Genomic DNA, 72,089 nt, shown 5'->3' on the forward strand with positions numbered 1-72,089 from the left:
AGTGCACTTGAATTGCACTTTTCATTTACTTGAGGTATACTATGGTCATACTTGAACTGCACTACTTTTAAACTTGAACCATACCAGTTATATACTCAAAACATACTATGCCTGGACTTAATGGACACTACTCTTTTACTTGAATTGCACTATTCTTATACTTGACGTATACTATGTTTATATTTGAATTGCATTAATTTTAAACTTGAAATATACCATTTATATACTCAAAACATACTTGATGTACACTACTCTTTTACTTGCAGTGCACTTGAATTGCACTTTTCATTTACTTGAGGAAGACTATGGTCATACTTGAATGGCACTTTTCTTTTACTTGAGGTATACTATGGTCATAATTGAACTGCACTACTTTTAAACTTGAAGTACACCATTTATATACTCAAAACATACTGTGCGTGAACTTAGTGTACACTACTCTGTTACTTGCAGTGCACTTGAATTGCACTGTTCATTTACTTGAGGTATACTATGGTCATACTTGAACTGCACTACTTTTAAACTTGAAGTACACCATTTATATACTCAAAACATACTGTGCGTGAACTTAGTGTACACTACTCTGTTATTGCAGTGCACTTGATTTGCACTTTTCATTTACTTGAGGTATACTATGGTCATACATTAACTGCACTACTTTTAAACTTGAACCATACCAGTTATATACTCAAAACATACTATGCGTGAACTTAATGGACACTACTCTTTAACTTGAATTGCACTTGTCTTATACTTGACGTATTCTACATTTATATTTGAACTGCACTATTTTCGTACTCGAGGTATACCAATTATATACTCAAAACATACTATGCAGGATTTTAATGTACACTACTCTTTTACTTGCAGTGCAATTGAATTGCACTCTTCTTTTACTTGAGGTATACTATGGTCATACTTGAACTGCACTACTTTTGAACTTGAACCATACCAGTTATATACTCAGAACATACTATGCGTGAACTTCATGGACACTACTCTTTTACTTGAATTGCACTATTCTTATACTTGAGGTATACTATGGTCATACTTGAACTGCACTACTTTTAAACTTGAAGTATACCATTTATATACTCAAAACATACTATGCGTGAACTTAATGTACACTACTATTTTACCTGCAGTGTACTTGAATTGAATGTTTCTTATACTTGAAGTATACCAGTTATATACTCAAAACATACTAGGCGTGAACTTAATGGACACTACTCTTTTACTTGCATTGTACTTGAATTGCACTTAGCTTATACTTGACATACACTACGTGTATATTTGAACTGCACTATTTGTATACTCGAAGTATACCATTTATATACTCAACACATACTGTGCGTGAACTTAATGTTCACTACTCTTTTACCTGCAGTGCACTTTAATTGCACTTTTCTTATACTTGATGTATACTATGGTCATACTTGAACTGCACTATTTTCATACTCGAGGTATACCATTTATATACTCAAAACATACTACGCGTGATTTTAATGTACACTACTCTTTTACTTGCAGTGCACTTGAATTGCACTCTTCTTTTACTTGAGGTATACTATGGTCATACTTGAACTGCACTACTTTTGAACTTGAACCATACCAGTTATATACTCAAAACATACTATGCGTGAACTTCATGGACACTACTCTTTTACTTGAATTGCACTATTCTTATACTTGAGGTATACTATGGTCATACTTGAACTGCACTATTTTCATACTCGAGGTATACCATTTATATACTCAAAACATACTAGGCGTGAACTTAATGTACACTTGCTGTGTACTTGAATTGCACTTTTCTTATACGTGAGGTATACTACTTTTATACTTGTTAAAGAAAGAGTGTGAAATATTATAGCTTTGGAAATGGAGGACTGTATATTCTGGAGTTGAGGTTATGCCCACCACAGGGCTCCAGTCAAAGAGCAGTAATCAATGATGACACTTGATGGTGTTTTATGTGGTTTTTATAAAGGAGGTAGTTGGCAGACACAAACATACACAATGATGAATGGTATCTGAAAATATAGAAATAATACATAAGGATAAGGAGACAATAAACAATATGCAGTAGTAACCTACACAAACATAGCATATTACTGAAATGAGCCATGCACTCAAGTGCCAGCTTAGACCCAGCATGCACTCACACACAGGTTAGACTAGGGCCTGTTAGCTTAGCCACTGAAGTTTAGCTAGCAAACACAATTACAAAAACAAACTTTTTAAACCATGCACAGATCAATTCTGACACAATGAACTGTTACCACATGAACCATTATTGCTCTGCAGGACAGAAAACAACTCACTTTGTCAAGAACACATTCTTATGTGCATATGTTTGTGTGTGGCTGCACTCATGCATGTAAACAGTTGGGGGGGGGGGATGTTTGGTGTTTGGTGTTGCTGAACTGTCTGTAGATTTCACTCTGAATGTGTAGACTTGCCGGTCCCATTATACACCTACAAATGAACAGATAAAGCACATTAGTTATGGGAGTCACCAGTAGTAATATACTTTGAATTGACAAGTAGAATACCAAGATTTGTGAAGATAATGTAAAGCTGTTATCTGTAAAACCCTTACCTTTGTCTGTTCTCCTCCTCCCAGGGTGGTGTTCGGGCAAAAGAGTTCCCTCCGGGAACACGCACCCTATTTATAGTCCTGGGAGGGTGAAGCTAAGTGGGAAGTGGATAGAGGGGAGATTGAGAATGATTCTAATGCATTTAATAATGTATGGTGGGTGTACACATTTAGTGGGCATAGTGGTAATTGGAGATATGTGCTAGTGTTTTAAGTACTTGTGTATTATTAAATGCATTAGAACAGGGGTCTTCAACGTTTTCAGGCCGGGGACCCCCAAACTGATGGGGAGATGGAGCAGGGACCCCCTACCACCTCGTAGGGTGGGGGGGTCGGGGCTACGACATATTTTTTATTTTAAACATGTACTTACGGCGAGCAGGGTGGGCCGTACCACTAATATTTCTAAACGTATTACTTATTACTTACTTATTAACTGAGAACCAATGTCAATAATATCAACAATCTGTCAATTGCATAGTAATCATGTATTCAAGCTATTCAAAATGGATAGAATCATGATTTATTTTTTAACATAAATGTGAAAAATGAAAAAAAAAAAAAAAAAAAAATTTTTCTTTTTCTTTTTTTACCAATAATTTCGCGGACCCCCTGCAGTACCTCCGCGGACCCCCTAGGGGTCGCGGACCCCCTGTTGAAGACCCCTGCATTAGAATCATTCTCAATCTCCCCTCTATCCACTTCCCACTTGGTTTCACCCTCCCAGGCCTATAAATAGGGTGTGTGTTCCCGGAGGGAACTCTTTTGCCCGGGCACCACTAGAACAGAGGACCCCAACTGTTTACATGCATGAGTGCAGCCACACACAAACATATGCACTTAAGAATGCGTTCTTGACAAAGTGAGTTGTTTTCTGTCCTGCAGAGCAATAATGGTTCATGTGGTAACAGTTCATTGTGTCAGAATTGATCTGTGTGTGGTTTAAAAAGTTTGTTTTTGTAATTGTGTTTGCTAGCTAAACTTCAGTGGCTAAGCTAACAGGCCCTAGTCTAACCTGTGTGTGAGTGCATGCTGGGTCTAAGCTGGCACATGAGTGCATGGCTCATTTCAGTAATATGCTATGTTTGTGTAGGTTACTACTGCATATTGTTTATTGTCTCCTTATCCTTATGTATTATTTCTATATTTTCAGATACCATTCATCATTGTGTATGTTTGTGTCCGCCAACTACCTCCTTTATAAAAACCACATAAAACACCATCAAGTGTCATCATTGATTACTGCTCTTTGACTGGAGCCCTGTGGTGGGCATAACCTCAACTCCAGAATATACAGTCCTCCATTTCCAAAGCTATCATATTTCACACTCTGTCTTTCTTTAACCATTACAATACTTATGCAGAACATTATGCAGAATATTAATTAGTTGCACCCCGTTGCTACAATGAAAATAGTGCAGTTCAAGTATAAACATAGTATACCTCAAGTATAAGAAAAGTGCAATTCAAGTATGTTTTGAGTATATAAATGGTATACTTCAAGTATGAAAATAGTGCAGTTCAAGTATAAACGTAGTAAAGGTAAAGTATAAAAAACGTGCAATTCAAGTACACTGCAAGTAAAAGAGTAGTGTCCATTAAGTTGACGCATAGTATGTTTTGAGTATATAACTGGTATGGTTCAAGTTTAAAAGTAGTGCAGTTCAAGTATGACCATAGTATACCTCAAGTAAAAGAAGGGTGCAATTCAAGTGCACTGCAAGTAAAAGAGTAGTGTACATTAAATTCACGCATAGTATGTTTTGAGTATATAAATGGTATACCTCGAGTATGAAAATAGTGCAGTTCAAATATAAACGTAGTATACGTCAAGTATAAGACAAGTGCAATTCAAGTAAAAGAGTAGTGTCCATTAAGTTCACACATAGTATGTTTTGAGTATATAACTGGTATGGTTCAAGTTTAAAAGTAGTGCAGTTCAAGTATGACCATAGTATACCTCAAGTATAAGAAAAGTGCAATTAAAGTGCACTGCAGGTAAAATAGTAGTGTACATTAAGTTCACGCACAGTATGTTTTGAGTATATAAATGGTATACTTCAAGTTTAAAAGTAGTGCAGTTCAAGTATGACCATAGTATACCTCAAGTAAAAGAAAAGTCTAATTCAAGTATGACCATAGTATACCTCAAGTAAAAGAAAAGTGCGATTCAAGTGCACTGCAAGTAAAATAGTAGTGTACATTAAGTTCACGCACAGTATGTTTTGAGTATATAAATCGTATACTTAAAGTTTAAAAGTAGTGCAGTTCAAGTATGACCATAGTATACCTCAAGTAAAAGAAAAGTCTAATTCAAGTATGACCATAGTATACCTCAAGTAAAAGAAAAGTGCGATTCAAGTGCACTGCAAGTTAAAGAGTAGTGTCCATTAAGTTCATGCATAGTATGTTCCGAGTATATAAATGGTATACTTCAAGTATGAAAAAAGTGCCGCTCAAATATAAACGTAGTATACCTCATGTATAAGAAAAGTGCAATTCAAGTACACTAGAGGTAAAAGAGTAGTGCACATTAAGTTCATGCATAGTATAGTTTGAGTATATAAATGGTATACTTCAAGGTTAAAAGTAGTGCAATTCAAATATAAACGTAGTATACGTGACGTATAAGAAAAGTGCAATTCAAGTAAAAGAGTAGTGTCCATTAAGTTCACGCATAGTATGTTAAAGTATAAACGTAGTATACCTCAAGTATAATAAAAGTGTAATTCAAGTACATTCAAAGTAAAAGAGTATTGTACATTACGTTCACACATAGTATATTTTCAGTATATGAATGGTATACTTCAAGTATGAAAATAGGGCAGTTCAAGTATAAACGTAGTATATGTCAAGTATAAAAACATGCAATTCAAGTACACTGCAAGTAAAAGAGTAGTGTCCATTAAGTTGACGCATAGTATGTTTTGAGTATATAACTGCTATGGTTCAAGTTTAAAAGTAGTGCAGTTCAAGTATGACTATAGTATACCTCAAGTAAAAGAAGAGTGCAATTCAAGTGCACTGCAAGTAAAAGAGTAGTGTACATTAAATTCACGCATAGTATGTTTTGAGTATATAAATGGTATACCTCGAGTATGAAAATAGTGCAGTTCAAATATAAACGTAGTATACGTCAAGTATAAGACAAGTGCAATTCAAGTAAAAGAGTAGTTTCCATTAAGTTCACGTATAGTATGTTTTGAGTATATAACTGGTATGGTTCAAGTTTAAATGTAGTGCAGTTCAAGTATGACCATAGTATACCTCAAGTATAAGAAAGGTGCAATTAAAGTGCACTGCAGGTAAAAGAGTAGTGTACATTAGGTTCACGCACAGTATGTTTTGAGTATATAAATGGTATAGTTCAAGTTTAAAAGTATTGCAGTTCAAGTATGACCATAGTATACTTCAAGTAAAAGAAGAGTGCAATTCAAGTGCACTGCAAGTAAAAGAGTAGTGTACATTAAGTTCACGCACAGTATGTTTTGAGTATATAAATGGTATACTTCAAGTTTAAAAGTAGTGCAGTTCAAGTATGACCATAGTATACCTCAAGTAAAAGAAAAGTGCAATTCAAGTATGACCATAATATACCTCAAGTAAAAGAAAAGTGCAATTCAAGTATGACCATAGTATACCTCAAGTAAAAGAAATGTGCAATTCAAGTGCACTGCAAGTAAAAGAGTAGTGTACATTAAGTTCATGCATAGTATATTTTGAGTATATAAATGGTATACTTCAAGTTTAAAATTAATGCAATTCAAATATAAACGTAGTATACGTCAAGTATAAGAAACGTGCAATTCAAGTACAATGCAAGTAAAAGAGTAGTGTCCATTAAGTTCACGCACAGTATGGTTTGAGTATATAACTGGTATTCTTCAAGTATAAGAAAAGTGCAATTCAAGTACACTGCAGGTAAAAGAGTAGTGTCCATTAACATCACGCACAGTATGTTTAGAGTATATAACTGCTATGGTGCAAGTTTAAAAGTAGTGCAGTTGAAGTATGACCATAGTATACCTCACGTATAAGAAAAGTGCTATTCAAGTTTAAAAGTAGTGAAATTCAAGTATAAATGTAGTATACGTCAAGTATAAGAAAAGTGCAATTTAAGTACCCTGTAAGTAAAAGAGTAGTGTACATTAGGTTCACACATAATATGTTTTGTGTATAAATGGTATACATCTAGTATAATAAAAGTGCAATTCAATTACACTGCAAGTGTACATTAAGTTCACGCATAGTATGTTTGGAGTATATAATAGTGCATTTCAAGTACAATCGTAGTATACGTCATGCATAATAAAAGTGCAATTCAAGTACCCTGCAAGTAAAAGAGTAGTGTACATTACGTTCACACATAGTATGTTTTGTGAAAATACATATGGTACACCTCAAGTATAAGAAAAGTGCAATTCAAGTACACTGCAAGTAAAAGAGTAGTGTCCATTAAGTTCACGCACAGTATGGTTTGTGTATATAACTGGTATTCTTCAAGTATAAGAAAAGTGCAATTCAAGTACACTGCAGGTAAAAGAGTAGTATCCATTAAGTTCACGCACAGTATGTTTAGAGTATATAACCGGTATGGTGCAAGTTTAAAAGTAGTGCAGTTGAAGTATGACCATAGTATACCTCAAGTATAAGAAAAGTGCAATTCAAGTACACTGCAAATAAAAGAGTAGTGTACATTAAGTTCACGCATAGTATGTTTGTAGTATATACATTTTGTGTAAATAAATATGGTACACCTCAAGTATAAGAAAAGTGCAATTCAAGTACACTGCAAGTAAAAGAGTAGTGTACATTAAGTTCACGCATATTATGTTTGGAGTATATAAATGGTATACTTCATGTATGAAAATAGTGCAGTTCAAGTATAAATCTAGTATACCTCAAGTATAAGCACTACAGGTGCACAGTGTAGGGCAACTACCTCAAGCAGCCAGTGTGAGAAATATACAAGTATACACCCACAAGCCAGATACTGTATAAGAACACTCCATGTTGCATGCAGGCAGGTAGAACATTTTGATTTACTTTTACTAAGTACTATAGAATATAGGCTGCACTTGAAATGAAGGAAAAGTATACTTAAACTTTTGCTGTGTACTCGTCAGTATAAACTAAGTATACTTTTGTTAAGTATATTCCTGATAATACATTTTAAGTAAACAGAAAAGTATACTTACCAAAGTATTAGTTTAGACAAAGTATACTTAGTTCATAACAAGTATACTCAGAGTATACGTAAGTATACTACTTTTTGGTAAGGGTATCAACCACTGGTTTGCCATTAGATGAAATGTAGCGTAGTTTTCGGCCGTGTATAGTTCTCTTTTTCTTCTTTTCTCTGCTGACCCAGACACCCTCCCCCTCCTCTGGGTTGTGTGGGATCTTTTTTCATTTTAATTACAGGATATCGAGTGAATTAGACACAGGATACGCACGCACGGACGCACGCTAGCGATTTTCATTATCACTCTTGCTGTGTCGCACGAGACATTGTCCCGAGAAAGCTGCTTCACGTGTAACATACCTGCAGTACAAAAACACAGTCACACATGCACGCACGAACGAACAAACGCACACACACACAATTTCAATTCAATTCAATTCAAAGGGCTTTATTGACATGAGGTGCACTGCTCAGGTATTCTGCCACTGTGTATTCTCTGTTTAGGGCCAATTCTAGTTTGCTCTGTTTTGGGTTGCTTCTTTCCATTGTGTCAGGTAGCTTTCTTTTTGCTGTTTTATAATTTGGTTTAGTCCGGTGAGTTTTCTCTCTGGTGGCTCAGCTTGTGTTTGTGTGCAGAGTTCCTGGACCAGTTGGCTGAGGGGGCATCTCTCTAGAGTTCCTCTGTGTGTGAGTGTATCTGGGTCACTTTCTTTTAGGTGGTTATAACATTTAAATGCTCTATTTTTTATTTTTATTATGAGTGGTTATGGTCCTAATTCTGCCATGCATGCATTATTTGGTGTTTTTCGCTGGATCCGGAGAATTGATTTGCAGAATTATGTGTACAGGGTCTCACTCACACACACACGCACACGCACACGCACTCGCACACACACACACACACACACACGCACACACACACACACACACACACACACACACACATACACACACACACACACACACACACACACACACACGCACACACACACACACACACACACACACACACACACACACACACACACACACACACGCACGGCATTAAAGACCCCTGCTTGTCTGCCCTTCTCAGACGAAACACAAATACACACACCTTCTCACATGTGCACTCTTGTTCCAGCAGCCCCCCACCCCCACACCACCCCTGCGAGACAGAAGCCGGTGTGTTTTCTTGCTACTATCTAATTGTGTTGTGTGAGGAGATGCTATCAGCCGTGCTGCAGGCCTTTAAATAAGGATCCCTGTCGTCTGTCTGACCCATGGTGCTGCTGAGTGGAGGGGCTTTCAGCGCGTACACCCAGGGGCGTCACACCAAATTCTGGGCCCTGGGTACAAGGATTCACTGCGGGGCCCCTGTGCGTTAACTATTGAAAAATAGCAGATATACAAGCTCACAGCGCGGCACCGAGTGCCGCGCTGCGAGCTTGTAGATCTGCTATTTTTGAAACATCATGAAAATCTTTGAATATTTCAAATCCTTCTGAGGTTTTTTTGAAAAACGTATGTTTCTATGTCAGTGGTGCTCAAACCTTTTCATGTGAAGTACCCCCAAAATGGTATGCATTTGGCCACGGAACCCCATCTCAAAATATTGAGTTCCAGGCAGGGACCCCCCAGAAGCAAAATTTGAGTTACAAATGTTCTCTTAAAAAATACACATATTCAAGGATTTGCACACATTTTCACGACTTTTCAAAAATAGCAGATCTACAAGCTCGCAGTGCGGCACTCGGAGCTTGTATATCTGCTATTTTTCAATAGCTAAAGTTACTATAGGGCCCCTCCACCTTGGGCCCTGGTAACTCAGTCCCACTTTCCTACCCCTTGTGACGCCCCTGCGTACACCCACCCACCCTACCCACCCACCGCGCCTCACTCACTAGAGCTGGTAACCACAGACGCCTGGAGAGGGAGGGGGAGAGAAGTGGTGGAAAGCACTTAAGTCAAAGTATCAATACTGCGATGTAGAAACACTCAGGTGCCAAAAGTAGAAAGTCTTCGCGCAGAATGTCCCGTTTCTCACGTTTCAAATGCATAGGGATCTTTTGAAAAGAGCCGATCTACAAGCTCACAATTTTCAAATGGCTGAAATATGTATGTAAGGCTGTACTGGTCAATGCATGTTTCTTTGGTGATAATAATCGAAATCTACTCAAGTTCTCTCAAGTTTTCAAATAACTGTAGTGGAGTAAAAGTGCAATATTTACCTCTGAGACGTAGTGGAGTAGATGTAAAAGTACTGGAATTTGGAAATACTCTGGTAAAGGAAAAGTACCTCGAAATGACAGTACTTGAGTAAATGTACATATTACTTGACACCAGAGAGAGAGAGAGAGAGAGAGAGAGAGAGAGAGAGAGAGAGAGAGAGATCAGAGTCAGACAGCGGCAGACAGAAGACTGTCTGGTGCCTGGTGGTGGTTATTGCCCCTTCATTGATTGAGACAGATGCTCTGGCGGTGCTGGGGGACACTCGCACAAATGGAAGTCGAAATCCGGCGTGACGGCCTCCGCAGCGCACGGAGCCCCATCTCACTCTCTCTGATTGATCGTCAGCTTGATGTTCTCACCTCGGCTCCTCGCACTGCAAGCTGCCCCCCCGTGTAGCAAACTTGGCCCGCCTGGTCGACTGCATGCAGTTATGACCTCGCGGTGAACGATGAGCGGTTGTGTCGTGCTGTTAGATATCCGGGAGCCGAGCGGCGGCTACAGAAAACGGCACACTGCAGATCAGCGACGTTGCATGGCGGCCAATTTGGGAGTTGATCGACCGCTCTTAAATCTCTCAAAGCAGAGGTTCTCAACCTTTTCAGGCCACAACCCCCAAAATAATTGCGACCAAAGGTCGCAGTTTACCATGAGAAATGTCACAGCTTGTCTGCGTGTAGACTTGAAGCTGTGTGTGTACATATTGTTACAGTCTATGGGTTGGTTCCCTTGACACATTACTGTGACATCACAGGTGACATCACCTATGTAAAAGTCCATATATGGGTATTCCCAGAATCGCTTTTATGCTCATAATATGAAGATCCCTGATGTCATCGATATATATATATCACTGGCCAGATGGCAAAGACATGGCCCATATCTGTGTAGCTGGTTCAGATAAGGATCTCCATGTATGGGCATAGAATGTTTTGTACCGGTATGTTGTGATGGGAACCACTCTAACAGAATCCTTTTCATGCCCATATATGGAGATCCCTGATGTCATCAATATTAAGCCCATATCTAACAGGACTCCATATGGGAATGCCCATATATGGAGGAAGACAGCTCATATCTGTGCGCCCGGAAGGAAAGCGGTCTATAGGGTTTAAGTTGTGCTGGTCAATCTTGGAAAGTGGTCCTGAGAGCTTAGAGCGTGATGTGCTAATTTGAAAAATACAAAAGGTTACAGTAAGATTCACCGCAGAGTCAAACAAGCAGCAAAACACTCTCCTACAGTACTTGTATTGATGCCTTATCAGATGATGGACGAATAACTGAATAAATAAGACCAACCTCAAGCCTAATGCATTAATCATGGCTGTTTATTTCAGCAAGGTTATACAGTGTACATGTTTTCTTTTTTCTTTTTTTTCACAAAAATAAAATGAAATGCAGTCTATTTTCAACGTCTAGCTAACTATTCCTGTCGACTTTTCACTGCAGCTAATGAACATAGCTGTCAGGAAATCATGGGAGAGGACACCACGAGTGGTATTTGAGTTCATTGCGTCCTCCTAACCATTACATGTTGTCGCTGTCGGTTCGGAAACTTCTATATATCCATATTTTACGCCCCGAAATTATAATAGTATGATACAGTAGGCCACGTGGTCTCTCTGAAAATGGTCTGAAATAGTCTGAAGCTCATGTCACAGTGTAATCCGCCCCCCAACAACAGCTGACCAGTACAGTAGGTAGTCTAAGTATAGTCAATTAATTTGATTGGCTTATAATTGCGCATTCCCACAATGACATCATAAAAATATTAACTCATATTTTAAGATGACTTTTTAAAGTGACAGTATCCCTTTAGGTGACAGTACCCCTTGAAGTTTCAGTTTCGATGGGACGCATCTTGTGATCTTGCGTAGGCTTGCAGGGTGCTGCGTTGCTGTCCACTACTGGGCCTGGCTCTTTAGTAGACTGGTAACGTACTGTATGTGCCTTGTTATCAAAGCGGCCCGGGTTCGAAATATCTCCCAAAAACAACAACAAAAAAACTGCTAATGAAATACATGAATGTATGGTTGAAAACAAGAAAACGCATGGATGGCTGTGGATTAAAACCAGATTCTTTTTTTTGTTTTGGGGCTTTTATGCCTTTATTGGATAGGACAGTAGACTGACAGGAAATGGGGGGAGAGATGGGGAGTGACACGCGGCAAAGGTCGTCCAGATCGGGAATCAAACCGGCGACGACGCCAGGCATCCATGCCTATATGTGGCGTTGCCTAAGTGGTATCCGCCTGGATCAGTAGGCCAGCGTGCACCCCGATTAAAACCAGATTAATCAGCAAAAAAAAACATATATAATAGATTCAGAGCTGGAGAGAATCAGCATAAAGATAATTTAATTCGAGGTTAAATGACATCGCTAAAGCATTGCGGCAGTTGCCCTCCCCCATGGGACCCCCCAAATGACGCCCCCCCTGACGTGTAATGTATGTACTGTAGTCAGGCTGAGGGCCGCTGGGACGCGGCCCCACGGTTTCCCTCCACCATCTCTCACGTGAATGTATATCATATAAATGGCTGCGATCACGGCTATGTAAACAGCACACATCTCCCCGGCCCGGCGGTGTGCGGCGGAGGGAAGGGTTGGTTGTTCCCATGGCTCCCTAGCTCCGCCGTCGCTTTCCCAGGAGCCTCGGGAAGCGCCCTCGCCAGCCAATCTGCCGTGGCTCCTTTTATGCCATTAAGGCCGATTCTGCAAATGTCTTCTAAATCCCAATGGTTTTCTTCTTTTTTTATTTTTTAAAGATTTGTTTTTGGCTTTTTATGCCTTTATTGATAGGACAGTAGACTGACAGGGATTGGGGGGAGAGATGGGGAGAGACACGCGGCAACGGTCATCCGGATCGGGAATCGAACCGGCGACACCGCCAGGCATCCATGCATATGTGGCTAACCTAAGTGGTTTGCGCCTGGACCAGTAGGCCAGCGGGCGCCCCCCAATCCCAATGGTTTTCTGAAAAACGTATGTTAACTTAGTGGTGCTCAACCCTTTCCATGTCAAGGACCCCCAGAATGATATATATATATAGCTGTGCGGACCCCCATCTGAAAATATTTTGTTCCAGGGACCCCCAGAAGCAAAGATTTGAGTTACAAATGTTCACTTTAAAAATACAAACATTCAAAGATTTGCACACATTTTAAAGATTAAAAAAAATAGTAAGCTTGTTGGGCAGTTTACTATCAGAACTGTCACAGCTTGACCGTATCCGTCCGTCCGGATGCGTAACACCTGACACTGTGGCCCCCCTGCCACATCACTGTTCATCATCATCATAGGTGACATCACAGTGATGTCCATATATGGGCATAAAAGGGATTCTGTTAGGGATCTCCGTATATGGGCATAAAAGGATTGTATCCCAGATGATGCCCTGTTAGGAAAACCAACAGAAACAGAAAAACAGAACCCATATCATAAAGGGAGAGGTCGCTTTTCGCCCTTAGGTCTCTTACTTTAATATCTGCTATGTTTTAATAGCTAAAGTATAAAATAATGGTTAAATGGTGGTGAAACAGATGATTTCCAGGTCTAAATTTGTTATACGGGAACCCTGACGCTCCGCTGTATTCCGACACTTCCTCGCAAGCCTGCCGTCACGGTAACAAGCTGCGAACGCACTTCATTTTTCACCCTCACTGAGGCATGATGTACGGTGGAGAAAATGCATTAAAACAATGTCCCCCCTTCCTCCTGCCAGCCATAGAGAAGACTGGGAGCTAGAAGCAGAGACGTCAAACAACGAAGGATCATAGGGATGGTGTCTCTTTTATGGAGAGGTTCTTTTTAATAGCAACATTTTACATGTGGACGCACCTCATATACTCTCTATTGAGCCGGGGCCTTTTTAAGAAGCCCTTCGGGGCGGGAGAGGAAGGCGAAGTGTTAATCCCCGAGCTGACGAGAGGGAATTCATCATGTCGAAACTCAAAGGTTTAGGCGATAAAACGTTAACGGCCCCTCCGTGGCGCCCCTCGCGAGCAGTCAAGCTGCAGATTGCACTATTGTGGAGTTTGATGGCTGCCTTATTAGAAAAGAGATACTGCCCCGCGTACCCAAGTCAGCCGAATCCGTATAGGGCTTTTCATCCTGTTGTCCCTCTTAATTTACACATCAAAGGAACTCCTGCTCCACAAAACGCGGTATCCTTAACCGCTATCTGTCTAAAAATGCAGACTAGTAATTTATTAATCAATGTTGAACATGTACGGGTAATTTGATCAGTAAAAGTGCTTTATAATTTTATGAGCAAAGATCTTATAGGCTGGCCTGAAGAAGACCTGAACGATATTCCATAATATTATAAGCTGTGCCAGCAGTCATCTTCTAATAAGGTTAAGGTGCCGCGGTTTCTCTTCAAATAGTCCATATCTCTTTTTGATGTTTTGAAATTAAACTTTACATTTGCCCCGGCGCTTACATCTACCTACCGTGTGTGCATTATGAGTCATTTGCTTAACACGTCGTTGGTGAAGACGAGATATCTGTTTGCATGCTTACTTTTTTCTGCAATGTTACGAGAAAGACACACGCGCACACGCGCGAGCACACACACACACACACACACACACACACACACACACACACACACACACACACACACACACACACACACACACACACACACACACACACACACACAGGGATGTGCAGAGAATGTTAGAGAGGCATGGGGCTGGAATTTCCAAAAGGGCCTTTTGGTGGAAGCACCGAAAATAGCCGACCTCCAAGCTCACAACGCGTCGCACTGCGACGCGTTGTGAGCTTGGAGGTCGGCTATTTTCGGTGTGTGAAACCACACTGAACTAAGCATAACCAAGTCAATACTGGAGATGTGGCGTAACGGCATGGATTTCTACACAGAGAGGGCAATTTTTTCAACATAAGATGCTGCATTCAAGTTCAGGAGAGTTTTGACAAGGCAATTCTATTGATTGCTGCCTTCAGGTATGTCATGGAAAGAGGGCATTTACATGTCTTTCACCATAGTAAAAATAACATTTATGGTCTGGAAAGGGCAGTTTTTTACAGACAGATAAAAGGGCAGGGGCTCAAGCCCCCTTTGATGTCTATGTGTGTACGTGCCTGCTCACACACACGCTTACAGTACTGTATGTGTGAGTGAATAATGATAAAAAGTATTTTAGTCACTCGGATGATTCCCCCTGTCGACACTGGAAATAAAACTGTTTTGTTCACTTTCATTTCATTTGCCTTTAGTCTCTAGCAATTCAAGCCTGGCATTTCCATAACCTTCTAACGTAATCCATTTGCAATTAACCAAGCATTTAATGTTTCATCAACCCCCCATCCCATTCCTACCCTTCCACGTGTGCCACTGTGAGAAGAAAAGAAAAAAAAGGTGCTTACTGCCAAGGCGTTGCATCACTCAAAATCCAATTTGCAGATGAAAAAGAAATAAAATGACATTCACACAATTATACTACACGCCAGTTTGTTGTTATGTCTGCGGTGCATGAAAATGCCCCGGCCGCCTGGAAATTGGTTTTGTGCGTTCAGTTGAGTCAGGGACTCCGCGTCCGCAGATAAAAGTGCAGGAGTCCAATGGAGTGACGCTGCATGCGGATGAGTCACGAGACCGTAGTACTGTAAATGGAACTCGTTCGTCAGTGGTAGAAAAAAGTTCTACATTTTTCTCAAATTCTGGACGGGTACACAGTGTATTCCCCCCTCAGGCCGGGAACACATTTTTGTGTATTACAGTATGTACAGTATGTAGTACAGTCATTTTTGAAAAAAATATTTAAAGTTTTTCTGATTTTTGTCTGTGAAAGCCAAAGGTATCAAATAGTTTTGGAATTGTGTTTCTAACTGCTACAGAGGCTGTGTAATACTTTTCCAGAAAAACAGTGGGTCATTTTCAAATCGGACTTTAATAGGTCTTTAAGGCTTTATTCAAATCGGACTTAAAAGTAAAAGAAGTAAAAGTATCAATACTGCAATGTAGACGTACTCCGTTAGTCTGGAATAAAACATTTTCTTGAATAAAAAGTACAAAAGTATTGGTTTCAAAATGTACTTAATGTACCTAAAGTACTCTTTAAGTACAGCATACTCTTTATGCAGAATGTTCCATTTCACACGTTTTCAAATATAGGGTCTACAATTTCTTTCAAAATAGCAGATCTACAAGCGTCACTCCATTGGACTCCTGCACTTTTATCTGCGGACGAGTCCCTGACTTGCGTTGACCACTTAGGAATGAAGTGGTCAATGCATGTTTTGTAATAACAATCAAAGTAAATAAATCAAGTAACTAGTGAAGTTTTCAAATAATTGTAGTGGAGTAAAAGTACAATATTTGCCTCTGAGATCTAGAGAAGAAGTAAAAGAAAATACTCCAGTAAAGTATACCTAAAAGTTTTACTTGAGTAAAAGTACTTTTACTTTACACCACAGCTTGCCGTGTATAACATCTCGCTCTTGCACGTTCCGGCGTATCCGAGCGGGTGTCACGGATACATCCACCGGCTTTGACACCGGGCGATATTTCAAACATGTGCCGTGTAAAAGAGTGCGAGGTGATTCCAAGGTTTCACCGGGTCGGCGTTTGTTCTCCAGACAGGCCATGTAATCAGGCAGTCGCTTCCCATTAGCAAACACACCAATCATGGCCGGCTGGCCAGGGGGAGGGGGGGGGGGGGGGGATCATGGGGGATCATCCAATCACACCCCATGAACCCGGGAATTGTTAGTGATCTCACATAGCCGAGGTTTTATACCGCGAGCCGCGGAATTCGATTTTAACCTCACATATGTACAGTAGGATTAAAGTTTAACAAGGTGTTTCACGTGCTAAGAGCCTGTACCGCATAAATAAAGCTGTAGTCCTCTAGTCCAGTGGTTCTCAACCTTTTCAGGCCGCAACCCCCAAAATAACCATATTTTAACTGGGGACCTTCCCCACCCTGATGAGCACTAAGAGTTGAGCCATTACATTTTGTATAACACGGTTCTATAGAGTAACGAAGTCATGACGTGACTCACTCATCCCCTGGTTCCAATGAAGTAATTCTCTATATATGGAGAATAACACCGAGTCACCTTAAAATTGTCTCATATAAGCATTGCGGTCCAAAAATAAACAAACGGTCTTTGCGATATTGTCGGCGAGGTGGCTCTGTTTGGTTTATGATAGTCAGTCATTCATATTTGATAAAGCCTGTTGCTCACAACGCCTCGCGTTGCAAGGCGTTGTGAGCATGTAGATCGGCTATTTTCACAATTTCAGCCGCTAATATTTGACAATTTGGCCAATGTTTAATTTGTAATTTTAGAGGTATTTAAAGTCCTTAAATTGTCACTTTATAAATGTGCAGATACCCTCTATACACTTAAACATTATGTTGGTTTGGTTACTGCTGAGTGAGGAAAACAATGTTGGACATTAAGTTAATCATCTGGGGACCCCCCAAAATAATTCTGGGACCCCCCCTGGGGGTCCCGACCCACAGGTTGAGAACCACTGCTCTAGTAGTCCTAATCTGCAGCTGGCCTGGTTTCAAATTATGCGACCCGAGACTTATGTGCTGCATGTCAGCCCTTATGCTGTATATCCCGCCTGTCCCACGTCTCTGTTAAATGTATGAAAATAGAGCAGAAATATTTGTAAAAAGCTTTTCAGTATACATTACAGGTCCCAAACGTCTATTCCTTTATTTGCCATTGCAGATGTTTTGTTTTCCACACAAAATAAAATATCCACAGGTACATTTAAGACTCAGCCAGTTATAAAATAAAAATACTAAAGCTAAGGTGAATGTGGTGCATTCTCTCTGAGTGAAGTGGAGGTAACAGTAAAGCCTATGGAGGTAGAAAATACCTGGTTGGACCCCCCCCATCTGAAAATGTTGTGTGCCACTGTGCCAGTGACCCCCAGAAGAGAAGATTTGTGTTAAAACATTCAAACTGTCCCAAATAATTTCAAACACTTATCTGGACATTTCTAAAGTGACGATTTAAGGACTTTTTAGTACCTCTAAAATGACAAATTAAACATTGGCTAAATTGTTAAATATTAGAGGCAGAAATTGTGAAAAGCATGTAGATCGGCTATTTTCACAATCACAATGGAATCGTCTTATACAAAATGTAATTCCTCAACTCTTAGTGCTCGTCAAGGTGGGGGGTCCCCAGTTCAAATATTTTTGTGAGAAGATTTGTGTTAAAACAAACTATTTCAAACACTTTCAAGATTTTTTTCAAAAATGTTCAGAAAATAGCAGATATACCTTGTGTCTGAAAACAATAATGTTTCTATATACAGTATCTATGTATAGCTCAAATCTAAAATGACACAGATGCCTTCCCGATTTTAACCGGTTAAAAGTGCTCAAAAGTGCGAAATCTTGCCTTCATCCCTGAATGTATTGTGGATCCTCTCTGCCGCGTGTGGGGCAGGCCCCAGATACCAATCGGCCATCTTAAAAATAAAAAGGTCCCCACCAGAAATGTCACATAATCACAGCTCTAGAAAGACCTCTATCAACAGTAAAAATCTTAATAGCTTATATAAAAAAAGAAATCATCTGCGCGACCTTCAGAGATACCTACGGCTCTAACCGGTGTTTGTTCTGACTGCGTGGCCCAGTAAAAACAGAATCGGGGGCTTCGCCCAGGGGTGTCTACCGCACAATATTCTGGTCCCTGGGTACAAGGATTCACTGCGGGCCCCCCCAAGAAAGTTCTTCATTGGGGGAAGGAGGGGGTTTAACCCATTTAGACTGGGAACCCTTTATTACGCATTGTTTTGTGCTTTAACTATTGAAAAATAGCAAATATACAAGCTCACAGCTTGCATATTGTAGCTTGTAGATCTGCTTGTAGATCTGCTATTTTGGACAAATTGTGAACATACATTTTGTGCAAGTCTTTGAATATTTCAAATTTTTTAAAAACCTATGTTTCTATGTCAGTGGTGCTCAAACCTTTTCATGTGAAGGACCCCCAAAATTATATGTGTTTGGCCACGGACACCCATCTCAAAATATTTAGTTCAAGGGACCCCCAGAACCAAAATGTGAGTTACAAATGTTCATATAAAAAAATACATATATTCAGAGATTTGCACACATTTTCAGTGCCGCGCTGTGATTTTTCAATAGCTAAAGTATAAAATAATTAAGGCCCCTCCACCTCGGGCCGTTGTAACTCAGTCCCACTTTTCCCCCCCTTGTGACGCCGCTGGCTTCGCCACAAACACTTCACCCCTTTTTTCCCGTTGATGGAACGAGTTCACGCCACCGATATGAGCTTCTTGATTGCCTTCATCAGCACGGCTTCGCGGACCGGCCCGCAAGCGGCATGCGCTTCATCACCAGCCACCACAAACAAGGCTGAACAACAACAGAAGAGTCCTATAATCAAGCTGGCCTTTATATAGCGCCACGCGGAAAAGGGCGCCGCGTTCCTGCAAAAGAGAACTAGGCCAGCTTTGGACAGTAACAAAGCTTTAATTTAAAAAGATTTGTGTACGTGCCACGCCGCACGAGACAACCTATGAATCTCGTTGGCTTTTGTGTTCCTTTTTCCCCGAGGCCTGGCCTGTCCTGTCCTGGCCGGGGTGGGGTGGGGTGGGGTGGGGCGATGGGGGGGAGGCAGGAGAGTGGGTGGTGAGGGGGTTTGTGCATCAGAGTGGTGGCGAGGGGCAGGCACGTGCACACATAGACGTCAAAGGGGGCTTGAGCCCCTGCCCTTTTATCCGTCTGTAAAAAGTGCCCTCTCCAGACCATGAATGCCCTCTTTCCATGCCATACCTGAAGGCAGCGTTCAATAGAATTGCCTTGTCCAAGAAACTCTCCTGAACTTGAATGCAGCATCTTATGCTGAAGGAATTGCCCTCTCTCTGTGCAGAAATCCATGCTGTTACGCCACAGGTATAGAGACACGGACAGGCTCTGTGGGTGGTGTACCTCAGTATGTTTACTCAAGTACTGTACATTTTTGTGTACTTTGTGTGATTCTGATTTCTATACTTTTACTTCTACTTCACTACTGTACATCTCATATAAATATAAATATTGTACTTTTTTACTCAAATAAAATTCTTTGAAAACGTTACTAATTACTTAATAGATTTTGAATTACAAAACATACATTACCCTCTTCAGCCTTACATACATTCGGCTATTTTCAAAAGATTGAACACTGGAAATGGGACATTCTGTATGAGTAGTACATTCTGTATGAGTAGTACTTTTGGTACTTTAAGTACATTTTGATGCCAATTCTTGGTACTTTTACTCAAGTCAATGTTGAATTCCGGACTATTACTTCTCACCACTGGTGGTGTGCATGTGATAAGATGAGAGACAAAGTTAAAGGACACATGACCTTTTGTTTATTTGATTTTAATTATTTTGTTGTGTTTATTATCATATCCAAGGGGGAAATTAGTGACCTCAGTGATGGATGACACATTTCAGCGCCGAGGATGAATTATTGCACAGCTGATGCGTAAACCAGTCGACTGGACTCGACGGGGAGAACCCATGCCGCGGCATCAATCACAAAATCACAACCGTGACACGGATTCTTCCAAAGATTAATAGCGCAGATTGCGCTCGCGTCAGAGAGTCACCGTACGTGAAGCAAGCCTCGGCGAGGACAGATCTGCATTTATTCATTAGGCAGCCGTGATTACGTGTTAAGTAAAAAATACTGTCACGCATCGGGGTTCCTAATGAAAGATTCAAGTTTCATTCCCGGTGACGCTCTATATCCCCACTCCGGGCTAAATTTATACGCCATTTAGTGTTATGGAAAATGACATGGGGATATCATGCCGCTCTCGGTCACGTCAGATCATAAGCTCTGTCCCAGGATACGACAAAGATATCGTCACTGTCGGGCAGAAACCTTGTATTTCCAAGTTTCAAATTTGTACATTTTTTCGCAAAGTAAAGTCCTGCTTCACCATACAAGGCCGTTGCACAAAAGTAGTGAAAACAGCCGATCTACAAGCACACAACGCCTCGCTAGTTTAGTTCATTTTTTAAATGATAAATACAAAACAAACGGTCTTGGACATACAAGGTTTCCACCCGACAACGGCGATATGGATAAGGCCCCGATTAAAAAGCAGCTTGATTGATTCATTTCGCGCCGCACATTACACCATCTCACGAGGGCCACTTCTGTCAAAAGGCCATGAATTATGAATTGCGCCATATGGTTCGCCTTTCCCCTCCGCGCTCTAATTATGTGAAAGTCAAGAAAAATCCAATTTGCTACTCTGCATTATTAAGGAACCCGACGTCCAACGCGTCACGCTTCGCTCAGAAAGTCAACTTTGGACCTTTGGTCCAGCTGTACACTTTCACATTATATTTATTTGTTGAAAACAGTAGCTTATGAAATAAATGACCGTTTCACCCTTTTACGGGAAGGAAATTAGCAGCCCATATTATTTATTAATACGGAGTCTGTGCAGCTGGCTTTAAATTTAGAATGTGCTATATTTGCAAAGTATTGTTTCTCTAAGAACTTCACCATGGTTTTCTGTCCTCACATTTTGCTTTCAAATTCAAAACATGTGAATAATTGAACAGTGCGTTTATATCGCGCCTTGCCGCCTTTATCCAAAGTGCATGGCACCAGCTGGTTCATCTGGAGCAGTTAGGGGTTCAGTGCATGATGTCTTGCTCAAGGACACTTCGGCACTAACCCAGGGGGAGCCAGGGATCTAACCGGGGACCTCAGGGCCGGTTCCTGGCATAAGCAACATAAGCGGCCGCTTAGGGCCACAACCAATAAGGGGGCCACATCACAGGAAGAAGATATTTTTTAAACATAGTGTTACATTATGTCATGTATCCCCTATCCAAAAACTAGCGTTATTATTTTAATATGCGCTCCCCTTCCTCCTTCCTCATAATCCCAAACTTCACTCTAGGCCTGGCTGCGTGTACTTGATTCATGAGCAAGTCAATATGCCTCCAAAAAGAACATTTCGATCTGGTGCTACAGATTATTTTAGGTGGCCCCTCACTAACGGATGCGCGCGTACGCGCGCATCCGTTAGTGAGGGGTCACCTAAAATAATCTTGCATAGGGCCACTTCCTAGAATCCTAGAACCGGCACTGGGGACCTGTCCGGTACCCATGTGGCCACTCTACCTCCTGAACCACTGCAGCCTCACATCTGACTCATACCGTACTTGTACCTCTTACTGTATATATCACACTGTAAAAAAATATATATATCTGTCAGTGCAGCACATCATTTGCAGTTAGAAAATATGCTCCGTAGCATATTTATTAAAAGATTATCTTAAACTTGCAAGTGGTAGTGATCTTTTTTTAAGATTCCCTAGAAAATAGAAAATATGAAAGCATATTAGTATACATCCTATACAGTACAGTACATAACTGAGAAGTGCCATCTAGCCTATTGTAATAGCTGCAGATTAGGGATATTTCACTTAAAAATTAAATAAACAAAAAAATATATATATAAAGTATTTAATGAAGATGGAATGCACTTGCCCACCGGGCAACCTGAAAGCAAACTCCACTTGCCCAAATGTTTTATTTACTTGCCACGGGCAGTCGGGTCAAGCCCTGATATACACACACATACATTTGGGGGTTATTTGACACACATTTTTTGTAAACTACACTGTTCTAAGCTGCCTGTGATGTGAATATTGTGATTATTGTCTTTGAGGCCAGCAGAGGCTGCAGGTAAAAGCTCTCGCCACGCACACGCGCACACACACGCACACACGCGCACAACAGATGCAACAGATGCCGTTCAATCATCTTTGATTACCGTGAAATTTACCTCGCCTCTTCAAAAGAATAGGGGCGTAATAACAATAAATTGCTGTGAGACCACAAAGGCAATACCTTCAAAGTTATATTCAAAACACTACCTGTTTCGCAACGGTTCGCACAAATATAATGGGCGGGAAGTGGCACACCGTGAATAACAGAATCAGGAACATGAGACTCCCGGCACAGATATTGCCCGGGGTAGCCGCGTACCGCGCGCCGCGCGGACCCCCTTTGGAAGTGCCCTGCCAAACGTTATCCTACTCCAAGACCACAGCTATTACTTCTGTTCAGTGGCATGCAATTTATATGGTGGGCCCCTGGGGAAATTAACTTTGTGGTGACAACTCACAAGATCAACAATTCTGAGAGGAATACTAGGCCATTCCTCTGGTGAGGAGGAATAGCATAATTACAAGCCATGAACTTCAACAAGGCTCTCTCTCTCTCTCTCTCTCTCTCTCTCTCTCTCTCTCTCTCGCTCTCTCTCTCTCTCTCTCTCTCTCTCTCTCTCTCTCTCTCTCTCTCTCTCTCTCTCTCCAGGGGTGTCGCACCAAATTCTGGGCCCTGGGTACAAGCGTTCACTGCGTTATTTTGTTATTTAACTATTGAAAAATAGCAGATATACAAGCTCACAGCGCGGCACTCTGTGCCACGCTGTGAGCTTGTAGATCTACTATTTTTTGAAAAATCGTGAAAATGTGTCTTTGAAGGTTTTTTGAAAAACCTCTGTTTCTATGTCAGTGGTGCTCAAACTCTTTCATGTGAAGGACCCCCAAAATGATATGTATTTGGCCATGGACCCCCATCTCAAAATATTTAGGTCCAGGGACCCCACCTCAAAGATCTACAAGCTCACAGCGCGGCACTCTGTGCCGCGCTGTGAGCTTGTATATCTGCTACTTTTCAATAGCTAAAGTATTAAATAATTAAGGCCCATCAACTTGGGCCCTAGATAACTCAGTCCCCTTGTGACGCCCCTGTCTCTCTCTCTCTCTCTCTCTCTCTCTCTCTCTCTCTCTCTCTCTCTCTCTCTCTCTCTCTCTCTCTCTCTCTCTCATGAGAAATGTCATGATCTTATTCATAAGAGGGTTCCATCCCCCATCACCACCACCACAACCACAAGCATCCGTGTTAAACATACAGTATATACTGCTTTACATGTCAAAGAAAGAAAGCCTCCGGACCACCGCCCCTGAATATTTCGATTTTGCCACGGCAATATAGTCACGGCAATATAGTTGATGGCACTGCCAATACACCAGCCTCGGAGCCTCCATGCAATGCAGCCATTTCTCTAAATATAGACAGAGGGGGGATTTTTCAGCGAACTCCATCTAGTTTCCTTACATACGGCTCTCTCTCTCTCTCTCTCTGCCGACAGCGGTGGAATGTAACTAAATAGATTAACGTGTGTACTGTATACGTCATATTTCCAGGTTATTGATTTTGCTTCATTTGAATATTTTTTTCATTGTTAAAGCTTAATACTTCTACTCCACTACATCTCAGAGGCAAACATTAATTATTGCATTTTTTTTTGCAGATTAGATTATCAATACAAAACATGCATTAACCACTTAAAATAGTAGTTCACCCCAATGACTTATTATTTCTATCAATTACACACCCCATGAAGCCATGGATGTTTTTGTCGCATTCCTAAAGCTAGCCTTACACCTAACAACTTTGAAAAGATTGTGGGAAAGATTTCTTAAAGACTACCCCCTCACACTATTGAAAAAGACTCCCCAAAGACTGTAGGATGATTTTTCAAAGATTTCAGTTGTTAGATGTGTATGCCTCTAAAGATTTTGTAAAGACTGGTTCAAGATTCCCTTTTATTTGCTGAAATATGCCTATTATATAGCCTTGTGTAAATAAATTATAATATTATCTATCTATAAATGCGAGAAGTCTCTGCGTGCGTGTGTGTCTGTCTGTGTGTCTGTAATCCGCGTATCTCGAGAACCGTTCGTCCCACCGGCTTCAGATTCAGCACGCGCGTTCCCCGCCGCGGCACGGAGTGCAGTGCCGGGTCTCGACCCGACCCGACGCGCGGTTTTCCCGAACCGGCGCGAAACGTTCGGAATCTCCTTATGCAGGGTTGATTGTTGACATCAGGCTGTTCCGGAGGAAATCGGCGAAAGCTCTGACTCATTGTGACATCACTTCATAAAAGGCTCTGACATCACGTACGCCACATGAGTCAACAAAAAATCTCTGTGAGTGTGTATGTATGTATGTAATCCGCGTATCTCGAGAACCGTTCGTCCCACGGGCACGCGCGTTCTCCATATATGGGCATAAAATGAATGCCCCCATATATGGGCATAAAATGGATTGCAGACAGACAGATACAGATATCTCCATATATGGACATAAATGGACAAAGGCAAACAGATGGTCAAAGATCTCCATATATGGGCATAAAATGGACGCAGACAGACAGATACAGATATCTCCATATATGGGCATAAATGGACACAGGCAAACAGATGTATAATGAGGTTTGCATTAAAGATATATGGGCATAAAATGGACGCAGATAGACAGATATCTCCATATATGGGCATAAAATGGACCCAGAACTATAACTGCAGTGATCTCCATATATGGACATAAAATGGACGCCGACAGACAGACAGACAGATACAGATATCTCCATATATGGGCATAAATGGACACAGGCAGACAGATGGTCAAAACGGGTCCTCTGAAAACAGGTATAATGGGGTTTGCATTAAAGGGCGGGGCATTCATTCCCTATTTACATTGTTCCGAGTTGGCCAGGTCGCCGACTAGACGCTGGGCCGCCCGAAAGCTTCTAGTTATAAAGAATTAGGCTAACCATAAATGAAAATAGACGATCTACAAGCTCAGTCACAGCGCGTCGCATCACAGTATTGTATTGATACTTTTACTTGATTACTTTTTCCATCACTGCACATGCAGTGCACACACACACACACACCGAGCTCCGCCTTCCTCCCCCAGCCCTCTGTGCCTCTCTTCTCTAGTTCTCTCCTCTCAGTCTAGCCGGCGCAGATCGATCCTATCAACTATTTATTATCAACGTTGAATGTTTGGAATAATGGAAACGCGGTGAAATAACTAATAAAGGGCTGTCGTAGTAGCCGCACCAACAACGACCAGGCTGGCAGCTCAGGCAGCGACTTTTGGGGAATGAATGGCTTGGCTTTTGGCTTGTTCTGTTTTGGTTGTAGCCTAGGCTACTACGTCATTGTATTCATTCAGACTCAGCCCCGATTTGTGAAAATATTAAACCAGTTTGATATTCTCGTAACAGAATCTGGCTCTCAAGTTGGGGTAAAAATCGAGCCGGACCACTACCTCACATTTAACGATTGAGTAACGACTGAGTCACGGGAGCGCGCCGCGACTAGCCTCGATTTTATTACGATTGAGAAATCTTTTCAAAGTCGTTAGATGTAAGAGGGCCTTAAGACAATAATTTGATGATGGTGGAGAGATGCAAGGCTTCATCCTTGTTAAGCCCTATATGCCAATAGTTACAATTTTGAATACGGGCCTTTTACTTCTAGTTTTCTTCCAAATTGCTGCTTTTACCCGAAGTAAAGAAATCCGAGGTGTGAGTAGCGCTGCATCTTGTTTCTTTATCCCACTAAAACCGGGAAGGAATCCATTTAATTTTAGGTTTCCAGTGTTGGCTATAAAAAAGGAAAACAAAGAAAAGCAGATATACAAGCTCACAGCGTGTCACTTTGTGCCACGCTGCAAGCTTGCACATCTGCTTTTTTGAAAAAAAGTGTGTGACAGTGGTGTAAAGTAACTAAGTAGATTTACTTAAGTACTGTCTGTACTTAATTACAATTTGAGTTATTTGAGTTAATTGAGTATTTCCAATTTCCCATACTTTTACATTTACTCCACTACATCTCAGATCCAAACATTGTGCTTTTTCTCATTTTAGTACTAGCTTTAGTAACTAGTTACTTTGTAGATGGATTATTATTACAAAACATACATTAACCACTTCAGCCCTATATACATTTCGGCCATTTGAAAATAGTGGAGCTTGGAGATCTGCTATTTTCAAATATTTGTATACATTTGAAAACGTGTGAAACAGGACATTTTTGTACTTCAAGTACATTTTGACACCAATACGTTTGTACTTTCACTCAAGTAAATTTTGAATTCCAGACTTTTACAGAGTATATTTACATTGTAGTATTGATACTTTTACTTAACATTTGAGTTACTTTTTACACCACTCGTTTGAGAACTACCTGATTTAAGGGTCTTCAACTGGGGGTCAGGGACCCCTAGGGGGTCCTCAGAGTTACACAGGGGGTCCTCCAAATCTTTGTGTGATTTTTTAAAATATTTTCTTTTACATTTTTATATTAACCACCTGAACCCTAGCGTCCATATTCTGAGAACTGTAGCCAAAAATAGATGATCTACAAGCTCACAACGCCTCGCCTCGGCAAAGAGCTTTGGTAGAGGGGAAAAAGAGCAGATTAAATACAGAGTGAAATGTCAAGTTTATTAAGTATTTATTAAGTGGTTAAATATCTGAAAACAAATTGACATGAATCCAAAATACACTGATGATTGTGCTGTCAATCGATGAAACTATGGAATCCATGAAAAGGTTGTGGAGGTCCCTGCTTCATCCCTCTCTCAACTAAGGGGTCCTTGGCCTGAAAACGTTGAAGACCCCTGTAGTGTGGCATTCGTAGAATTGGGGTCCTCCGGTCATAACGGCTTATATATACGCCGCTCTCTCCCTGCAGACCAGCGGTTTTGGCATCGCAGGCGAAACAGGACTGTGCAGAGGAGGGCCATTATTAGACTGAGGCGACGATTATGCCCAGTCGGCGCCAGGAGCCCAAATGAATACCAATGGGCTGTGAAAATAAACTGATATGCAGCAGGGACATGCTGGGCCCCTGATTCAGCCCGGGAAAAAGAGTTGGAGAGGCCCTTATTGCGCGCTATAGAGAGAGATCTCTCTATAGCGCTGCTGCTACTCAAAGATTTGCCATTTCAGATCATGACAAGTGACAAGCCAGTGGGCCAATTACATGAGTTATATTTCATCGTTGTCGGGTGGAAACCTTGTATGTCCAAAACCGTTTGTTTTGTATTTATCATTTTAAATATGATTTAACACAACGCCTCGCACCGCAAGGCGTTGTGTGCTTGTAGATCGGCTGTTTTCACTAGTTTCGTGCAACTGCCTTGTATGATGAAGCAGGGCTTTGCTTTGCGAAAAAAAAAATCTAATTTGAAACTTGGAGATTCTGCCCGACAGTGACGATTTACTTTGTTGGCTGCCCAGCCCCCAAAATGGAACGAAGGACAACATTTTATTTATATTTTTTTCCCAATGGCCGGCCTGGACCGGCCGGGAATGAACCGGACGTTCGGGAGTTGTCCCGCTTTTCCCAATGGCCAGCACGTCCCTGATATGCAGAGAGAGAGAGAGAGAGAGAGAGAGAGAGAGAGAGAGAGAGAGAGAGAGAGAGAGAGAGAGAGAGAGAGGAGGTCAGCCAGAAGATGAGCATTGAGAGTTTGGCCTGCCAGTGTCTTTGGCTGTGCATCCCCCTGCATGCCAAATGGGCATCGATTGCATAATGAAGCAAGGGCTAAAAGCATCCCCAGGCATCTTTGCTCACCGAGCATCTCGCAGATGTTTTGCTGTGAAGTTTCCTGAGGTGGCATTCGCCAGAACTCTTTAACAACTTAAGCGATATGGATACTATATGGGAACTTAAAGGAGTAGTTCACCCCACGAAATGACTTAATTTGATTTACAATAAATGTACCCCAATTGATACCGGATCCGGAATCGATGGGGGTAAATTTACGATAATCAAATGTTTGTCTTGGGAATGCGACAAATACAAAGAAATATTATTGAACTCTGTCGCACAAAACTAGTGAAAATAGACGATCTACAAGCACACAACGACTCTCATCATGTGTGCTTGTAGATCGGCGTTTAAAGTTTGGGTGCCATGAATTTCCCCCACCTAAAACATGATGATCAGGTATTTTGATTAAACTAGGAGGAAGATTTATTCTAAAAAAGTGTCCAGAAAGTTTTAAAATCATGTTTTTATTTGGCCACACCCACCAGTTCTTTAAGTATGCCTGGTTGTCAGGTGGGTGGTGACAAGCTGAAGTTAGCCACACCCACAGTGTTGGTTGTATGGTAAAAGGGGAGGGGATGAGTTTATGATGTCATTACATCGGTGTTTTTCGATTGGGCCTTTTGATTCAGTCTTTCAGCTTTCAGGAATTAACCAAAAATACACAGGGAAGACAAAAGAGCACATCATAACCACAGCTGGGGGTCTATTAGATTAATGTTAACTCCATACAAAACAGGAAAAGTACAAAACTATGGCACCACCTCTTTAAAATGATAAATTCAAAATGAACGGTTTTGGACATACAGTACAAGGTTTCCACCTGACAACGACGATATGCTACATGCTAAAATGGTGACCAGTAATGTCAAGTAAACTGTTAGACAAGGTCAAGGCACGTCAAGGAAAAGCACTTTGAAATACCTTTTGTGTTTGACATGTGCTTATACAACTAAACCTGCTCGCTCCTGTTTCACAATTAGAGCTATAAATGGCAAAATAAAAATAAAACGATTTCCAAATCCCACAGCAAAGCAAAATGAATGGACGTCTATCACTTGGCTATCATGTGCCATAGTACATGTACCCAAAGTCAGCGGTCCACTTGGCTGCCCGTATTGTTCACCGAGCGACAGTGAGTTTGGGGAAAGTCAAACTGATAAATGCCCATTAAGCTCAGTTCAACATTCTGTCAACCTCTGCCTCACCTCCACTACTTTCTGAGCCGTGGCCCCCATTTATTTAGCACAGTGGTTCTCAACCTTTTCAGGCCGTGACCCCCCCAAAATAATCATATCTGAACTGTGGACCCCAACCACCTCGATAAGCACTTGAGGCATTTAGTTCGACTCGGTTCCACAGATAAATATGGTGAAAATGGCAGTTCTACAAGCTCACAACACCTCAAGTTCTTGAGGCGGTGTGAGCTTGTAGATCGTCTATTTTCACAATTTCTGCCTCTTTCTTATATTATTTGACAATTTGGCCAATGTTTGACCAGTTTAGTACAGTTTGTTGACTACTTTTGATGCAGTGTTGATGCAGTGTCTTTTTCTTTTATTTATCATAATTATTATTATTTATTTTGTTTCCTTTTTATTTGAGGTGTTAAAAGATCGCACCCCCTGGGGTTAGGGGAGGCATAGCAGAATGGTTAGGGAGCCCGCCTGGGGAACAAGAGCCCCTGGTTGTCCCTGGTTCAATTCCAGGCCGGGGTAGCAATGTCGATGTGTGTCCCTGAGCAAGACTCTTAACCCCTAATTGTTCACGTGCTCCTTGTGGGCAGCGAATCAGCTGTGTTGAACTGAAAACACTGAATTTCCCTCGCAGGAGGAAATAGATATCTATGGGTACTGACCCACAGGTTGAACCACCACTGACGTAGCACATGATCAATACACCCGAAACCTCCCAAATAGCGGCTGTGGCCCCTGTGACAAGGGCCGTTCAGAGCGCCTGTGTTCTTGAGGAGGACGAGCATTAGCACGATATACCCCAGGTGCTTTGATACCTGACTTTGTTAAAGTGTACCGACAGTAAATAGATTTTTGGTCGATCCATATTTCATTTCCTGTGCCCTATCTCCGGGGACCCTTCTCCTGTGGCGTGTTGTGCCCTTGTCAAGCGGTCGGGGCCACGCATCCTCTGCGGTGCCACCGCGGAGGAAAAAACGAAACCGCCGGCACCGCCACCCTCCAGAGGCCTCACAGAGACATCTTTCCTGTTGCCTTGACAGGATGGATCATCACCGCCAACAGCCCAGGGAAGAGTCAAAGAGTCCTCTTCACAGGTTGATTGAAAACATCAGTCATGTCTTTCTGTTGTTGTTGTTGACTTGTGTTAACCTTGACTTTAGCACTGTAGAGAAACTGTGTTCTATTGGCATCGGCAAATTCTTGTGTCACCGACATAAGGGAGAAAAAGTTCTTAAATTGATAAAAATCCTTATTGACAGTTTATCCGGAATGTGAGGATTACACGGAATGTGAGGATTTATCACATACAGTACCTCACTCAACAAAAATGAATTACTTACTTGAAACACTTACAGTGGCACTATTTTTAATGAATAAATGTATATTTTGTCCATCTCCGTTTCTCTTTCAGTAGGTTTGAATAGCAACGTAAAGATCCATTGCAAGGCTATAAAATTCAACATCACTTCAATTCGAAGAGAGTAATTTCCTTTGCTTTTGATGTTCCGTCCGGTAACGACTGTTCTAATGCACGCTCTCCGTGCTCAGCCAACTTTAGCAGGCCAGGATTACCACCTCTGAGGGCCCCTGGGCACTGAAGCTCCAAGGGCCCCCCTCTGCGTACGCGCTACAGGGCTCCAGACTAACCTTTTTCAATATTTTAAAAAGTAGCTTAACGATATCAGCAGCCAGTGAACACACTTAAGACAATAACAGTCTGAGGTAAGAAACAGTGGCAGTGTAGCTACTGACAATCAAAATAAATAACAATGTACTATTATAGTACTACTATATGGTCAAAACAAGCCATATCCTTCTCCCAAAAAATGACAAAATACCATTTGTGACCACCAAATTGGGGGTCTTGGGGGCATAATTTAATTCATTTCATTTGGATTAGATAACAACTAAATGGCTGTGGGTTTGCTTTCTTTTCTTTTCTTTTTTTTTAATTTTTTGGGTTTTTTGGGGTTTTTTTTTTTCTGGAGGGCCCCCTGACGCCAAGGGCCCCTGGGCACGTGTCCAAAGTGCCCATATTGAAGATCCGGCCCTGAACTTTAGGTCTGCTTATAAGGGGAGCGTCTGGGTTTCTCTTAAGATGAAAATGTAGATTTTAGCTCCTCGTGTGCGTCTAGCACCCATCTCAGCCCGAGCACACCGGAGGGCAAGTTGGAATCCAAACTGCAGTGCACTGAATAAAATTCAGTGAGATAACTCACGAATAGATTGAGTCCAATAATAGATTGAGAACATTTTATTTATAACATGTAAATACAAGCGTGAACCGTGAATATTATTCTTGATCTTGCTGTTCAGGCTCTGCTATATGCATTAATCCCTGCTCAGCACATTAGCAGACAACCATTTAAGAGCAACTATAGATATACTATCTATAACAAACTCCCCCAGGGGGAAACAGAACCCTTAGGGAAAGCAGAGTCTATTGGTGTAGGTAAATAGGTATTCGAATGCAGTCCAGGTATGCCATGTCCACGTGTGTCCATTGCAACGTGCCGCCTCTGAAAACAACAGGAGGTGTTGATCAAATATAATCGACATTCACATTGAATACTGCAATGTCTATTTTTCACTTCAAATGTTATCAAAAAAACATTCTTGAGAGCAATGTCTAGCTCTAAATGACGTGGTGCCTTTCATTAGACTGCGTCCTGTTATTCAAAAATAACACACAGCTGAATTCAGTGATCAGAATCAACCATGTAGTAAATGTAGTTAAAGGTAGGGTACGTGATTTCATTTAATTAAAATTATAACAAAATGGGTCTATGTTCTGATAGTACTAGTTACTATAGAGTGTTTGGTCCATATTTGGACTTCAGCTTTTATCTCCTGTGAGGAGAAAAAAAGCAGTTTCAGTTGCTCCACCAAAACTGTTGGGTGACGGGTTTTCCTCCAATCAGGATAGAGCGGGCCTTCCTCCAATCATGGTCGAGTGGGGGCGGGCCTCACACTCACCAAGGCCCGCCCCCACTTGATCATGATTGGCGGAAGGCCCCCTGGCCCTGCCTGTCACCTACATGACAACTGAAACTTAAAGAGGTGGTGCCATAGTTTTGTACTTTTTCTGTTTTTCATGTGTCTAGGAGGTTGACAGTACTTCATTAGACCCCCTGGCGTGGTTGTTATGAGCAATTATGTATTCCCTTTGTATTTGGGTTTTTTCCTGGAGGCTGCCACCTTGTGGGTCAAAAGTGCCTGTCCAAAAACACAGATACAAGAACATCATAGAATCAACCCCTCCTCTAATTACCATTCACCCAACACTGTGGGTGTGGCTAACTTCAGCTGGGTCACCACCCACCATGACAACCAGGCATACTTAATGAACTGGTGGGTGTGGCCACATAAAAAACACATTTTAACGCTTTCTGTACACTTTTTTGGAAAAAAGATCTTCTCCTAGTATAATCATAATACCTGATAATCATGTTTTAGAGGGGGGGGGGGGGGGGGGGGGGGGGATCATGGCCCCCATCTTAAGTGGAATCACTTACCATACTTTTAATAGTGTGCTCACTATTTTGACATGTATGATGTTCCCAGACTATTCTATTCTATTCTATTCTATTCTATTCTATTCCCTGCTGAGGATTCTGTCTCTCCCGTCTGTTAGCACTCACACCACCATAGATTTCCGTGCATTTTGCCTTGCTAAATATTTAACGTTCCCTCACTTCTGTCAAATCATGGAGTCCCCGGTGCATATTACTCCAGACTGCTGCTTTCAGCCCCTCCGGCTTTGGGCCAAGAACCCGTCAAGCTGTCTCATGATATTCTTCTCAGCCATGTCTGAAGATCAGCCTAATAACAGCCTGCATCCCCCCTCCACTGTTACTACTTATCTAATTGATTCTGTTCAGGCCCTGTCTATACGGTCGCCACTAATGAACCCATTAAGCATTGAGGCCCATTCTGCAAAGTGTCTTCTGAACCCTAACAGTTTTCTGAGAAAAAAGAAATAAGTTGCTATAATATCAGTGGTTCTCAAACGTTTTCATGTCAAGGACCACGTATTTGTCCGCGGACCGCCGTCTCAAAAGTATTTTGTTCCAGGGACTACCCCAGAAGCAAAGATTTGAGGTAATAAGTGTTCGCTTTAAAAGATTATATATTTTCAAAGATTTGCACAAATTGTAAAGATTTTTCAAAAATAGCAGATCTACAAACTCTTGTATGGGCTATCTGCTTTTAAAAAAAATGTATATATATTTTTAAGATATGACTTTTGGGCCTTTTTCTGCCTTTATTTATAGGGGATAGAGAAGATAGACAGCAAACAGGGAGAGACATGCATCAAAGGTAGTCGGGAGCGGGACTCTAACAGAGCCTATGTGGTATATGCACCTGGACCACTAGGCCAGAGGGCGCCCCGGCTATCTTCTATTTTTGATAGTATAAATAGTGTGATAGTACAAATATGTTTTTCTTTCATTCAAATCTAAATTGGTTCAGACGTTTTCAAGTTTCTTTTGGGGTTAAAGGTGTTTTCAAGATGCTCTATTGCCTGTGCAGTGTGCACATAACTCAGATACTAAACAAATTTGGAAAGCACTCGCTCTGCCTGAGTAAAATGGATTTCACTTATCTTCGAGTTTCAGACTCTTGGCTCATTATGTAATGCGATCGTTTCACACAAAAAACAAACATTTCTGCCTAAATGGCCTTCGATGGAAGATGATCATTTCAAGGGAAAGTGAGCCAATGTTTCTGGCTTCCAGTGCGGCGCGCGTGCAGTGGAGATGTTTTGGCAAAGATAGGCACATTTTCTTTTTTCATGACTGGCTAGTAGAAATACACAGTGCTCGCATTGCTCTCATGTGTGCTCGTGCTCCAGTTTGGATTAGCTTCAACCTTAACTGCATTTTATGCATTCCATCTCCATCTTTCTCCCGTCTCCGCAACGTATCTGTTGAATGTTTCATGAACCAAGAAAGGCTAAGGGGCCGGGGACTCAATAAATGTAGCGGTCCTGACGGTCTGACCTTTTCGGGGCAAGTTGCGGGAAGCCAAAAGAGTCCAAAACAACTTGTCTTGTGTCAGCAGCCACTGAAGGAAAATAAGGGCAGAGCCCTTTTAAGTGGGACAGTGTTGGCCCCCGTTGACATGACCATGCAGCAGCCGACGATATGTCAGAGCGCCGAGACCTTACAGCAGGGATTATGACACCATAAGTAGATCAAAGTCTCCCCCTGTGGTGCCGTTAGTTTCTTATCCCAGATCAGGCCTCGGAAAAGCTAGCCTACTGGAAGTAACAAGCCTTCTGCTACAATTTACAATTTAAGCATTGAGCAGACGCTCTTAATCCAGAGTGACTTGCAGTAAGCAAGGTAAATACATCAGTACATCACATCATATCACATCAGGGGCGTCGCACCAAATTCTGGGCACTGGGTACACCAATTGCCGCGCTGCGAGCTTGTAGATCTGCTATTTTTGAATTGTGAAAATGTGTGCAAGTCTTTGAATATTTCAAATCCTTCTAGTTTTTTTTTGAGAAAAACGATGTTTCTATGTCAGTGGTACTCAAACTTCTTCGTGTGAAGGACCCCCAAAATGATTCGTATTTGGCCACGGATCCCCATCTCAAAATATGTTGTTCCAGGGACCCCCCAGAAGCAAATTTTTAGTTACAAATGTTTGCTTAAAAAATAAAGATTTGCACACATTTTCACGACTTTTCAAAAATACATATATTCAAAGATTTGCACACATTTTCACGACTTTTCAAAAATAGCAGATCTACAAGCTCACATCGTGGCCCTTGGTGCCACGCTGTGAGCTTGTAGATCTGCTATTTTTCAATAGCTAAAGTATTTTAAGGCCCCTCCACCTTGGGCCCTAGTAACTCAGTCCCACTTTTCGCCCCATTGTGACGCCCATGCATCACATAGTCTGCTAGTTAGAGGGTCCGTCAAAGGTAAAGCAACTACTGTAAGTACATTTACTCAAGTACTGTGCTTGAGTACAATTCTGAGGATTTATTCAATGTATTTTTTTACTTTACTGGAGTATTTCCAATTTCCAGTACTCTTACTTCTACTCCCATCACATCTCACATTCAAATATTGTAACTTTTTACTCCACTGCAATTAATTCAAAATATTCAGTTACTCTTTACTTTGTAGATTTTGATTGTTATTCCAAAACATGCATTAACCACTTCATGCATACTTACAGTATAGGCTATTTGATAATAGCCGATCTACAAGCTGAACTGTGAGCTTGTAGATTCCCAAGGCATTTTTTATACAAAATGAGTCTATGTTCTGATAGCACTAGTTACTATAGAGTGGTATTTGGTCCATATTCAGCCATATTCAGGACTTCAGCCTTATCTCCTTCGAGGAGAAAAAAATCAGTTTCAGAAACAAACTGTTGGGTGACAAGTTTTCCTCCAATCAGGATAGAGTGGGGCCTTCCTCCAATTATGGTTGAGTGGGGGCGGGCCTTACACGCACTAAGACCCGCCTCCACTTGATAATGATTGGAGGAAGGCCCCCGCCTGTCACCTACATGAAAATTTAAACTTGAGTTAAATCACTTGTACTTTTATTCAAGTACATTTTGAAAGCCAACCTAACCTACTTCTTCCACCACCGGAGAGAATATATCGTCACTGTCGGACAGAAACCTTGTATCTCCAAGTTTCAAATTTGTACGTTCTTTGGCAAAGTAAAGCCCTGCTTCATCGTACAAGGCTGTCACACAAAAGTAGTGAAAACAGCCGATCTACAAGCACACAACGCCTCGCACCGCGAGGCGTTGTGTGCTTGCAGATCGGCTGTTTTCACTAGTTTAAATCATTTTTAAAATGATAAATGCAAAACGAACGGTTTTGGACATACAAGGTTTTCACCCGACAACGACGATATACAGTAGGAGCTCAAGGGAGATTGACAATTCAGCCCTAATACCTCCTGACATCATGCATGGCAGCCGAGGCTTTCTGAGGAGAAATAAAGTGCATTACACAAACAAGGTGCGTCAACCTAATCCACTGCTAACCGGATTTGTCCCGGGCACGGGAGCGCTGCGCTGCCACTAGGCCAGGGGTCTTCAACGTTTTCAGGCCGGGGACCCCCAAACTGATGGGGAGATGGAGCAGGGACCCCCTACCACCTCGTAGGGTGGGGGGGGTCGGGGCTACGACATATTCTTTATTTTAAACATGTTCAAGTTACTGCGAGCAGGGTGGGCCGTACCACAACCATTTCTAAACATACTACTTATTAACTGAGAACAAATGTCAATACTATCAACAATATGTCAATTGCATAGTAATCATGTATTCAAGCTATTCAAAATGGATAGAATCATGATTTATTTTTTAAATAAATGTGAAAAAAAAAAACATTTTTTGAAATCTTTTTTTTTTTTTTTTTTTTTTAAGCAATAATTTCGCGGACCCCCTGCAGTACCTCCGCGGACCCCCTAGGGGTCGCGGACCCCCTGTTGAAGACCCCTGCACTAGGCGATAAAGACCCCCGCGTTGTTGAGATGGTGGCAGTCAGTCGTATTGCCCAGAGGTTTTTTTTTTTATAACAGCCAACGGTCGTCAACCTTTTCAGGTCGCCCCAAAATAATCATATTTGAACTGGGGACCTCCCCACCCTGACAAGCACTAAGAGTTGAGGCATAACATTTGTATAACACGGTTCTATTGTGAAAATAGCAGATCTACATGCTACAATTTCTGCCTCTAATATTTGACAATTTGGAGGTAGAGGTATTAAAAGGTCCTCAAATTGTCACTTTAGAAATGTGCAGATACCCTCTATACACTTAAACTATATGTTGGTTTGTTTACTGTTGAGAGAGAAAACAACACTGCACATTAAGTTAATCATCTGGGGACCTCCCAAAATAATTTGGGGACCCCCCTGGTTCTCAACCCACAGGTTGAGAACCACTGCGTTAAGCCACTGACGGCGCACACAGACAGGTCTGTGAAAAAAAACAAATCAATGCTTCCTGTTAGCAGTAACCCCGAACCGCCGCGTTAACCTTCAGTCCTTTGATGGACTTTCTGAGAGTTCCCGAGAGCGAGTGGCCCGACGCCTCGAACCCGAGGGCGGGGGCTTTGTTCCACACACCTCTCATCGTGACCCCTGCACCATCTATTTTGGTTTGCATGAGCTTTAAATATTCATCGGTGATTGGTTTTGCCAAGGAGACACGGGCCCTGAGCAAACAGCTTACGGGCCCTGTGCGCGCGTGTGTGTGTGTGTGTGTGTGTGTGTGTGTGTGTGTGTGTGTGTGCGCGTGTGCGTGTGGCAGTGCTGTAATGATCGCTCCCCATATCTGTGCGATAATCAGAAATTAAACAGAAACCGAGCTGGGAATCGCGTTTTACCTTGAGATGACTTTCACGCAGGCTCTCTCCTCTTGTCTCTTCATCTGTCAGGGTTCCGACTCTCTGTGGATTTCTCATTTGTTTCGTTGTGTGTGTTTTCTCGCTTCTCCCCGTCCTCTCCCTCCCACGTCCATGGGCGTCACAAGGGGGGGGGGGGGGGGGGGGGGGGCGGGGGGGGGGGGGGGGGGTGGGACTGAGTTACTAGGGCCCAAGGTGGAGGGGCCCTAGTAACTTTAGCTATTGAAAAATAGCAGATATACAAGCTATTGAAAAACCGTGCCGTGCTGCGAGCTTGTAGATCTGCTATTTTTGAAAAGTTGTGAAAATGTGTGCAAATCTTTGAATATATGTATTTTTTAAGTGAACATTTGTAACTAAAATTTTGCTTCTGTGGGGTCCCTGGAACTAAATATTTTGAGATGGGGGTCCGTGGCCAAATACATATCATATTGGGGGACCTTCACATTTTCATGATTTTTCAAAAAATAGCAGCTCTACAAGCTTGCAGCGCGGCACACGGTGCCGCGATCTGAGCTTGTATATCTGCTATTTTTCAATTGCTAAAGCACAAAATGTGAGTGAATCCTTGTACCCAGGGCCCAGAATCTGGTGCGACACCCCTGCCCACGTCCTCTCGTCGTAGAACATTTTTACTTGAAATGTGCTCCACAAAAGGCACAACGGTGTCCGTTGATTGCGCTGCACGAGATGCGGGACTCGGACAGGCCAAGGTAAACGGTTTCGGATCCGCATGCATGCGTCGCCATTTGCGGTATATAGCGCTATAGCAATTTGCTTTTTAACGCGATTCACATTTTGACCCGGGCGTTCCAGAGTCGAGATGAGACCCGGCAAATTGAGTTCTAAAGTCATTGGTTGAATTGATTTAATTTGTTCCAACGCAGGATCCTCTAATAGGTTAGCATGTGAGCACCTAATTTATTTGGAGACTCTGTCAATAAGGTATTCATGACTTGGCACTTTTTTTTTTTGCAGTGCTCCTTTGCATATGGCTTTTTGCAGCTTCATGATATTTAAGATGGAATAAATGAGTAGGCTATACATTATATGGTTGTGGTCAGGCAGAAACCGTGTATCTCCATAATTGATTTTCTCTCATGAATTAATGCCCTAACTAATGTGTGTCATACTGCATGCAGTGTCACACGAAAATGGCAAAAATGGCCGATCTACAAGCTCACAAGGCTCTTCGTGACGCAATGCCTTCTACGCTTGTATATCTGCTATTTTTGCTACTTGTGAAAAAGCAAGTGAATTTGAAATTGTTATGTCTGTATATGGGTTTTATGAATATCCAACCTACGAAAAGTATCGACAACAGCTTGTGATTAACCCTTTAAAACCGGGAAAGTATCTGTGTCGTTTTGGCAACTGTGTAATTGCACTTGGTTTTTCAAAAATAGCAGATAATCAGCTCCAAGCATGTGAGCTTGTATATCTATAGTGCCTTGCTGCAAGCGGTGTACATCTGCTAATTTTGAAACATTTTTGAAGAGTAAGTGTGAGAACTGGTTTAGAAGGCATTTGTAGAGTCTGCCTCAGGTCTTCATCCATCGGAATCCTCTTTTCCATGAAACAGTAGCCTATTATGTACATGAGTGCATGTGTGCGTGCGTGCGTGCGTGCGTGCGTGCGTGCGTGCGTGCGTGCTGCGAATGTCTGTTTGTGGGTGGGTGACGTGACGTAACGTTTTCGCTGTCCTCGGTGTCAAACATGTATAAATAAAAAATATATTTGTCAAAAACCTTCTGAATATTGTGCAGGACATTAAGCTTTATGTGAACTTACTCAAGATTAAAACATTTCATTCCTCATTTCTTCAGAATTTTCAACCAAACATGGCAAAACTCATATGGTGTGACTGTCCTGACCTTGTTTCTCAAAGTGGGAACTTGAATAAAACTAAGAAAAAGAATTGCTAAAAATCATTTGAAAATGAATTTAGGCTAAAAAAATGTCTATTTGTGAGCCTATATCTTTTCAAAGTCAAAGCATAATGTTTTCAGTCATTTCTGATCAAAAACATTTTGTCCCCCAAACCAAAATCATTTGGTGTGACACTAGTTTGGACAAATTAAACAGGCAATTATTTGGACACCTATTGGCTAGAGAGGTCCTTCTTCTGTAAGGCTATTCAGCACTCCCAGCACAACTGCAAGACAGGTGTCTGAGGTGAGTTATGATTTTAACATTTTCATGAAATGCCATCTTGTTGAAACTTTGACAAACTCACCACTTTGGATGTCTGTTGGTGTGACACCTTTTCATTAAAAAAAGCTTAAGTTATTTGAAGTTTTGGTCATATTTCCATGTAGATCTAGGTTGCTTTGTTATAGCTAGCATGCTGTTAGCATGCTAATGTGTACATAGTAGCCTCAAGGTAAACCTAAATGCAGAAAACGTAATATGGTGTGACACTTAATCATAATGGTGTGACATGTCTGCTTGTCACGCCATATGACTTGATTGTCACACCATATGATTTATACTGTATTTAACTACAGATATAACAATAAATAACAAAGTTCCATGTTTCTTTTGTACATTTAAACATTTGTTTTAAACATTTTTACATAAAATGTAATTTAGCTTCATTCAGTGATACTTCAAATTCATCAGACAGAGCAGAAACCCCTTCACAGAAACCTTAACATATCGTTTCAATCTAAACAATATTTTCTCTTTGTCTTAAACTATACATTCCATTTTCTTTTGTCAGCTGGAAAATGACAAGTGCTGAGAGAACTAGAAAGTACAGGGAGAAACTAAACAATGACCCAGCAAGGAGAGAGGAGCCAAAGGGGCGAGACTGCATTTTCTACGAAGAGCAGGAGGTTGTCTGTGGCATAGCAGAACCGCAACAAGGCAGCCGGTTTGCTACCCTCACCAAATACGACTGGCTGATGTACAATACAGTCTAAATGTATAATCTAATCTGATCTAATACTTTTGTACTTTCACTCACTGGACTGGACAGTGGACAGTGTTAAGGTAGGACCCGAGACAAAACTAGCGAAAATAGCTGATCTACAAGCTCTCAACACGTTGTGCTGCGAGAGCTTGTAGATCAGCTATTTTCGGAGTTGCGCAACCCAGCACTCTTTAGCTAGTGGAGATGTGGTGTAATGTCATGATTCCTAATTACATTTGTTCAACACAAAATGCTGTGTTCAAGTTCAGGAGACTTCGGAAAAAAGCAATTTACCTGAATGCTGAGTTCTGTTTCCACTAATTGGTGTTAATAAAATGTTGCCTTGTCTCCAAGTGTGGCTATGCGCCTTATTGTCTCTTTAGGATCCTTCTGCCGTGGGCCGGCAGAAGACTTAGGTGTGCGTAGCATTCCTGTGCACATCCTCATCATCCATCTACTACTACAATTCTTTCTTATCCCATGTTAAAGCCCTACAATAATATCCTGTTCAGAAATATTAAGGCCATGTTATCCTGGGTAATTGTTTAATCAATCAGTAAAGTTCAGTACTCACTAATAGGTAGGTTAAAACACAGTTTGCTTTGACACATGAAGATATGATCATACGGTGTGACACTAAATCATTTGGTGTGACATTCCAAATAGTGAAAAATCATACCTTTATTAATGATTAAACCAAAACAATGTTTATGGATTACATAGAGAATATTATCAGGAAGAGTCACAAATATTTGTGTAATTTTAGAGAAAGTTTTGACAGAATACATTTAAAATATGTTGTAAGATCATGAACATGGGCCTCACACAGAGTGTCGATTATGAAAAAAATATACAGATATAATTAATTTTCAAAAAACTATAGTGGATCACTGGTTAGTTATGATAAAGGACTTTGATAAAGTGAGTAACTTAAGAAAGATGTACTCCATTTTCATTTTATGAACAATTATTTTCATGTCACACCATATGACGATTTTAGGCACAAGTACAACAAACTGCTGAATAAAGTCTGATTCCAATAAAATATCTAAAAACAAAATGTATTTCCATAAGGTTGAGAGTGAGTAGAACAAAAGTAAATAACTTTTATGCCTGCAATTTAAAGTTTTTTTAAAAACACATTTTTTGGGGCGTCACGTCACTGACCCATGTACAGTATATCTGTCTTGTCTGTAAACCTGAAAATTTAAACAAAATTGTACAAAAAGGAAAAACAGTAGTTGTTTGGGACATATACGTGTTTTCCAACCGACAGTGAGGCTGTTCAGCATCCCTGTAAAGAGTCAGTGTCAGCACCATGTCCTGTACAACACTAATCTCTTTAATGTCTTTATCAGTTAGCATGCTGCTAACATACTGTAAGCACCATCTCTCTCTACTGCATGCTCTCTCCACCCCGTAAAAATCTAAACACAGCAGGGACGTGCAGAGAATGTTAGAGAGGCAGGGGCTGACATTTCTAAAGGGGCCTTTTGGTGAAAATATTGAAAATAGCAGACCTAAAAGCTCACAACGCATCGCAGCGCGACACGTTGTGAGCTTGGAGGTCGGCTGTTTTCGGTACTTCATATCACAGCATAAACTAAGCATAAAAAAGGCAATACTGGAGACGTGGTGTGGATTTCTGGATGGTGAGGGCAATTCTTTCAACATATTCAAGTTCAGAAGAGTTTGGACAAGGCAATTCTCTTGAATGCTGCCTACGGGTATGGCATTGAAAGGGGGCATTTGCATTTCTTTCCCCATAGTCAAAACTGCATTCATGGGCACTTTTAACAGACGGATAAAAGGGCAGGGGCTCAAGCCCCCTTTAATGTCTATGTGTGCACGTGCCTGAAACACAGTATGCTTTCCCGGTTCAACTATTTAACACTGTGGATTTCAACCGCGTGTGTGCTAATTGCGGATCGTTTCAACGCGGGATCAGATAAATCTGCTTTCAAGTTTGGTTTCCTTGCCTTGCCCGTCTGTGGAGCAGAAAGGAAGGGATCTTCTTGTAACTATTGTGATCCCATCCTGAGATAGCAGCCTTCCTCTATGATAGCCGGGTCTTATCTGACACCATCACTCAGCCGGACGCTTTTCATTCATTTTCGAAAGCTCAATAAGCGGTAGAAAAAGTACTCACATTTTTATACTTGCACAATCCTCAGTTACAAGTACATTTACCAGAGTAAAAGTATAAAAGTTTTGGTGTCATAATGTACTTAAAGGTCCTACACCATGCATTTAAAAATAATTTATATAACACTGTTTGTGTCCCAAAAACGTTTTTTGAAAAGGTTTGAGGCTAAATTACCACTCCTGAATACAGAGCCCCTGTCATTTCTGCCTGGCTTTCAGAGCATTTTCAGCTGCAGTACCACCTTGTCCTGAGTGGGAGGACTGCGCTATTGAGCCAGTTTTGGCCCCACACTCCTCCCCACCTCCTGCTCAGCAGGCCTGCCCACCCCTCCCCAACCCTCTCCCAGCTCCTCCTGCCTCCTTCTCAGGCCTGCCCACCCCTCCCCAGCCCTCTCCCAGCTCCTCCTGCCTCCTTCTCAGGCCTTGTGACATCACAAATCTGACCTTTCACAATCAGGACCGTTCTGAGACATGCTAACATAGATCTGCCCATAAACTGAGAAAGACACAATGGTCAGAAATAGGACTTTGTGAGGATAGAAGTTGCTGGTGGGACACCAAGAAAATACATAAAAATTGGAAAAATGTAAATTCATGGTGTAGTCCCTTTAACGTAGCCTACCAAAAGTAGAAAGTACTCATTGTGCAGAATGTCCCATTTCGTATGAAATGGGACCGTATGAAAGTATGAAATGTATATGAATCCTCTGAAAATAGCAGCTTGTAGATAGGCTATTTTCAAATGGTCGAAATGTAAATTGGGCTGAAGTGGTTAATGTGTGTTTTGTAACAATAGTCAAGTACCGTTGAAAGTTTGTTTTATTTGACAGGGACCGTGCTCATTAATGGACATGTCAGTTTTCACTTCAATGTAAATGAGCCAGAGTTAGCCAGCCGTAGGCTAATTTTCATCTGTGGTCCCTGGACCCCGCTTGGTGGTGATCAACCCCCCAATCCAACCCTTGATGCTGAGTGCCAAGCAGGGAGGCATTGGGTCCCATTTTTATCCACAATTTTCCCCGGGGGTTTACTGGAGACTATCAGGACCAAACTTCCGGGTTTAACAGCAGACATACAAGCTCACGTCGCGTCGCAGATGCAACCCGTTGTGAGCTTGTAAATCGGCGGCGGAAGATCGGTGCAAACGTCTGCGCAATGCACTATGGGGCGTAGGAAAATCGTGGATAGTCTTTGGTATGACCTGGCCGGGGAATTGAACCCCCGACCTCCCAGTCTCAGGGCGGACACTCTAACCACAAGGCCACTGTGGTTAGAGTGAACCGTGAATGAACCGTGAATAATGGCCACCGTAACTAGTAACTCAAATTTTCAAATACTTGCATTGAAGGAAAAAAGGACAATATTTGCCTCTGAGATGGAGTGGAGTAGAAGTAAAAGTACAGCAAATTGGAAATACTCCAGTATAGGAAAAAAGAAAAAAATACATCAAAATTGTACCTTACGTAGAGTACTTGAGTAAATCTACTTAGTTAACTTTACAGCACCGTCAACCGTTTAGGCGGAAAAACCCCGCCGTCATTGTGGGGGGTGGGGGGTGGGGGGGGGGGGGGGGCTCTCATCAGCGCGGCGGGTTCTGGTTTGAAAACGATACCGCCGTGCCTCGGAGGAGCCTTAACCCATTTAGGCCTAGAAATTATTGAATGCTTTAACCAGTGAAAAATAGCAGATATACAAGCTCACGAGCTTGTAGATCTGCTATTTTTGAAAAAGTCGTGAAAATGTGTGCAAATCTTTGAATATATGTATTTTCAAAGCGAATGTTTGTAACTCAGATTTTGCTTCTTGGTGGTCCCTGGAACTAAATATTTAGAGATGGGGGTCCGTGGCCAAATAAATATCAGTTTGGGGGTCCTTCACATGAAAGTGTGAGAACCACTGACATAGTAGTCTCTCAAGAACAGACTAACGGAGCTCCAGTTAAGTGAAAAGGACCTTTTCTTTGACGATGGCTAAGCCAGATTGCTGACATAGAAACGTCGTTTTTTTCCAAAAATCTTAGAAGGATTCAAAAGACACTTATAGAATCGGGTAAAAATTCTAATTTTCACGATTTAAAAAAAAATAGCAGATCTACAAGCTCGCAGCGCGGCACTCGGTGCCGCGCTGTGAGCTTGTATATCTGCTATTTTTCAATACTAAATCATAAAATAATGAAACACAAAATGTGTATCCGTTCTGAATGGGTTAATGGGATTGATCCTGTAAAGAGCACACTTACCTATTATCTGGCGTGCGCACGGGGAATGAACCGTGAATAATTCACATCCTCCGAAGAGGGTTCAGCCGAGCGGGGATGAGCCCCGCCGTTGACCTTCACTAGCATGCAAATGAGACGCGGCCGCACGCCGCGCTAGGCTATATCGGGGCTGAGGGCTGCTGTAACGGCAGACTGTGTGTGCACTCCATTAGCGACGTTTTGCCATGTGTTTCACTATATATTTGTGACCGTAGGTCGCAAGTTTACTATGAAAACCGGGTTAGGGTACATCTTTACATCATTACGTCATGTACATCATTACCGGTACACCTTGTCCGCGTATCTCTGTCTGTCTGTCTGTCTGTCTGAAGGTCACACCTGACACATGTGGTTCCCCTGACACATCACAGGTGATATCACAGGTGACATCAACTATGTAAAAGTTCATATATGGGTATTCCCCGGAATCCTTTTTATGCCCATATATGAAGATCCCTGATGTCATCGACATACATCACTGGCCAGATGGCCAAAACATGGAGGGATCGCCATGTGTAAAAGGGATTGTACCGGTATGTTGTGATGTCATGGGAACCACTCTAACAGAATCCCTTTTATGCCCATGCATATATGGAGGTCCCTGATGTCATCAATATTAAGCCCATATCTAACAGGACTTCATATGGGAATGCCCATATATGGAGGAAGACAGCCGATATCTGTGTGGCTGGTTCAGACAGGGATCTACATGTATGGGCATAAAAGGGATGTACCATCATCAGTACATGGATCTCCATATATGGGTACCAGGGGTCTCGGACCAGTTACCCATAACTTGTCCGATATACATCACTGGCCAGATGGCCAAGAATTTGCGCGACCTCTTGTCACTTGTCAGAAATCTCGTATCTCCAAGTTTCAAATTTGCACGCTTTTTCTTAAAGAAAAGCCTTGCTTCATCATAAGAATGTTGCACAAGACTATAGTGAAAATAGCTGATCTACACAACGCCTCGCGTTGTGAGGCGCTGTGCGCTTGTAGATCAGCTATATTCACTATTTTAAATTGTTTTTTAAAATTATAAAAAAGGACGGTTTTGGACATGAGGTTTCCAAACCGAGAGAGAAGTAAAACATACAGAAATGTCATCTTCCGCTGCCAAGCCTATATAGACATCCTTCTTCTAACACCCCCGCTCTCTGCAAGTTTACATTTATATAATCCCCTCTTGCCTTGGGGCAACACGGGGAGAAAGATATTGACATTCTCTATATACTGTATATACAATTGAAAAGAAAGAAAATAGTACATCAGCGTGTGACATTTTAACTCTGGATCGCTGGCCCATTCTTTTATTAGGGAAGCAAAGTGAGGTGCTTAGATGCATATCGCACAGATGTTCATGCTCACGACAGATTGTGAGCTTGTTGATCTGTTATTTTTCAGCAAGCGACTGCATCGTACGGTAAAGTAGCCTATAGACCTTTTTTCCAGAGCGCTGCCGTGTAGCTGCCGTGTAGCCGCCGCGTCGCTGTGCCAAGCGATGCCGCTTGACACCACGGTTATGGTTGGCGCTCTGAGAAATCGGTCTATACGGTAAATCAGTTTAGAGTGGGGGGTCTTCAATAGGGGGTCCAGGACCCCAAGGGGGTCCTCAGAGTTAATACAGTTACCACAAATAGCATCCCTCATCCCTATTCTGAGGAGAGCTTTAGCCAAAAAATAGCAGATCTGCAAGCTCACAACGAGGCGCTGTGAGCTTGTAGATCGGCTATTTTGCCGAAGGGGGAAAAAAGAGCTGACCAAGTACAGAATGTAAGGCCTAGTTTACTAAGTATCAAGGGTTTAATTGGTCACATTTCTGAAAACACACATGAATCCAACATACACTGATGATGATAGTGCTGTCAAACAAGAATACCTAGCTATCTCTGCAAAAGTTTAATCTGCAACACATTTTCATACTGTATACAGTATGTATGTGGGGGGTCCCTGCTCTCTCTCAGCCAGGGGGTCCTTGGGCTGGAAAATGTTGAAGAGCCCTGAGTTCGAGGCTGCAGCAGGCACTTGAGCGCAGACGGTCCCTCCCCTCTTCTTCCATCCCAGTTTCAGGAAGGCGGGAAAACATACAGAGTGGGAATATTCCAGAAACATAATCCTGCAAATGTTCTCCCCCTGCCTTCCCAAGTATCAAAACTGGGAGCTATTGGGATTGATCCATCAAGACCTGAGGCCGATTCTAAAAGAAAATGTCTTTTTCATGTCAAGGACCACCCAAAATTGTTTTGTATTTGGTCGCAGACCCCCCATCTAAAAGTATTTTGTTCCAGGGACCCCATGAAGCAAAGATTTTAGTTAGCTTTAAAAAACTTTATAATAAGATTTGGACACATTTTCATTACTTTTCAAAAATAGCTTTCGCGCGGTGGCCGAGGGAACGCCAGAGGTGGAGGCAGCATTGGAATGGATGTTATGCACGCGAGGGGAGGCTGAAAGTATGCATGCAGAGGGACTCTGCTTGCTCTGCTCTTCGCACACATTGAGAAGCTTGTATGACACAGTAATCGCAGTGCTCACAAAGATATCCTCTTATTCCCAGACAGTCTTTAAGCCCTTCCTTTTTAACAGAAGTGGAAAAAGTTAAAGTAAAAGTATCAATACTGTAATGCAGATGCACTCTGTTAGGGTGCCCTCACACCAAAATACCTAGAGTGGAATCCGCCAATGCATTTCAATGAGAATGGAGCCTTTTTTGCAAGTAGAGGATTTCTGCAAAAAACGCTCCATTGCTCATTGAAATGCATTGGCGGATTCCACTCTAGGTATTTTGGTGAGGGCACCCTTACAAGTAAAAGTCCAGAATAAAAAATGTACTTGAGTAAAAGTATGAAAGTGTTGGCATCAAAATGTACTCAAAGTACCAAAAGTAAAAAGTACAAAATGGGAAGTTCAGAAATCCATCGTCTTGTGACATTTTCCAAAAAAAATAATTAATCAATATTTTTTTCTATTAGCTTGGATTCCCAATCGATGATGTCACAAGACGATGGGTTTCTGACCTGCCCACAACCCTCCTCTGAGGAAAAAAATATATACCGGTATATATATATTTTTTTTTTGTGAGGACCAATTATATGAAGATAGGTTGAAAAGTGGTGAAGTACTCCTTTAAGTATATCACTTAAGTAAATGTACTTAGTTACTTTACACCACTGCTTTTTAACATTTTTTCTGTACACTTTGATGTCACGCCTTGTATCATCACTGTGTTACAATTGAATTACTTTTCAAGATTTTATTTTTATTTAATTTTTTTGTCGGGATATGCCTTTATTGGATAGGACAGTAGACTGACAGGAAATGTGGAGAGACACGAGGAGCGACAAGCGGAAAACGCCGTCCGGATCGGGAATCGAACCAGCGACACCGTCAGGCATCCATGCCTATGTGGCAATGCCTAAGTGGTATTGAATAACTTTTAAGGCCCTTTTAATACCAAATTGGCGAACATCACGATCTACAAGCTCACAACGCCTTCACAATACTTATCTGTGGAACCGTGGAAACTAAACACAATGCCTATAATTCAAAATGCTTGTCAGGGTGGTGGGGAGGTCCCCAGTTTATGATTATTTTTGTTAGGTCCCCAGTTCAAATATGATAATTTTGGGGGTTCCCCAGTTCAAATATGATTAGCCTATTTATTTTTTTTATTTTTTTTTGGGGGGGGGGGTCCCCAGTTCAAATATGATTATTATGTGGGGTCGCGGCCTGAAAAGGTTGAACCACTGCCCTAGATAAGAGAGATAGTAACCATCCAGGTGCAGGACAAACACATCACCATGAAGAAAACAGTCCACACTCTGCTCATCTGCTCGCACTATTCACTGCAACTTCTGGGACCAAACGTTTCGATCACGTCTGGATCCAGACATAACAAAAAAGGAAGAAGAAAAACTTTGAGCCAGTACTTGCAATAAACAGTGGGAGGAAACAAGCAGAGTGTGGACTTTATTGTTTCCTTTATGGTTAATACTCCTGCCTGCCCAAATGAGAGGCAAGGCATTATACAATCCTGTCCATCTGTTTTGTAAAATAACTTGGCTGAATGTCCTGTAGTAGTTACAGGATGGGTAAAATGCAGAGGACACGTTTCACGTATACTATTATGTGCAAATTTACAAGTGACAAGAAAAAAAAAAAACATTTGTGAGTTAATGAAACGTGGGGGTAACAATTAGGGCCGTCATTAATTTGGCTGTTTGGCGCTGCCGAGATTTTGTGACTCCCTGAACCGAACCAAAATAAATTTGGCCCTAAAAGCGGCCATACTGTAGGCTGCCCTGAAGTGAAGATTAGACTATTTTTGTTGGGGTCAAATAGGTCAGTTGTTTAAGTCGGTGCATGTGCATTGTCAAAAGTCAAAATCCTGGAACGGGTGGTTTGGATATACATGATGAAACCTGGCGGGAATGGTTAACATTTGGGTTGGAAAAGGTCAGAGAAGGGAGATGCGTACTGTATAGAAGAAGAGATGTTTGTGTGGGCAGTGTTTGCACCTCCAGGTGCTCCAGGAAATCAACCCACCGAAGCTATTCATGAGGTCTGCTTCAACCTAGCAAGTTGTTGTTTCGTAACCTCTCATGCTGGGTTCAAACCTGGATGGTTCAAGTGGCGCGATTACATACAAAGTGAATGCAAAGACGAGACGACGCACGACTGGGTGCAGCCGAACAGGTGCAGCCGAACAGGTGCGAACTGCGAACCATCCGAATGGGGCGGCGTGAGCGACGTGAATGGTCGCCTTGTATCTTCCCCCCTGTTGGAAAAATCCAAGTGAAGCGACCTTTGCTTCCCCCCGACACCACCCATCGCTGTGCTGACAGCCAATCAGCGTTGATGTTGTCCAGAGACACGGAAATGTTTTTGGTGTTTGGTTTCGGGACTCCCGATTTTCCAGGTGTTTCGCTTCTTTTTCAATGCGGACCTAAGAAGCGACCTAAGAAGCGATAGAAGCGACCAGAAAAGAAGAAATATTGATTCGGTTTGAACGAAGCATCAAACCCCATTAGGTTTGTGCAGAGTCCCTCAGGGCTCTGCAATAGCCACTAGTGTTTTCTGGTATTGTGGGGAAGGTTTTAGCAGAACACAGCAGATCAATCTGTCGATCTGCTATTTTCTGCAAAGACAACGATGCTAAAAGGACAACAAATAAAAGCCCAAAGGACTTTTCCTTCTTTCTTTATGAAATTCGCCCTATAATGACATGCCCAAAAACAGGGACGCCAGATGGGAAGGACTGTACCAGTCCATCCACACAAACGTTCTTTCAAGCGTTCAGCTCTGTAACTGTACTGTACTGTAGGCTGTGTCAGCACACAGTCAGGCGTTGCACCCTTGACATCAAGGCAAAAAAGCACCCGGGACATCAAAGCACATGCAGCTCGGCATCCCAACCCCCTGGCTCTCCCTGAAGCGAAGACACCATCGCCTTATTGTCCTCCCATGTGCTTTTGCATAATGTTTAGTGCATGGGTCTTCAACACGGGGTCCGGGACCCCTAGGGGGTCCTCAGAGTTACTACAGGGGGTCCGCCAAATCTTTGAGTGATAGAAACCTTTTTTCTTCTTTTTTTTATATTAACCACTTGAAACCTAGCATCCATATTCTGAGAACTTTAGTCGAGAATAGCAGATCGCGCGAGGCGTTGTGAGCTTGTAGATCGGCTAAGAGGTTTGGTGTAGAGGGGGGAAAAGAGCAGACTAAGTACAGAGTGAAAGGTCAATTTTATTAAGTATTGACGGTTCAAGTGTTTAAATATCTGAAAACACAAATTGACATGAATCCAAGATACACTTGACGATTGGGCTGTCAAACAATGAAACTATAAAGGTTGTGGGGGTCCCTGCTTCATCTCTCTCTCAGCTAAGGGGTCCTTGGCCTGAAAACGTTGAAGAGGCAGTGAGCGTGCGTGTCGTTGCGGCGTCGCTCGGGGGCGTCCAAACGGAGGTTCACATTACCAATCGGAAGGAGTACTCACAGCAAAAGTATCAATACTGCAGTGTATAGATCACACTCCTGTATTCACTTGAGTAGAAGTACAAAAGTATTGGCATCAAAATGTACCGAAAGCAGAAGCAGAATGTCCCATTTCACAAGTTCAAAATGTATACAAAAATATACATTTGAAAATAGCAGATATACAAGCTCACAACGTGACGATGTGTGTATATGCATGTTTTGTAATAATAATCAACATTTTCAAAATAACTAAAGTCGCTAAAGTTTTCATGTAATTGTAGTGGAGTAAAATGTCAATAGGCCTATTTGCCTCTGAGATGTAGTGGAGTTGAAGTATTGCACATTTTAAATACTGAAGAGAACTTCGAAATTGAACTGTAAATGTATACTTAGTTACTTTCCACCACTGCTCTTCCATCACTCCTCATCACAGCCTTCGTGTGAGACCAGCTGGGTATCCTTGGCTTCCTCCCAAACAATTTAATTCTCTCTGTTTGAAGTTCTAATGCCCCAATCAATAGCCATCGTTTAAATTAATCTCCTGCCCTTTCTGTTTCTGACGCTTCTAATGTCAGACGGATCAGATGGATTATGAGCCGGCTATCACTTCATCATTTTTGTTTCTTTTCTCTCCCCCCCACAGACACACTCTGATCAGAGAAGTGCATTTTATTATCCAGAAATTGCCAGCTTACAGAGCTTACAGAGAAGGGCCTTTCTGTGTGGAGTTTGCATGTTCTCCCCGGACATCTATAGGGAAGGTACGCTCACAAAAAAAACATGCAGTAATCCTGGTCTATATACCGCCTCCCCCTGGCTACCCGGGGCGCCTGATGGAGAGGAGAGGAACTGGTTGGAATAACGGGTTCCTTCCACACGCTATACGTCCAACCGTGGAAACTCCCCCGTCAGGTGAAAAGAAGCAACTTGGACTCCTCATGCATAGAAGGATGCATGATGTCAGTCCGTTGCTCTCCCCAGGTTGGCAGATCAGGAGTGTAGCGTCCAGAATCACATTAGACAAATGCAAATGCCCCTCTTTCCATGCCATACCAGCATCTTATGCTGAAAGAATTGCCCTGTCTGTGTCGAAATCCATGCCGTTACGTCACATCTCCACTTGATTATGCTTAGTTCAATGTGCAAGCACAGAAAATAGCCGACCTCCAAGCTCACAGCGCGTCGCAGCGTGGCGCGTTGTGAGCTTGGAGGTCTGCTATTTTCGATATTTTCACCAATATAGGCCATTTTTTTTAGAAATGTCAGCCCCTGCCTCTCTAACATTCTCTGCACGTCCCTGACAGTATTAATCCGCCCCAAAACGTATCGTTACGAGCCACCCTCTTAACACTTTCACACGCCGCCCAGCCTTGGCTTGGAAGTTTGATCGCGAGCAAATAATTTATGTGCCATGCAGGAGAGTCTCTTACAAATGCGTGCAACGTGTGCACAGTCATTGATTTTTAGCAGACACTGCCACGGTTTGCATAAACAGTGCATATTTTTTCGCTGATGCCTCTGTCTTCCCAACCGTGATGAGTACACAGTCCACAGTGGCCGGTTCATTACGCGAGGGGGGCCAGAATTCCTCAGATTTCCCTCGCCCCGCTTAAAGCGTTAAACTAATCCTTTGTAAATTAAGCGGTGACCAACGGAACCTGTGGCCCGGGTGCTCCCGTTACGCGGCGGGTGGAAGAGAAAAATTCCCGCACGCTTTAATATCTTCATTGGAGTATTGATTGAATCTAAATGACTTTCTTTTTGATACCGCCCTGGAGAGGTTTCCTATTAAGCCTCAAAGATCTGGAACGCGCCCGAGTCGCGTTAGATTTTAACCACTTCAACCATTATTTTATGCTTAATCTATTGAAAAATAGCAGATATACAAGCTCACAGCGCGGCACCGAGTGCCGCGCTGCGAGCTTGTAGATCTGCTATTTTTGAAAAATCGTGAAAATGTGTGCAAGTCTTTGTCTTTGACCCCATCTTTGACCCGACTTCTAAATCCTTCCTCTAAATCAGCTGTTCTCAAACTTCTTCATGTCAAGGACCCTCAAAATTACAGGTATTTGGCCGCGGACCCTCATCTCAAAATATATTGTTCCAGGGACCCCCCCTGAAGCAAATATTTGAGTTACAAATGTTCGCTTTTAACTAGATATATTCAACATTGCAAAAACAAATCATGATTTTTCAAAAATAGCAGTTCTACAAGCTCACAGCGCGGCACTCGGTGCCGCGCTGTGAGCTTGTATATCTGCTATTTTTCAATAGTTAAAGCATAAAATAATTATTGGCCTAAATGGCTTAAAGTCCGGGCCGAACGGTGATAAATGATATGCAAGCCCCGACTGGGGGCACGGATTGAACGCTGGCCGCTGCGGCGGCGGAGGAGGAGGAGAGTGAGAGAGGAAGCTGAGGGGAGGGGAGGAGAGGGAGGGAGAGAGAGAGAGAGAGAGAGGGAGAGGTCATTAGCAGAGGATTTGAAAGGACATCAGGTCCACCGTGAACGCTCTCCTCTCCAGGAAGAATCTCATTCCCGGGGAGAAAGAGAGAGAGAGAGAGAGAGAGAGAGAGGAGGAAGGGGGGGGTGGGAGGGGGGAGGACACAGAAAAGACAGTGAGAGAGAGAGAGAGGGCTTTAGATGAGAAAACGGGGAACGGCTCGGCTTGTAAGGTGTGAGCTGAAATGTACTGCCATTCTCCTGCCGCAACACACAACAAAGCCTTGAACCTTGGAGCCCATGATGCTGAGGGGCTGATTCTGCAGAAATGTCTTCTGAATCACTGCTGTTTAGTTCTCACACTTTCCACGACTCTTCTCAAATGTTGATGTACCGCTGTGCCTATGGACGGATTAACCCCCGCGAGGGCCCCCGGCCGATAATTTTTTAGGGCCCCCCCCACCCCCCACCATAACCCCTCCTCCCTCCTGACGCGCACTATCCAGCTTGGATTTTAAGCCATGATGATCATCTGTAGACCAAGAAAGCTCCTGTAGTCAACAGAGGAGGGGCCCACAATTTTGATTTTTGATTAAAATATACATTTATTTTTTGTAAATTGTCAATGACCACGTGTGCCAGTTCCCCCAAGGGCCCCTGAGAGCCAAGGGCCCCTGGCAATGGCCCCACCGGCCCAATGGTTAATACAGCCCTGTCTGTGCCGCTGTGCGGCACGAAGTGACGCGCCACAAGCTTGTACATCTGCTGTTTCTTTGTGTAGCCATTAGCCAACGCTAAAATATAAAAATGACATTTTGCTTTCCCATGTCACTTTTCCTGTTAAACATACGACTTTGTGGCTGCGCCAAAAATAGCCGACCTACAAGCTCACAAAGCTGTGTGACCGCGCCGCCTTGTGCGCTTGTAGATCATATACAGTATTTTAGGCGAGAGTATATAAAGCGTTAGCTGTGCTATAGTACACAGCTTTTGAATGAATGTGATGTCATCCCTGCCCTCAGGAACATACCACGGTGTTCTCTCTGTCATGAGTTTTCTTCATACACCCCGTTTGTAAGTATCTAAGTATTACTCAAGTACTGTACTTGAGTATAATCTTATTTTTATATATGTGTTTACTTTACTGGAGTATTTGCTATTTCTACTTCAGTATACATCTCACAGTCAAACATTTAACTGTTTTACTCCACCACCACATATAGGCCTAATTGAGAACTGCTGTTATACTTTGTAGAATTCTATTATTGTTACAAAACATACATTAACCACGTCAGCCCTGTTTAAACTTTGGCTATTTGAACATAGCAGATCTACAAGCTCACAATGTGTTGTGATGTGATGCGTTTAGATTGGCTATTTTCAAAATATTTTTTATAAGCGGGGCATTCTGCATAATGAGTACTCTTACTTCATGTACGGTATATTGTGATGCCAATATGTTAGAGATTTGGTATAGAGGGAAAAGGGGAGGGGATCAAGCAAATTTGGAACACCGGACTTCTACTTGTAACAGCGTATTTCTACAGTACACTGAAGTATTGATACTTTTACTTAAACATGATCATCGGAGTACTCTTCCCACCCCTGCCTATTTGCACATAACACTTTTATTTTCGTCCCCTAGTGTCTCGGGGACGGGCGCGGACGTGTCATTGGCTTCCCAGTGTTCACAGCAGCCCGTTGTTAACCCATTCAGGCCTAGAATTATTGAATGCTTTAACCAGTGAAAAATAGCAGATATACAAGCTCACAGCGCGGCACCGAGTGCCGCGCTGCGAGCTTGTAGATCTGCTATTTTTGAAAAAGGTCGTGAAAATGTGTGCAAATCTTTGAATAGATGTATTTTCAAAGCGAACGTTTGTAACTCAAATTTTGCTTCTGGGGGGTCCCTGGAACTACATATTTTGAGATGGGGGTCCGTGGCCAAATAAATATCATTTTGGGGGTCCTTCACATGAAAAGGTTTGGGCACCACTGACACAGTAGTCTCTCAAGAACCGACTAACTGAGCTCCAGTTGAAGTGAAAAGGACCTTTTCTTTGACGATGGCTGGCCAGATTGCTGACATAGAAACATCGTTTTTTCAAAAAACCTTAGAAGAATTCAAAAGACACATATAGAATTGGGTCAAAATTCAAATTTTCACAATTTTTCCAAAATCTACAAGCTCACAGCGCGGCACCGAGTGCTGCGCTGTGAGCTTGTAGATCTGCTATTTTTTTATATTTAAAGCATAAAATATTGCGTCATATTGTGTTCAGGCCTAAATGGGTTTTAACCGAGAGGCTAGATGAGCGCCTGAAAAGGATGAATCCGACACGCTGTAAAGCGATTCCTGTATTTACTCTGTCTCATAAAAGAGATTCAAATAATGGCATTTTCTCCCCCAGGAACTCTAAGCCGGCTGCATACAGTACAGCCTGCACTTGAAATGAATGAGAGAGAACGCAGGCTTTGCCTGTAGTACGCCATGGGGTTACATAACAGTGGCACTGAGATTAAGAATGGGAGAAATGGATTTTTTTTTCCTTTTTTGCAAGGACAATAACCATGACTCATTGTGTGAACCGACGGTTGTGTTTCAGGAAGCGGTTTGGAGATTATGGATGAAGCCGTGTTTGTTGTGGAGTGGTTTCGTTGATTGATTCTTTTTAGATGAGGTCACGGTTACGATGGGCTACTAATTTTAGGCATGTGGTTACTGCGGTCTAGATTAAAATAAGGGTCTGGGAGGAAGGTTAATAACATCATATTGCGTTTGTTCTGCTCCATTCGTCGTTGCAACACTGCATGCTGGGTACTGCGGCCATCCTGCCATTAATAACAACTCATTACAGATTCTGCTATTCATTTAAATCCCAAGCTAGTGTTAACCTGTCTTTCGTCAGATGGTGGCAGTAGTGCGTAGGCTACCGCTCTACTTTACCATCTGAGTTCTCTCGGTGAGAGTTGATAACACTCGTAAAGCCCCGGGCCGGACCAATCAGCGGCAGCTACGGGCGGGCTCTGAGCGGCTCTGAGCCAATAGAGTCTGATTGCAGACCACGTGGAAACCCAGGAGGCGGATTCTGGGTGGAACGTCACGCAGACAGGCCAATATGAGTGGTTGGAGTTGGCACTCCCAGACTGTGATAGACAGACGGCCCCATCCAATCACCTGCTAAATAATTTCAAAAAATGGCCCGCCCCTTACATCGAGTCTGCCGGAGCAATCCCAGATGGATAGTGAGCAGAGCAATACGCACTGCTGCTATCATCTGGCGCAAGTCAGGTTACGCTAGTGTGGCATTTGCCTTTTCATGCCATAGGACAGCAGGAATGGCTATTACAACATTACCGGCCAACAGTATGAAAACCTCTGCATTTATAGCCGTTTGAAACTGACAGCGTAAGACAAGAAGTCAGAGGATGAAAATAGGAACAGATGCTGATTTCTATCTCCTCCTTTTTGTGAACAACTGTAGGTGAAGTGTCAGCAGCCTAGTGCAAAATGTCTGTGAACATTTATCCAGTAAACTGTTGCCACACGAAGCCAATTTGGTTTCTTTGCAGTGTTCATTTTGTAGACTAAGACTAAAGGTCTTTGCACACTGCTGGGTTTTTCGGGCCGAATATCAGAGTGAATTTCGGAGCGCGTGAATATAAAAATCATCCTCACTTTATGTCAATCACGTTTGCACACTGCCGCCCGTTTCGTATTTATTTTCGGACCACGGTAGATTTTTCCCCCCGTTTTTTCGCAACTGTCACCACTGGGTCCTTTGCTCTCTCTCTCTCTCCTCTCTCTCTTCTTGGCCTGAAAAATGCTTTTGAGGATTTCGGATTTCCAAAACGCAACGAGAAAACGCAGTGCAGTGTGCAACCAGAGAAGAATTTGATATTTAGTCGACTAAGACTACACTAATACTATAAACATATGACTAAAACTAAATGGTGTGTTATTCAAAAGACTGATACTAAATCCGAACTTGCTGTCAAAATGAATACTGGCATGACTAAGATCGAGACTAAAAGACAATTGCAGATGAATAAAACCGGACTAAAACTAAATGTGTTATTCAAAAGACTGCTGTAAAAATTAACACGGTTTCTTTCTTTTGTTTTGTCAGGAATATCATTGCATTTTAACCGCATTCAATGACAATTTCATTTTGGACACAGCAGTGTCAAAATGTACAAATGTACACCCCTCTTGAAACCCGGTTAGTGAGCAATCATAGGCTTTATCGATGGCTGCAGGGAGGCAATGGGCATCTCAATCTCGGTGTGTCAATATAGGCTGCGTTGTGGCCTGTCTCTCCCAGGGTTTCATATGTGGTCGTTAAGCAATAAAGGAGTGTCAGTGAGAGCTATTAAACCTGAGACAGAGGGGGAGGGTCTAAACAGATTAACATCAGCGCGGCCCCCCGGTAACGAAGCCCCCCGCTCAGGGGCGTCACAAGGGGGGAAGAAAGTGGGACTGAGTTACTAGGGCCCTAGGTGGAAGGGCCTTCAATATTTTATACTTTAGCTATTGAAAAATAGCAGATATACAAGCTCACAGCGCGGCACTGCAAGTAGCAGTGGCACTGCTTGTAGATCTGCTATTTTTTGAAAAGTCGTGAAAATTTGTGAAGATCTTTGAATATACCTATGTATTTTTTAAGCGAACATTTGTAACTCAAATGTTGCTTCTGGGGGGTCCCTGGAACTAAATATTTTGAGATGGGGGTCCATGGCCAAATACACATCATTTTGGCTGTCCTTCACATGAAAAAGTTTGAGCACCACTGACATTTCAAAAATCCCTAGAAGAATTTGAAATATTCAAAGACTTGCACAAATGTTTTTCAAAAATAGCAGATCTACAACCTTGCAGTGCGGCACTCGGTGCAACGCTGTGAGCTTGTAGATCTGCTATTTATCAATAGTTAAAGCACAAAATAATGCGTAATAATGCGTTCCCAAACCCCCTCCCCCTATGAAGAACATTCATGGGGGGCCCGCTGCAGTGAATCCTTGTACCCAGGGCCCAGAATTTGATGCGACACCCCTGGTCCCGCTACACGTTGGGGCGGGGCCGTTCGTCCACACACTCGTCTACTCTTTAACGAATCTGTGGAAATATGCAATTCTGCCGGGTTATCTATCAAGCTCGTCTGTCCATACGGCGGGGAGTATGGGTGCACTATGGGGAATGCACGTTTGGATTGGGAATCAATGCATGCACACACAGCAGTTCATCGCTGACACACACACACACACACACACACACACACACACACACACACACACACACACACACACACACACACACACAGGCTGCTGGATGCAGCAGTGGTGAGAGAAGCAGGTCTCCTTGAGGCACCTCTGTGGCCGACCGTATCCATCATGGGATGTACTGTATGTCTACGTCTGTGTCACATGGTGTCAGCCGGCCACGGTCCATTGCACGGGTTATAACCACATTCAACCCTGGCTAACATATTTGTAGACATGTCATATAGGCAAACATTTTCAGACAATGTTGAAACTAGAAAGATGCAATTGGAAATTGCAAGTGACCAACTGTATATATGTTCCTCATTTTCAATTGTTTTATTATATTTTGACACTTGCTTTGGCATTGTGTTTTCTCATGACAATAAAGCTTGAAATGAATTTGAAATACTGCATGTGAAACTACAAGCATTATACTGCTCATGCCTAGATATTAGGGTCTTGGTCTACATGCAGGGTTATTATGCACTGACCTTGCTGCTAAGAAGCAACTGAAGGGGTAAACTTTGTCAGCTAAAAATGAAGCCTACTTACGGGTTCTCCTTGAGCCTGTTGTTCCTATTAATGGCCCAGCAGATGTCGCTATTTCACCTTCGGTGGTGTCAAATATTGTAATCTCAATGGGTGTCAATGAGTTTTGGGGTGAACTTTACACTTGATTTTTATTACAGTAGTAAACCTTTTCATAAACACTTTGAGTGTTGAGGGTAAGTTATTGTCATATTAATTTCAAAATTAATGCTAAAGTAGGCTTTATATTGGTTCTACCGAGTGCAAACCCGCCCTCGCTGCAGAGTTGCAACCAATAGCATTAATTTCCGTTCGCATTTCGGACCAGGAAATAGACACGGCTATAGAAAAACAGACTTAATTCACGGCCTGTAGAAAACCTACGTCGTGGAGCAGTCCATTATCTTTTTTTTACGGTCTATGTTAAGACGGCACACTCTCGGGGTGCGGTTGAACCCAATGATCGGTATAGGCTACCGATGACGTTAATAAGGGCTAATCCATCCTGACATCATAATTCTTTAATCCCCTGTGAAGTCTAGAGCTTCAGTTTGTCATCATGCGCGTGCCACGGCACTGCGATATTGCCGGCGAAGATGATGAAAGCCGGGGCTGAGGACGCTGGGCGGCCTGCCACCGGTGTGAGTAATGTGGCCCGCAGGTCCAATATGTTAAGGATAATAGGACACACTCTGTGAGCCTGCGAGGGCTGCTGCCGCATCCTAGAACTAACCTTTTTTTGTCTGCAGTGGACACACACATTAACCCGTTCCAACCCGGGAAGCCTGTCTTTTTAGATGTTAGCCACATATTTATGTATTATGGCAGGGGTCTTCAACATTTTCAGGCCAGGGACCCCTTAGTTGAGAGAGAGATGAAGCAGGGACCCCCACAACCTGTTTGTAGATTCCATATAGTTTAATTGTTTGACAGCACAGTCATCAGTGTATTTTGGATTTATGTCAATTTTAGTTTTCAGATATTTAACCACTTGAACCGTCAATACTTAATAAACTTGACCTTTCACTCTGTACTTGGTCTGCTCTTTTTCCCCTCTACAAAACCTCTTTGCCAAAAATAGCAGATCTACAAGCTCACAACGCCTCGAGCTGCGGTAGAAAAGGAAAAAAAAGGTTTCTATCACACAAAGATTTGGAGGACCCCCTGTAGTGACTCTGAGGACCCCCTAGGGGTCCCGGACCCCCTGTTTAAGACCCCTGTATTATAGCAACATACGTTTTTTTTTTTTTTTTTTCTTGTTACTTTTTTTTTTGGAGCTGTGTGGAACAGAGATCCCCATAGGCAGCAATGTGTGTCCTCACCGTCAAGTGAGAACTGTCCCGTTGAGTTTGAACAGGATCTGCGCATGCGCGACACAGGCACGCACGCACACACGTGCGCACAGCAGTTACACAACATTTCGGTACCTATCGAATTGAGTTCCCCTCCGCCCGGATGCATGGAGAATGATGGGATTTATGTCTCTTTGAAGTGAGCCGGATCTCTGGGATTGCATGGAGAATGATGGGATTTATGTCTCTTTGAAGTGAGCCGGATCTCTAGGATCCGTTCCTTTCAAAGAGCCGTTCAAAAGTTGTTTATTACACACACACACACACACACATAGATCTGGAACTGCTCAAATTCACAGCTCCACTTCGAACCGAGGTTTGATTTTTTTTACTCAGTGCCTCTCAAAAATAGCAGATGTACAAGTTTGGTAGCCTGGCTGCCATCCCGAGCTACGTCATCACCAATGTATATGTCCTTTCTCGAGTCTGGCTGTTGCGAGGCTACAAGTTCGGCGAGCTTGTACATCTGATATTTTTAAATGTTTTTTGAAAACTTTAAAGTCTTTTTTTTAAATATCGATTTTAAGTCTTCTCTTCTGGGGGTCCCTGGCACAATACATTCAGGTGAGGGGGTCCGTGGGCCAAATACATATCATTTTCCGAGGGTCGTTGGCACGAGAACGTTTAAGAACTACTGATTAAGAAGATATTTGTAGACATCGGCCTGCAGGTCTTAATAGGTTAAGGGACCGCGTTGTACTCCGTTGCGCACCGGTGTCGCACGCTGAAAGTATAGCAGATCTACAAGCTCACACAGGAAAAAAAAACAGACACACACTCGCACGCACGCTCGCACACACGCACGCACCCACCCACACACACACACACACACACACACACACACACACACACACACACACACACACACACACACACACACACACACACTTTCTCTATCTCACACAAACACACACTCATTCTATCTCAAACAAGCACGCATGCACACATACACGCACGCACCCACACACATACACACACACCCACACACACACACACACACACTCAGCAACAATGGGCTTAGCTTCACAGCAGAAGGCTGATTAAAGGAGCTCTCTGCTGGCCTGTGCACAGAGCTCTGTCAAGGTCGGAGGAAGTGGAAAAGCAGGCGAGCCAGAGACCACCGACTCTTAGTGCCAATGGGAGAAGACGGGGGTCTGGTCAGCACGGTACATCTGGGTACGCCGTCGGCGTGAAGAGGCCAATGTTTAATTCAGTTGTTTCTCAAAGTGTAGCCCAGCCCCTCCCCAGCGGTACCCTGACGGTTATTTTTGACAGTAATTTAATCAGCTCCACCGTCAAAACCAGCATTTTCCATCTACGACTGCTAGCCAAAATAAAACCCTATCTCCCCCTCCCAAACTATTTGAAACAGTTTATCCATGCCTTTATTACATCTACTATAGGCTGGACTATATTGTAATGCACTATATTATGGGGTCGACTCGACCACTCTTCTCTCAGGCACTTGCAATTAGTACAAAATACTGCTACCCGCCTTCTCACCGGTACCAGAAAGTTCAACCACATCACACCCGTTCTGGCCTCACTCCACTGGTTCCCGGTCAAATACAGAATTTGAATATATCGATTTTAAACTCCTCCTTTTTGCTTTTAAATCTATTAATGGTCTGCCCCCCCCCCAGTTCTGCTCAATCTATCGAACCCTAACCCTAACCCTAACCCTAAGTCCCTACTTAAAACGCACTTGTTTTCTTTTTTAAAACCGCTGGTTTCATTCGTGTTTCCATTTACTTTTTCAAACCAAAATGATGTACAGGTGAGTCGGCTTGTATGGGACAAACGCCCGGTTGACAGATGTTTGCCACTCGGACAGAGCAAATTCATGCTTACCTTCAACAGGCTGTACAGTAGCTTGTTTTGATTGGCCAGCACCATTACTGACGACAATTGTGCGACATGCTGTGACAGCTTAATGCAACTGAACTCTTAGCTCTTCTGAAATCCGTTCATCACAGAAAGCATTAGTTGTTCCTTTATGACACACTTAATCAATGCACAAAGACACAGGGACAAGCTTAGGCAAACGTAATAACTGCTGATTTACAAATGCACTGTTTAGCCTACTGTCTGTAGTAATCTGTAGCCTATAGTTGCCTTTTTGATGGAGAGTTACCTCAAAACTCCTAGATCCTAGAAGGAAGACTGGCAGTCGAATGAAGTCGGGAGAACAGTCAGTTTGGAACGTGTGAAAAAAAGTTGCTGAAAGCACCTGAGAGCCGACACAGCCGGACGGCTATATGGTGGTGAAAATAGCTTATAGCTTGCGACCCGACACGCATTCAAAAGCAGATTTTCAGCAACAGGCGCTTTCCAACACTAACCGCTGCCGACGTTGGTGCGGTGCGGTGCGGTTGAGAGCTACCCTTACACGCTTTTACCCCTTCTCACAGAGGAGTGTAGAGAGGAGGCAGTCTATCGGCTGTCTCAGGTGAAATGTCATTAAGGTTGGTAGCCATTTTTCATAATCCAGTGCAGCTCCGGAGATCAATACTTCTTTGTGGGTAAGAGTCGCGCGCTTGCTTGCGTGCGCGCGCGCGTGTGTGTGTGTGCGATGCGTGCAGAGAGAAAAGAGGCTCTCGCTGGACCTGTAATGCAATTTAATGCGAGCTGACCACAGTAATGACCACGAGAAATGTAAGCCAACTGTTCCCAGGGACCGAGGCTCATTTAAAACCACCCACCATGATTTAAAGTGCGAAGAAACCTCTATTTGCTCAGACGAAAAAAAGAAAATGGTCGTTTTAAACCTTGTACTGCATCGCAGCGTGCAGGTTGGAAATCACGGCAATTAATGACTATACTACATATAACTGCGATGGCACAAATATAGCCGCAGTTAATAGACCCTATAATTAGAGGCGAACCTAATGTTCAAAACCATCGACCATGAATTCTGCTCGGTTGTTCAAAATTCCACATTGATGCATAAAACCGCTGGCGTACTCCACCGTGTAAGGTGTCTCAAAATGAGTTTCAGGTGCGGTTCGTGTTTTTTCCGAAACTGTTCCTTGCAATGATTTAATGTACTTTTAAATACCACAAATGGGTAGTTTAATGAAATTCACTCGACCCAAAATCGACTGGTCTAAATACGGTGGACTGCTGCAACCGGAGCACATTGACCAGCTACTTCGGTATAAAGCAGGGGTCTTCAACATTTTCACGCCAAGGACCCCTTAGTTGAGAGAGAGAGATGAAGCAGGGACCCCCACAACCTGTTCATAGATTCCATATAGTTTCATCGTTTGACAGCACAATCGTCAGTGTAATTTGGATTCATGTCAATTTGTGTTTTCAGATATTTAACCACTTGAACCGTCAATACTTAATAAACTTGACCTTTCTTTTCCCCCTCTACACCAAGGCTCTGCTAAAAAATTGCCGATCTACAAGATCTTGTAGATCGGCTATTTTTGGCTAAAGTTCACAGAATATGGACACTAGAGTTCAAGTGGTTATGTAGAAAAGGAGAAAAACTACTTTCTATCACTCAAAGATTTGTAGGTCCCCCTGTAGTAACTCTGAGGTCCCCTTGGGCGTCCCGGGCCCTCTGTTGAAGACCCATGGTATAAAAGGCTTGATATAGTTTGTTTTGCGCGTGTGCTGAGTCACGTACTGTACCACAAACCAGCAGATCTACAAGCTCACGGCACATTGTAGGCCTATACCGTGGCAAGGTTGTCTGCAATTCTGTGACACCCGGCACTCGCGCAACTAAAGTACGGCATAAATCCGGCTTTCATGGGTTAAGGAAAAGCAAACCGAAGCAAAGAAGCAGAACAAGCCTTCCCTGTGTATAAGCATTCAGCACAACCCACAGGCAGAGGAGGATTTAGCTACAGTTTGTAGCTTCAACCGTTTCAAATGAAACAGGCTCTGAGCCGTGCAACTGCTGGTCCCCCATGGGCAGCCAGGGTGTTTTCTTTTCTTTTCTTTTTCATTTTTAACCAAACAGTGGTCTGGATCAAGTAAAGCAGATTCTGTGTGTATCGACTCTTGCCTAGCTCAGCCAGACAATCCACCCATGTTAAAACAAGGAGGGGATGGTCTAGCGTTGTGTGCTAGCTCTTCACATTTGTGGCTCCAGATTCGTGAGTATAGCCCTGATTGGCTAGTTAGAAAGTAAGGCAGACTTTGTCTCTCTCGCAGCATGCCTGATGTGAGCAATCATTCTCCATGCAGCAACAGCACAGACAACATGGGTCTTTTTTGCATACTGAAGGCTCCTGGTGGGTGCATTCCTGAGGTTTCTGTCTTTGAATAGGAATGTCACCTGCTGTGTTTAGCTGATAGTTTGGGTATATACTGTAAACAGTGACAGTGACTCCCCCCTCCCCTGCTCCCCTCCACCCCTCGTTTGTGTTACCTCGCGAATTTTCTGAATGGAACAACCTCCAGACTATATACTGCAGTTAGTTAGCTGCATTAGTATATAGTCTCGCCAAGCCAGGCTACTTGCAGTGTGGTGTAAAGCAACTAAGTAGATTTCCTTAAGTACTCTACTTAAGCACAATGTTTGTACTTTACCTGAGTATTTCTAATTTCCAATACTTCATACAACATTTTCAAACATTTTCTTACTTTTACTTTAGGTACTGTAGGCTACTTAAAATACATTTTGATGCCAACACTTTCATACTCCAGTACTTTTTTGAATTCCGGACTTAAGTGCAATATGTGAGTACATTTTCCACCACTGCCTACTTGAAAAAAAAATGGCCAGACTTGTTTCCCATTCACTGTGGTGGGGGCTTGCCAGACAGTGTTGTCACAGTCTTAAACTTAAAAAAGGATGATCAGATGCCCATGCAGTGCAAGTGCACAGGGTAACAGAACAAAGATTTATATTATACATTTTTTTTTTCTTTTTTTTTTAAATAGTTTTCATCCCACGATTTTGTAACCCATTTTCACCCAGTGCCAATTGCCTATGTAATCCTGGGCTCTGCTCTGCCTCTGCCGTGCCTGGGGAGACAACGGACTGACCACATGCTTCCTTCTATGCAGGAGGAGTCCAAGTTGCTTCTTTTCACCTGACAGTGGGCATTTCCCTGGTTTGGACGTAGCGCGTGGAAGGAACACGTTATTCCAACCAGTTCTTTTCCCCTCCATCAGGCTGGCCAGGGGGAGGCATTATTGAGACCAGGATTACTGCATGTTTTTGTGAGGGTATCAACCCTAGGAGACACGGGGAGAACATGCAAACTCCACACAGAAAGGCCTTATCACCAACCCCACCTAGGGTGTGGGCGCTGATGACGCGGAGGGAGGAACACGCCCCCAGTGCCCACAGCGTCCCCTGTACATTTTCTTTGAATCTTTGTATAGTGTGGCTGGCTGCAGGGCACAAGGGCAGTTTGGTCAAAAAAACTCTTAAAGGAGTAGTTCACCCCCCAAAATGAAACATTTTCTATTGATTACTCGTGCCATGGAGACTTAACCGCTGCGACTCAGGTCCGCCTCGAAGAACAGAAGGGGTTTAAGTGGTTCAATCCGCCCCCTGCACCACCCTAGGTGCACGGGGGTCCTTTTCCATTCTGCAGCGATTTGCACACAGCAAGGAGAAAAGCCTTTCTCTACTGAGTGCACCGGTCCCTGGAGAACCCCTGGCGACGTGGCTTCAGTGGGTTTGTAATTTCCTCGCCTTCCCCTCTCCACCGCTCAGGGGCGTCAAACCAAACTCTGGGCCCGGGGTACAAGGATTCACTGCGGGCCCCCCATGAATGTTAGCTATTGAAAAAATAGCAGATATACAAGCTCACAGCGCGGCACCGAGTGCCGTGCTGCGAGCTTGTAGATCAAAATAGCAGATTTTAGTATTGAAATTTTTTTTAAATGTGTGCAAGAAACCTATGTTTCTATGTCAGTGGTGCTCAAACGTTTTCATGTCAAGGACCCCCAAGATGATATGTATTTGGCCACTGACCCCCATCTGAAAATATTTAGTTCCAGGGACCCCCCAGAAGCAAAATTTGAGTTACAAATGTTTGCTTAAAAAAATACATATATTCAAAGATTTGCACACATTTTCACGACTTTTCAAAAAATAGCAGATCTACAAGCTCGCAGTGCGGCACTCGGTGCCGCGCTGTGAGCTTGTAAATCTGCTATTTTTCTATAGCTAGAGTTACTAGGGCCCCTCCACCTTGGGCCCTAGTAACTCAGTCCCACTCCCCCCCATTGTGACGCCCCTGCCACCGCTGCTGCTGCTGCTCGCTTTGCCGCAGCAGGAGTGAGTAAGGTGCAGGGAGGGTCAAGCGTCGCCGCAAAGCATAAACGTAAAATACGACTATACCGTTTGTTTGAAATGTCGGGCTCGAGGGATTCTAATTCCAACGCTGGCCTCGCATAATAGGCTAATACCGTCGACTGAGATTTGTCAATTCGGCTATGCTCTGTACACGGTATGAAGAAAGTCTTTTCCTTGTCCTTTCAATTGTTTGCTTCGCGCTATGCATTTACATCCTGTCCCTGAGTGCTGCAACAACCCCCCAACAACAGGGATAGAAATCAATATGTTTTTTTTTCTGCCATACACTTGACTTATCTTATCATGCTTTCATAAGCAAAATGTGTCTTCAAAAGAGAATATTATGCTGTGGCAGAATTATAGTCGTGTATGACGGGTATTATGACTGCATGACCTATTATTCATAATTAAAACCTGTTTTCCAGGATCCTACTGGTTTGAAACAGTCCTATTTTCAAAAGAAAAAGAGCAGCTCAAACCCAGTGGTGGAAAAAGTAAATAAAAATACATTGAGCGGAGACTCAGCTCTCCAATGCTTGACCGAGTGTGTAGATCAGTGTTTCTCAACCACTGTGCCTGGGGACCTTTGGTGTGCCCCTGAGAAGGGTCAAGTGTGCCCCTTGAAACTGCTTGAAAGCCAGTATTGTATTTATCATTTTAAAAATGATTAAAACAAGTGAAAACAGCCGATCTACAAGCACACAACGCCTCGCGGTGCGAGGCGTTGTGTGCTTGTAGATCTGCTGTTTTCACTACTGTTGTGCGGCAGCCTTGTATGATGAAGCAGGGCTTTACTTTGCGAAGAAACGTACACATTTGAAACTTGGAGATACAAGGTTTCTGCCCGACAGTGACAATATTCACACCCCCGTATTATGTTTGTGTGCCCATGGATTCTTGGGACATGAAAAGTGTGCCCATGCAGAAAAAAGGTTGAGAAACACTGGTGTAGATAATTATGTAGTATACTCATACGTCTCGTATGAGTAGCAACAGCTGCATTACCGCTGGGTGACCAAGTGGCGCTGTTGAGCAGCCTTGACATTTGCGGACAACAGAAGAATTCATGTATAGTTTAACACTGCTCAAAGGCACCGCTCACTTCGCACTGGTTGTGATTCTTCTTAACTCATTTACTGCCTATGACTAGTTTGACGAGTTATATGGATGTGTCCACTCTGCCTATGACTAGTATGACGAGTTTGAAAAAAAAAAAAAAAATTGAAAAAAATTGTTTTGAAAAATTATTTTTGGACCCCATCAAATCTAGTAAGCATGATTTCAATCGCGATTTTGCATGTTCAACCCCCATACAACCCCATCTTTCAAACAGGGCGGCCATTTTTGTTTACATAACATGTAAAACATAATGGCTATTATCTCAAGAATGCCTGAACGGATTTCCAATCGGATTCTTTTGTTTGAAAGCTGTGAACAAACTGCACAAACATGGTGCATCATCTGTGCATGGGCGTGCATGATCCGTGCACTATAAATTACATTGAAGTCTATGGAGGCTTCTGGCGGGGAACCCTGATGGGAGCTGTTTCAAAATGGCAGTAAATGAGTGTTAAAGTATAAAGTACCAATACTGCAATACTGCAAAAAAAATAAAAAAGCTATAAGTAGCATGTAAGGGGTCAAACTAGGTGTTTTTCGGGATTCTGAATCCAATGCAAACATTTTTTTTGCAGGAAAAACATTTCTTGGGCTAAAAACGGACACCATAAAACTATGGTTTAGTGATGAGTCATCACTTTTCACAGTTTTATGGTGGCCGTTTCTCGGAAAGGAATGTTTTTCGTGCAAAACAAATGCTTGCATTGGATTCAGAATCCCGAAAAACACCTAGTTTGACCCCTCACATCTATACTATAAGTTTGCGAATGTCTGAGTGAGTGAGTGAGTGAGTGTCTGTCTGTCTGTCTGTCTGTCAGAAACAGCGTTTCTCCTCAGTGGCTGGAGCAATTGATCTGAAATCGCATCACCATTAGCATATGAACACACCTGACATAACTGTGAAGCCCGTTTGTCACTTTCACAAATCATATGCTGTATATTAGCATTTTTATGGTGTATCTACTATCTATTCTGCATCTAGCTTGAGGCACATCTATTCTGCATCTAGCATGAGGCAAAATGTTTAACCAGCTCTGTGTGTGTGTGTGTGTGTGTGTGTGTGTGTGTGTGTGTGTGTGTGTGTGTGTGTGCAGGCAGGTGGGCGGGCGGGCTGGGGGGGGGGGGGGGGGGGGGGGGACAGTATCTCTGTAGCCATTAAACGAAACGGGTTTCTTACATTGATGCTCCTACAGTACATCATGCAAGCACCAGTTAAAGTTACTTTCCATCCCTCATATACTGTGTGCACATCCCATAACCCACACACTGCACATCATTTTGGAGCTCATATCTTTGAACGGGTAAGGGCTAGTGCTACTTAAAGCATATTTATTTTTGTATTATTTTACTCTCCCACAAGTTTCCCAAGACAAATTTGCGATGGCCCTATAGCCAAAAATGTTCCATGTGGCATGTTCTAACTGTGTGCCAAATTTCATGCTTCTTTCATAAAGTGCACGATTTTTGCCTGAAGCGCTCTGACTAGTAATCCAAATGTAGTAAAAGTACAAAAGTATTGGTGTCAAAATATAGTATAAGTATCAAAAGTAAAAGTACTCATTATACAGAATGTCCCATTTCACAAGTTATCATATGTCTAAAATGTACAAAAATCTTTTGAAAATAGCACTTCGGTCGGGTGTTGTCAAATAGCCAAAGTTTCAATAGTGCTGAAGTGGTTTGTGTATGTTCAAAATCCACAATGTAAAGATTTCAACAACAAAAGGATTTAGTGGAGTAAAAAGTACAATATTTGCCTCTGAGATGCAGTGGAGTAGAAGTCAAAATATTGAAAATTGGAAATACTCCGGTAAAGTAATAGTAGCTCGACCTCGTCACTAAGTGCATGCACTTATAGTTACCAACCACTAAAATGGGATCTGGATCTGGATGAAAAGACCACTTCTCTGCTCCTCACACCTCCCATCAAGGTGGCCTTGAGCAAGGCTCTTAACCTCCATGCAGCCCAGTGGAGCTAGTAAGTGGCCAGGCATACTGTTTCTGTAGGAAGACTCTTTGGTAGTTAATGTGTGCGTGGCTGTACCGGTGCGAAGCGGAGCGTTTTGCTGAAAAGAGCGAGCCTCCTCGAGTCAGCCTTTTTTCTGGGTAAATTCAATAAACTGTGAACGCATGATGTCTCGCGCTCTCTTATAGAAGGTACGCGTGTGCTTGTACCTTAGAGGAGTTGTGTGGAAATAGAAAAAAAAGTTCCCCCTCTTCTGTGTTGCCTAGAACTGTACAATGTGTGATGTCATCAAGTTGTAATTTACAATACAAACCCCAAAATCAATCCTCCAGTTCTAGGCAACACAGAAGGGAGGGAACTTTTTTTTCTATTTCCACACAACTCCTCTAAGGTTTAATTTTAATTAATTATAAAGCATGGAAAAGCTTTATAATTATTCATCACCATCATAGTTAGTCAGTTCCATGAAAGATCACACTAACAGGTCTTGATCACATGACTATGGATATGGGTACTGTATTGCATAAAGATTGGACATAGTCTGTCAAAAATATAACATTTGGCTAATGTTGTTAAAATCCTTGTGTTTAGTTGGTAGCATTATTTCAGTGTGTCCTGTTGTTTCTTAGGTTTTACTTTGTTCTTGTGTTCCTTTTATTCCTTGTGTTCAATATTGAAAATGGGTGGTCTTCCCCTTTAATGAAGTTTCCACCACTCATAAATATATTATCCTGATACTTGACTCAAAAGGAATGTGATTTGGCACGCAGTCTTGCCTCTTTTCATAACAGCCTGTATTTACTCGCAAGAGATTTTTGAAGGTCTTTCAGTCCAAGTGTATCAAAAAAAGCAACTGGGTTAAGCACAGTTGGTCCGACCAGTTTAACATTCACCAGGTTAACATTCACCAGCGTCGGAAGGTTAGCACTTCACCAGGTTAGCATTTACCAGCCTTGGCAGGTTAGCATTTCACCAGGTTAGCATTCACCAGCGTTAGTTTTACTGAGGTTAGGATTAGGGTTAAGGTTAGGTTTAGGTGTATCTCCGTACCCCCGACTTTCGGCACCTCCGCACAGCCAATCACAAGCTTCCGCTGCCTTAACCCAGTTGCTTTTTTGATATACTCGGACTGAAAGACCTGCAAAAAAAACACTCTCCCGTATCTACTCCCAGTACAGACAGGGGTCAGGGTTTGACGGCGTCGGCCATTCATTTTGAACGGGGGGCACACGGTATGCACGCCGGGAACCACACTTACTTCCCACCAGCGAGAGGCCAGGAGAACTTTGTATCGAGGCAAAAGCATTAAGTGTTCTTACCAGAGCTTTGTGACCACACGACCTTCTCTGTGCACTGACCCCGAAAGCAATTATCCTGTACTCTGAAAACGTACAGGAACCTAAATGCCAATCTGTAATGAACAATACCCTCTTCTAACACACGTTTTTTTTCTTCTCAAGTCACAAAGATCCTTCAACGCATTTAGAAAAGTTGAATATATCTGTGATCATTCTGGGATGTAATGTGGTCTTTTTTTCTGGATTTCAAAAGGAATATATATATATATATATATATATATATATATATATATATATATATATATATATTGTCGCAGTCGGGCAGAAACCTTGTATCTCCATTCAGTTTTTTTATTTAACGTTTTCTTTTCCCGTAGATTAATGCCCTAATTTGTCATCCTATGGTGTCACGCAAAAGTAGCAACAAAAATAACCGATCTACAAGCTCACAGCTATTTGTTTTTTAAAAGTGAAGTGAAGTTTTATATTGATATTGAACCAAAAACGAGA

The sequence above is a fragment of the Nannobrachium achirus genome (genome assembly GCF_963921795.1).
Source record: "Nannobrachium achirus genome assembly, chromosome: 20".
Lineage (NCBI taxonomy): Eukaryota > Metazoa > Chordata > Actinopteri > Myctophiformes > Myctophidae > Nannobrachium > Nannobrachium achirus.